Here is a 71,207-nt window from a genome sequence, read left to right as displayed (position 1 = left end):
GAGACCGGATACCCAACCGGTCTCTTGGTTGAAAAGGGAAATAATGGGAAAACGCAGTACAAACTGGAGAAGGAACAGATCTATTATTGGTTGAAAAAAGGATAGAAAGTGGCGGCTGGTGGACAAGTCAACAGAGTATGTCCAGGATTAGATTTGCTGCCATCACATAGTAAAAGGTCTCCAGAATTAGATTTGCTGCCCTCACATAGTAAAAAGTCTCAGGATTAGATTTGATGCCCTCACATAGTAAAAGGTCTCAGGATTAGATTTGCTGCCCTCACATAGTAAAAGGTCTCCAGGATTAGATTTGCTGCCCTCACATAGTAAAAGGTCTCCAGGATTAGATTTGCTGCCCCCACATAGTAAAAGGTCTCCAGGATTAGATTTGCTGCCCTCACATAGTACAAGGTCTCCAGGATTAGGTTTGCTGCCCTCACATAGCATGAACAAACTCGGCATCACCACTTTATGCCTCCTTGTAGGTACATTGTGCTGATGCGTCCACTGTCGCATGTCCTTATACCAACCTTTTGCTATTGTTAATGTAAGGGCGCATGTAAAATGAAGCGATCACACTGTTACCTTAGGGACATGTCTAACCAGTGTTATTGTTAATCTAATGCCTCTAGTGATAAGCAATTAAACTGTATTACAAATGGCACTCCTACTGTTTTCCCCAGTATGATAAGTAAGTTGCTCCTTTACGCTGTTGAGTGTCCTGGTGTCCCCACGGTCCCATGCCCTTAAACCAACTCTTTAGCTGCTGTTGATTTACTGTGTCTGGTAAACAAGCAATGCCACCATTAAAGTAATCCCATATTTGAGGAATCTCATTGTTGATCGTAATGCTTCTGGTAACATGAAGCATTGCTGACGTTTTAAAATTTCTACTGTCCTTCCGTGATTGCCATGAACATAATTAAGATGCTTCTTTTCATTTTGTATATGTTTCGTATATTCTTATTGACCAGCAACTGTTTACTTTCTATCTTTTTGTGCAGATAGGATATCCATTTCACCTTGTTGCTATTGTGACCTTTTGGTGAACTGCACAAAACACTTTTTTTTTGGAATGAGTGTCTTGTGCAGTTCAACTAAAATGTCACGTGGGCAACATCTCTCAATTTTGGTGGAACTGCACAAAATGGTGATTGGAGTTTCCAAAATCTCCATCAAGTTCTGCTGGTAATCTCGTGCAACATTTTATTAGCCTTTGCAAGATGGAGCCGTCACTGTCACCACAATGGCACTTTATTTTAGTGGAATTGCACAAAAGGATAAGAAAATTATAGTTGCACCTTACATGAGCCGGACAGCCAACCTTAATGTTCCTCAATTTTAGTGCAACACTAAAGAAGAACCTGCCAGCTCACAAGAGCAAGTACTTCTTGCTAGCTGAATGATGCAATCTTTGCTTCAGTTCAGGTGAACTGCAGAAAAAGGCGCATGAATTGAATCATGGAACTCCAGGCAGACCTCATCCAAGTAGAGCTGGAGGTTGAGTTCAAGGAGGCCGCTATTAAAGCGAAATCATGCTCTCCTGTCTCCTTGTTTGTGTTGTGCAAACATGTTGTGCAAACAGGAATACTCAACTACAGATGTTGTGACGGTCAAGAGCATTCGCCAAGTTCTTCGATTGTATGACATGGCTAGCCAAGATGGATTTAATCCCGATATTCACTTTATCAAAAGGCTCTAATGGGTTGGTTCTGAATCTTGCAAGCTGGGAATCAGTGAGATGTGTAGGCATCTTTGTTGTACTTATTATTTGAATCTTATTTGTTGGTTCTGAATCTTGCAAGCTGGGAATCAATGAGATGTGTAGGCATCTTTGTTGTACTTATTATTTGGATCTTATTTGTTGGTTCTGAATCTTGCAAGTTGGGAATCAATGAGATGTGTAGGCATCTTTGTTGTACTTATTATTTGGATCTTATTTGTTGGTTCTGAATCTTGCAAGCTGGGAAACACGGCATGATGATGCAGAGGACAACAACCATAACAAACAGTTCAAACTTGGTAGTATTATCTTTGTGAAAGTGCGACAAATGTGTTGATCGTGTGCGTCCTGAGAATAATAATTCTAATTGTTGTGCATGTTGATCCTGTGGCACTGGTAGAACGAGCGAATGCATTGCTTGTTTTAAGTATAAATTTCTATTAAAGCTAATTAAATTTAAGTAAAGTGACCACTAACTCCTGTTATTACAGTACCAATACAGACCCGCTCGTGAACCGACGTGTGGCCGAGGGTGCATCTTCTGTCGGGCGTGCAGCGGACGAGGGAGGGATAGTAACTGTTGTTGCCTGTACACACTCAGCTTACTGTTGAATCCAGTTCCCCAAGAGCTGAAAAACGAACTGCTGCCGCCGCCTACACACTCGTTCACTCGAAGAGACTCCAATGGCGATCCGAGGGGTGAGCCTGCTGGATATGGACTTCAGCAAGGAGTTCCCCTTTGAGTTCGCCGTTCAGTCCTATGGCTGCACCAAGTTGAATGTGATGTACACCAACGATACGGTCTCGGTGAAGCTCTGCCTCGCCTTAGTCCTATGGCTGCACCAGGTTCTGGAGCATTCGCCCGTTTCATCGGCAGCGCCGACTGCACCTTCGCTACGGTGGAGAGAAGGAAGAACGCGACGATTCGGCCATCTGGTGCAACAAGCTTGTCGACATCCAGAAGCAATACAAGATCATCAGCAACGGGCAGGAGAAGGACTCCATGGTTGACCTCGCTGAGACAATCATCAACCCCTGATACGCCAACATGAAAGAAGACGACCTAAACACGTGGGAGGTACCTCTGAATCTAGCCTACATAACCAATGCGGCCAAGGACGCATACGCATGCTACGACATGTACAGGTAGATCTTGGACATGAGGGCGTGTCTGCTTCCCGTAACCGACGAGTACACGGACAGCCGCAGCGTCATGATCAAGCGTGCCAGGAAGATCTAGATGTTGTACTTTATCTGTTTATAAGCACCTTTATCATCTGAGTGTTTCATGCATTAGCCTATGTGTCGTAATTATCTGTTTTGTCCGAAATATTTCTTTTAAGAACCCATTAACCTGATTGCTTTTTTAGTGGCTATTTGCTTATGTATGTAAACTAGTTCACTTGTCCGTAAAAAAACTAGTTCACTCGGCTGCCGTGCTTTGAATCTCCTTCCTCCCAACATATTCCCCTCCTCAGGTGGACCCAGCAGGTCTCTGAATTTTCTCCCACTTTCTTTTTCGATGTAAACTGAGTTTTCTCCCAGTACTTTCCCCTAGAACCAACTCAACTGTCCCACGTCTAGCCTAAAAAATAATAATACCCCATGTACTATTAACTCATCAAATTAAAATGATATTTTATTTCGTAAGTTGAAAGTTCTTACAAAATAATAATAATTGTTTATATATAACCTGGCAAGTTAACTCCTAGTGATTGCGTACATAAGCTTGCAAAGATTTTACTGACGTGCAATCATGTGTTTATGTTTTTATAACATTTCTCCGTCTAGCCCAACATGATATTTTCACCCAGCCCAGCAAGTCCGCGGATTTCGAGAAAAATGCAAATGGGATTTAAACGGGCTGCATAGATGCTACATCATTGTTTCACCCAGCCCACCAAATGGACTAAAAAACAAATGGACTGGCTGACATGTGGGCCAGTAGGTCGAAGCCTAAGAAGGCGTTGGATTTACATCCAACGGCCGGCATTCTTCTTCAATCTCTCGTCTTCTTCCCCCAGCGCTGCCGGAACCGCCTGCTCTAGCCTTTGGTGTCCAGCGGCGTTGTTTTGCGCTCCTCAGTGAAACGCTACCCCGCCGACGGCCAGGCCATCCCTCCACTCCGCACCTCCTGTTATTCTCTGCCGAGTGTAGGCCCACCCCGCACCCGAACCAGTCAAGTTTCCCACTCCTCTCCATCTGCGGTTCCACTGCCGCGTCTTCCCCATCTCCGGGTCATTCCAGTCTAGGGCCTCGCCGTCGTCCACCGCCTCGGTGCGCTCGGCGCGGCGTGGTCAACATACAAGAGTCATCGGAAGAGGACTGTACGTGGAGAGCCTGACGGCTGGGACCCACGAGGTCCATGGTCGCACGCAAGGAAAAGTTCCTCCTTATTACGCACTGTACGTGGGAAGGACTTCTGTATTTCACGAAAAAAACGTTCCCCCCGCTGACAGGTCGGACCCACCAGCTATATCTTCGCACGCAAGGAAGTGCCTCCTTATTATGCACCAAAAAATGAATACCCCCTGCTAGCTGGGACCCACCATAGTGGGTGGCTGACTTGTGGGCCTACTAAGTTGACGAGGACGGAGGGCTTTGTCAACTTAGTCAATATGAACGATTCTAGCTCCAGTGACCGTACGATGTCCATCCAACGGCCATAGTGCTTCTTCAACCTCTGGTCTTCTTGCTCCAGCCGCCCAAAGCAGCGCCGGTCGTGCCGCGTGCTCCTGCCTCTCGTGGCCGGCTGTGATGCCGTGGAGGCCTCACCGCCCCCTACTACTCCCACCGCTGGCCCAGGGTATCCCTCTACTCACCCACACCCTCTGTTATTCTGCGGCGACGGCAGCCTCACGCCGCAGCCGAACCAGTGAACCCTCGTACTCCTCTCCGCGTGGGCATCCACTGCGGCGTCTTCCCCGGCTCCGCGTCGTCCCCTTCCTAGGCCTCGCCGTCGTCCACCGCCTTGGTGCTCTCGGCGCGGCGTGGTCAATGTGGTCAACGACCGACTTCCATCGGAAGAGTACTGTACGTGGAGAGGCTGACAGCTGGGTCCACGGCCACAGCCCAGTTTTTTGTGATTGGCCAAGTAAGTCGCTTTGTCAGGCCTGTTGGGCTGCAAATCTTTCAAGACGAGGAGAGCTTCATTCGGCTGGCCGAGAAAATGGCCTATCAGTAATGAGAAATGGGTTGTACATTTTTAAAACACATCAAACTGGCAATTAGTTTCAAATATCTTTTCATTTCGAGATTTTAAATTACATTAATTTTTATGCGTGGAGAATTTGTTGGATTTTATATTGATATACATTTATTTTTAAAATCAGTTTGAATGTGAGTCGAAATTTCGGGATTAAAAACAGTTCGGACCGCACCAAAATATGCAAAATTTCGTATAATTTTTTAACCGTGGCCACTATATGGGCTGTAATGCTAACAAAAAGAATATGGGCTCCAAAAAACCTTAAGAATTAGCAAATGGGCTGTGAATTATTAGAAATAATGGCAGATGGGCTGTATGCTGTTTTCCACAGATTTGAGGCTTTCCTAAAAAAAGGTTGATGCACAAGCAGTGACTGTTGGATGTCCATCGAACGGCCGTCGTGCTTCTTCAATCTCTGCTCTTCCTGCTCCAGCCGCTCAAACAAGCGCCGGCGGGACTGCCTGCTCCCTCCTCCCCACGGCCGGCTGTGCTGCCGTGCAGACCTCACCGCCCCACCGTACTCCCATCCCTGGCCTGGCCATCCCTCTACTCACCCACACCTGTTGTTATTCTCCGGCGACGGCAGATGAACCAGTAAACCCTCGTACAGTCGTACTCCCCTCCGCGTGGGAAACAACTGCCGAGTCTTCCCTGCCTCCGTGTCGTTCCCTTCCTAGGCCTCGCCGTCGTCCACCGCCCTGGTGCTCTCGGCGCGGCCTGGTCAACGTGGTCAAGGACCGACATGCATCTGAAGTGGACTGTACGTGGAGAGGCCGACAGCTGGGTCCACGGCCGCACGCAAGGAAATGCCTCCTTATTACGCGCAAAATAATGATTCCTCCACCTGACATCAGGGACCCACCGAAAGGGCCTCTGTATTTCGTGAAAAAAAATGTTACCGCCGCTGACAGCTCGGACCCACCAGCTATATCTTCGCACGCAAGGAAGTGCCTCCTTATTACGCACAAAAACATGAATACTCTCCCTGTTTGCTGGGACCCAGTATAGTGGCAGGCTGACTTGTGGGCCTACTAAGTTGACGGGGACGGAGGGCTTTGTCAACTTAGTCAATATGCACGATTCTAGCTCCAGTGACCGTACGATGTCCATCCAACGGCCGTAGTGCTTCTTCAACCTCTGGTCTTCTTGCTCCAGCCGCCCAAACCAGCGCCGGTCGTGCCTCGTGATCCTGCCTCCCGTGGCCGGCTGCGATGCGGCGGAGGCCTCACCGCCCCCTGCTACTCCCACCGCTGGCCAGGCCATCCCTCTACTCACCCACACCCCCTGTTATTCTGCGGCGACGGCAACCTCACACCGCAGCGAACCAGTGAACCCTCGTACTCCTCTACGCGTGGGCATCCACTGCCGCGTCTTCCCTGGCTCCGCGTCGTCCCCTTCCTAGGCCTTGCCGTCGTCCACCGCCCTGGTGCTCTCAGCGCGGCATGGTCAACGTGGTCAAGGAACGGCTTCCATCGGACGTGGACTGTACGTGGAGAGGCTGACAGCTGGGTCCACGGCCGCAACAAGGAAGTGCCTCCTTATTACGTGCAAAATAATTATTCCTCCACCTGACAGCGGGGACCCACCGGACAGGCCACCGTATTTCGTGAAAAAAAACGTTTGCCCCTGACTGCTGGGACCCACTAGCTACATCTTCGCACGCAAGGAAGTGCATCCAGGCAAAAAAAAATGATTCGCCCCCCTGACTGCTGGGACCCACCAGCTACATCTTCGCAGGCAAGGAAGTGCCTGACAGTCGGGACCCACCTGGTCGAAGCGTACGTAGCGTTGTCATTCTGGTCGCGAACGTGTACGTACATATATACTGGTGGATGTAGAGGCGCGCACGTGTCGTAGTAGAGGCGCGTACGTGTCGTAGTAGAGGCGCGCACGTAGCATGTACACGTACGTACAGCGGCCAGGGTGCAAAAAAGAAAATACGGCCACGTATGTGTACATACGGGCGGGGTCTCGAACGCCTACTCGCGCATACGTACGGCCAGGGCTCGTGTACATGGCTGGGTCAGAACGGAGAAACAGTGTCGTCATCATGTTCATGGGGAGGCAACGGAATGCGTCGTGTTCATGGGGAGGCAACGAAATGCGTCGTGTTCATCGGGAGGCAACGGAACGCATGGGAGCCAACCGGCTGGGTCGGAACGGAATGCATGGTCGTGTTCATAAGTTTCACTAGTGGCTTCTCTCAAGAGCATAAGTATTTACGGTGGGTGAACAAATTATTGTTGAGCAATTGACAGAATTGAGCATAGTTATGAGAATATCTAGGTATGATCATGTATATAGGCATCACGTTAGAGACAAGTAGACCGACTCCTGCCTGCATCTACTACTATTACTCCACACATCGACCGCTATCCAGCATGCGTCTAGAGTATTAAGTTCATAAGAACAGAGTAATGCTTTAAGCAAGCTGACATGATGTAGAGGGATAAACTCATGCAATATGATATAAACCCCATCTTGTTATCCTCGATGGCAACAATACAATACGTGCCTTGCTGCCCCTACTGTCACTGGGAAAGGACACCGCAAGATTGAACCCAAAGCTAAGCACTTCTCCCATTGCAAAAAGATCAATCTAGTAGGCCAAACCAAACTGATAATTCGAAGAGACTTGCAAAGGTAACCAATCATACATAAAAGAATTCAGAGAAGATTCAAATATTGTTCATAGATAAACTTGATCATAAACCCACAATTCATCGGTCTCAACAAACACACCGCAAAAGAAGATTACATCGAATAGATCTCCACGAGAGAGGGGGAGAACATTGTATTGAGATCCAAAAAGAGAGAAGAAGCCATCTAGCTAATAACTATGGACCCGAAGGTCTGAGGTAAACTACTCACGCATCATCGGAGAGGCTATGGTGTTGATGTAGAAGCCCTCCGTGATCGATGCCCCCTCCGGCGGAGCTCCGGAACAAGCCCCAAGATGGGATCTCACGGGTACAGAAGGCTGCGGCGGTGGAATTAGATTTTTGGCTCCGTATCTGGTAGTTTGGGGGTACGTATGTATATATAGGAGAAAGGAGTACGTCGGTGGAGCAACAGGGGGCCCACGAGGGTGGAGGGCGCGCCCAGGGGGTAGGCGCGCCCCCCTACCTCGTGCCCTCCTGGTTGATTTCTTGACGTAGGGTCCAAGTCCTCTGGATCACGTTCGTTCCGAAAATCACGTTCCCGAAGGTTTCGTTCCGTTTGGACTCCGTTTGATATTTTTTTTCTGCGAAACTCTAAAATAGGCAAAAAATAGCAATTCTGAGCTGGGCCTCCGGTTAATAGGTTAGTCCCAAAAATAATATAAAAGTGTATAATAAAGCCCAATAATGTCCAAAACAGAATATAATATAGCATGGAAGAATAAAAAAAATATAGATACGTTGGAGACGTATCATGCATCAAGGACATAATTCTTCTGTGCAGCAATGAGGATAATCCTCAAGTTACGGACCCAGTCCGTGTAGTTGCTGCCATCATCTTTCAACTTAGCTTTCTCTAGGAACACATTAAAATTCAAGGGAACGGTAGCACGGGCCATTGATCTACAACATAGATATGCAAAAACTATGAGGACTAAGTTCATGATAAATTAAGTTCAATTAATCATATTACTTAAGAACTCGCACTTAGATAGACATCCCTTGAGCCATCTAAATGATCACGTGATCCAAATCAACTAAACCATGTACGATCATCCCGTGAGATGGAGTAGTTTTCAATGGTGAACATCTCTATGTTGATCATATCTACTATATGATTCACGTTCGACCTTTCGGTCTCCAGTGTTCCGAGGCCATGTCTGTACATGTTAGGGTCGTCAAGTTTAACCCGAGTATTCTGCACGTGCAAAATTGTCTTGCACCCGTTGTACGTGAACGTAGAGCTAATCACACCCGATCATCATGTGGTGTCTCGGCACGACGAACTGTCACAACGGTGCATACTCAAGGAGAACACTTATACCTTGAAATTTTAGTAAGGGATCATCTTATAATGCTACCGCCGTACTAAGCAAAATAAGATGCATAAAAGATAAACATCACATGCAATCAAAATATGTGACATGATATGGCCATCATCATCTTGTGCTTTTGATCTCCATCTCCAGAGCACTGTCATGATCTCCATCGTCACCGGCTTGACACCTTTATCTCCATCGTAGCGTCGTGGTCGTCTCGCCAACTATTGCTTCTACAACTATCGCTAACGCATAGTGATAAAGTAAAGCAATTACATGGCGTGTGCATCTCATACAATAAAGCGACAACCATAAGGCTCCTGCCAGTTGCCGATAACTTTTACAAAACATGATCATCTCATACAACAACGTCTATCTCATCATGTCTTGACCATATCACATCACAACATTCCCTGCAAAAACAAGTTAGACGTCCTCTACTTTGTTGTTGCAAGTTTTACGTGGCTGCTACGGGCTTCTAGCAAGAATCGTTCTTACCTACGCATCAAAACCACAACGGTGTTCCGTCAAGTTTGCTATTTTAACCTTCAACAAGGACCGGCCGCAGTCGAATTCGATTCAAATAAAGTAGGAGAAACAGACACCCGCCAGCCACCTTTATGCAAAACTAGTTGCATGTCTGTCGGTGGAACCGGTCTCATGAACGTGGTTATGTAAGGTTGGTCTGGGCCGCTTCATCCAACAATACCGCTGAATCAAAATAAGATGTTGGTGGTAACTAGTATGACTATCACCACCCACAACTCTTTGTGTTCTACTCGTGCATATCATCTACGCATAGACCTGGCTCGGATGCCACTGTTGGGGAACGTATCATGCAATTTCAAAAAAATTCCTACGCTCACGCAAGATCTATCTAGGAGATGCATAGCAACGAGAGGGGGAGAGTGTGTCCACCTACCATCATAGACTGAAAGCGGAAGCGTTAGATTAACGCGGTTGATGTAGTCGAACGTCTTCTTAATTCAACCAATCAGGTACCGAACGTACGACACCTCTGAGTTCGGCACACATTCAGCTCGATGACGTCCCTCGAACTCTTGATCCAGCAAAGTGTCAAGGGAGAGTTTCGTCAGCACGACGGCGTGGTGACGGTGATGGTAAAGTAATCCGTGCAGAGCTTCGCCTAAGCACTACGACAATATGACTGGAGGAGTAAACGGTGGAGGGGGCACCGCACATGGCTAAGAACAATTGATGTGCCTTAGAGGTGCCCCCCGCCCCCGTATATAAAGGAGGGAGAGGGGAGGAGTCCGGCCAAGGTGCGCCCCCGGGTGGGGAGGAGTCCTACTAGGACTCCAAGTCTAATTCGGACCCCCCCCCCCTTCCTTTTACCGGAGAGGGAAATGGGGAAGGAGAGGGAGAAGGAGAAGGAAAGGGGGTGCCACCCCCTTCCCCACTCCAATTCGGATCCCTTCCTTGTGGAAGGGTTCCGGTAACCCCTCGGTACTCCGATAAGTACCCGGAACACTCCGAAACCATTCCGGTGTCCGAATACTATCGTCCAATATATCAATCTTTACCTCTCGACCATTTTGAGACTCCTCGTCATGTCCGTGATCTCATCCGGGACTCCGAACAACATTCGGTCAACAAATCACATAACTCATAATACAAATCGTCATCGAACGTTAAGCGTGCGGACCCTACGGGTTCGAGAATTATGTAGACATGACCGAGACACCTCTCCGGTCAATAACCAATAGCGGAACCTGAATGCTCATATTGGCTCCCACATATTCTTCGAAGATCTTTATTGGTCGAACCGCAATGACAACATACGTTATTCCCTTTGTCATCGGTATGTTACTTGCCCGAGATTCGATCATCGGTATCTTCATACCTAGTTCAATCTCGTTACCGGCAAGTCTCTTTACTCGTTCCGTAATACATCATCCCGTAACTAACTCATTGTTCACATTGCTTGCAAGGCTTATCATGATGTGTATTACCGAGAGGGCCCAGAGATACCTCCCCGATACTCGGAGTGACAAATCCTAATCTCGATCTATGCCAACCCAACAAGACACCTTCGGAGATACCTGTAGAGCATCTTTATAATCACCCATTTACGTTGTGACGTTTGATAGCACACAAGGTATTCCTCCGGTATTCGAGAGTTGCATAATCTCATAGTCAAAGGAATATGTATAAGTCATGAAGAAAGTATAGCAATAAAACTTAACGACCATAATGCTAAGCTAACGGATGGGTCTTGTCCATCACATCATTCTCCTAATGATGTGATCCCGTTCATCAAATGACAACACATGTCTATGGTTAGGAAACTTAACCATCTTTGATTAACGAGCTAGTCTAGTAGAGGCTTACTAGGGACACTTTGTTTTGTCTATGTATCCACACATGTATCAAGTTTCTGGTTAATACAATTCTAGCATGAATAATAGATATTTATCATGATATAAGGAAATATAAATAAAAACTTTATTATTGCCTCTAGGGCATATTTCCTTCACGAGGCATCCCAAGGTAATATTCAAGGAAGACTCAAGCGCCTAAGCTTGGGGATGCCCCAAAAGGCATCCCCTCTTTCGTCTTCAAAATCATCGGTATACCTTACTCGAAGCTATATTTTTATTCGTCACATGATATGTGTTTTGGTTGGAGCGTATTTTCATTTTACTTGCTGTTTGAATAAAATCATTGGATCTAAAATCTTGAATGAGAGAGAGAGAGTCCTCCCATTGCTAGTTAATTACTTGACTACTCATTGTTCTTCACTCATATCTGTTTGGAGTAGTTTGTCATTTACTCACGAGCTTCACTTATATCCTATGAGTAAATGGTTGAATGAATTGAATATGATAAATCTGAATTCATATATGTTTCATATGCTTATACCATGGGGAGTAATGACTTCACATATAATAAGTATGGGTGGTAAGTTTATTGAAAGTTAGCAAACATAGTTTTGGTCACTTGAACAATTCATGAAAGAATATTGAAGGAAGAGAGGTTTCACATATAAATATACTATCTTGGACATCTTTTGTAATTGTGAGCACTCATTAAAATATGACATGCTAAAAAGTTGATGTTGGACAAGGAAGACAACATAATGGGTTATGTTTTCTTATATCCAAATAGAAGTTATATTGTCATGGATCCTCCAACATATTGAGCTTGTCTTTCCCTCTCATGCTAGCCAAATTCTTTGCACCAAGTGGAGATACTACTTGTGCTTCCAAACATCCCTTAAACCAGTTTTGCCATGAGAGTCCACCATACCTACCTATGGATTGAATAAGATCCTTCAAGTAAGTTGTCATCGGTGCAAGCAATAAAAATTGCTCTCTAAATAGGTATGATCTATTAGTGTGAAGAAAATAAGTTTTATATGAACTTGTGATATCGAAGAAATAAAAGCGACGGACTGCATAATAAAGGCCTTTATCACAAGCGGCAATATAAAGTGACGTTCTTTTGCATTAAGATTTCGTGCATCCAACCATAAAAGCGCATGACAACCTCTACTTCCCTCTGCGAAGGGCCTATCTTTTACTTTTATCTTCTACCCTTATACAAGACTCATGGTGATCACCAGCTTTCCTTTTTACACTATTTCCTTTGGCAAGCACTTTGTGTTGGAGCGATCCGGATATATATGTCCACTTGGATGTAGGTTTTCATAAAGTATTATTGTTGACATTACCCTTGAGTTAAAAGGTTGGGAGGCGAAACTATAAGCCCCTATCTTTCTCTGTGTCCGATTAAAACTTTGAACCCATAAATATCACGTGAGTGTTAGCAATTGTGAAAGATTAAATGATAGTTGAGTATGTGGAATTTGCTGATCAAACCTCTTACATAGACCCTTTCTGAAAATAAGATGAATTGCAATTGTTTGATGACTAAGAACATAGTTTGTTAGTCTTCAAGAAAGTTTATGGTCTATACTTTAACATGTGAATAGTTTGTTACTTGATCATGAGAAGTTTTATGAAGATGAGATACTGTTTATGATAAAGAATAATGCTAGAAAAGGTGCTTGGAACTTTCATTGATCAAACTTGTGCACTTGATGGCATTCACACTTCATAAATTATTTCTTTTATCATTTACCTACTCGAGGACGAGCAGGAATTAAGCTTGGGGATGCTGATACGTCTTCGACGTATCTATAATTTATGAAGTATTCATGCCATGTTTACAACAATTCCATATGATTTTGGTATGATTTGATTAGAACTAACCCGGACTGACGCTGTTTTCAGCAGAACTACCGTGGTGTTGTCTTTGTGCAGAAATAAAAGTTCTCGAAACGAGCTAAAAATTAACGGAGAATTTTTTTGGAAAATATCAAAAATACTAGAAGAAAAAGATACGCAAGAGGAGTCCCGGGGCCACCACAAGGGTGGGGGGCGCGCCCCCTAGGGCGCGCCCTCCGACCTTGTGATCTCCTCGTGGGGCCCCCTGACATGAAACTGACGCCAAACCCTCCTATAAATCCAGAAAACTCCAGAACAGAAGAGAGATCGGGAGTTCCGCCGCCGTAAGCCTCTATAGCCTCGAAAAACCAATCTAGGCCCTCTCTGGCACCCTGCCGGAGGGGACCATCATCACCGGAGGCTATGGAGGAGGATCTCGGAGGGGGCCATCATTGCCATGGAGGCCAAGGACCAGAGGGGGAACCTCTCCCCATCTAGGGGGGATGCCATGGACGAGGAAGCACAAGGGGGAGAACCTCTCCCCCTCTCTTTCGGTGGCGCCGGAGTGCCACCGGGGGAATCATCGGTGATCGTCTTCATCAACATCACCATCATCATCACCATCCTCATCTGTTTTATGCGGTCCACTCTCCCGCACCCCGCTGTAATCCCCTACTTGAACATGGTGCTTTATGCCACATATTATGATCCAATGATGTGTTGCCATCCTATGATGTTTTGAGTAGTTTTCCTTTGTCCTTTGGGTTGATTGATGATATATATTGGTTTGAGTTGCATGTTTTATTATTGGTGCTGTCCTATGGTGCCCTCCGTGTCGCGCAAGCGTGAGGGATCCCCGCTGTAGGGTTTTGCAATATGTTCATGGTTTGCTTATTGTCTGTGTTGCGTGAGTGACTGAAACACAAACACGGGTAAGCGGGTCATGGCGTATGGGAATAAAGGGGACTTGATGTGTTAATGCTATGGTTGGGTTTTACCTTAATGATCTTTAGTAGTTGTGGATGCTTGCTAGAATTCCATTCATAAGTGCACATGATCCAAGAAGAGAAAGTATGTTAGCTTATGCCTCTCCCTCATATGCAATTGCAATAATGATTACCGATCTTGTTAACAATTGCCTAGGATAATTCCACACACTGACCCATCATTATTCCACACTCGCTATTTATAATATGTAGTAATATATTCTAATTTTATATTAACAGCACCTACTTTTATATTTTAGTTCTCCAATATCATGCAAAGTTATCCTCTTCATACCCATAACGTAGTTTTATTTCTCGTTTCTAGATAAAAGCAAATGTTCGGTGTACGTAGAGTCGTATCAGTGGCAGATAGGACTTGAGAGAATATTGATCTTACCTTTAGCTCCTTGTGGGTTCGATACTCCATACTTATCACTTCCATCTTTAAAAATTGCTACGATGATTCCTTGCACTTGGGGATTATCAGCGCGCTTTGGAGTTTTGTCTGAGAGGCACTCGGGCCTGATTGGGAGGCTCCGGAACTTGTCGGATTCCTTCATGCCAGAGCAGTCCAGACAGGGAGGAATATATGCCTCTTCTGGCTAGTTTTTGTGGCCTTAACTTGGACGCTAGCTATGGACAACACATAATAAGATGGTGATTGAACGGGTTTTCCTTAGACAGGCCTATGATTTCTTCTTCAAATTTCTTGCGTTCTTGCAGCATTGGCGCCCGTTGGCTAGGCAGTGGGACTGCGATTGTCTGGGACAGATGTTGGATGCGCTTCATGTCACCGCTGGACGCCTCTCTTCGATGCGGAGTCCCTGATGAGTGGCCACTTGATGGTCTTTTTTCTCTTTGTTTTGTGCTTTCTTTGGGTGTGCTTGTGCCGATGCCTCCAGCAGACTTGTTTATCTCGGTGATCCCGTACTTGATGTATGAATTTGATGGTTACTTTATTTATAAAGCGGGATGAAATCCTATTTCAAGGAGTCCCCTCCTAAATCTGATGTCTGATTGGTATTGGTGTCCTCAAAGAAATAGAGGCTTCTAATTAATCACCTTCGAACAAGATTAGGTAGATATTCACAAGATAAGACTAGGAAGGTAGGCAAGCCGTCTAAGTTAGCAAGTTGACGTGCCCACCCCTGAAAAACCAAAGCAAGTTCACATGACCTGGTATATGTGCACCCTCACGTGCAATTTGTCTTTTGGCTCAGTTCTAATCTAGAACTTAGTCTAAAACGAAAAGAAGTTAGACAAAAGAAGTAAAAATCTTTGTCGACATACAAATTTTAAGGCCTCCATTGGTTTATAAGATAGAAATATCATTGGAATAGAAAAAATCATAGAAAATAAAATAATTTGTTGAGGAAAACAGCAGGACTCTGCTGCGTATTTTTATTAATTTTGGCATAAAAGGTACAAGGTCTTATAGTACAAAACCAAAAGAAAGAAGTAGAAAGAATAAAAGAATACACCAACAAAAGAAACAAACAAAGAAAAGCAGACTATACAGAGAGAGCTAACGTTTGTGCAGGGGGCCAGATTCACCAATACTAGCAAACGAACTCAAGCTCTTTCTGCAGTGTGGATTAGCGAACCTTACATTGCCAGTGGAAGAAATTCTACTGTTTTGTATTAAAATCCTTGTGGCAACGACTGGAAAAACAGAAAAAATACTCCCTCATCTAGCGCTTCAGTGTCAACGGAACAGCGAGTCTTCGTGATACTGCTAGCCAGTAGCTACTTTAGCCTGCCTGCCATTAGCTCACCAACCATCTGAGCTGCTTGAGGAAACCAAAGAGGGGGGAGGAGAGCGATGGCGTCGGCGTCGGCGTCTGTAGAAGAGGCCACCGAAGCAGTACCACGGGAGGGTCTGAACAAGAGGTCGCCGGAGAGATACCACCTCGGATCTCCGGCCACGTTCAGCGCCGCCGTTGAGCGCATATCTTCCGGTGCCGCGACGATGGATCAGTACCCAAGACAGCGCATGCTAGTAAGTTAGCTGGTCGGATGGAGAGACTTCGGTACGAACAATGGATTTGCTGTTGATTTTTGTGTTTTTTTCACACACAAAAAACCATCGTTGGTTGTAGGCCTTGATAGAAGAGCTCTCAGTCCATGCTGCTCACGAACAACTCTGGATTGGAGGATCTGCACCCCGCATCTGTGAAGGTGAATTAATTTCTTCCGTGGGGTAAGCTTGTTTCTGTTTTCTAGGATGTCCAAGAGATTATCTGAGAATGAACGGTTTAAGTTTAATACTACTCTTTGTATTGATGATAGATGGTTCAAAGATTGGTATTTGCTATTTCTAAGTCGACTAACAGATAGTTATTTCTGAAACATGAAATTTTCATTGGATAAAATCAAGAACTAACGTTCAGGATCATTGACTTAGAAACACTAGCAACGATCCATGGTTAAATTCGCCGGGAAAAAAAGGGTTCATATCTAGTAAGTTTTTCATTAGTTTCCTTTAACCGTCGGGGATCCAGAACCAGAACCGCGGCTGATGTCCACACCTGTTGATACTGAAAGAAAGCCATCTTTTGTTGTACCGTTATCTGTTTTTTCACAACGGCGACAACACAAAGCTAGCCCTCTGCCCTCCATCTTCCCTTCCTTTGTTATTCAAACCATCTCCTCCTTTCTCTGACTGATGATTCTTGCTGTTTACTCGTTGAGCAAGTTGTACGTTAAGCCAAAGACAGCAAAAAAAAAAAAAGCATTTCCCTTGAACTTATGTCATACATATGCTTGGTGGACAGGGTTTCCTATCCTCCATGGAGTCGCAGCGTAGGCGGCAGGAAGCTGCAGGAAGTGGGAAACCTGCCACCTGTCATTTGACTCGGCACGTTCCGGTCGCACGCTATGGTCAGGCGGACCAACTCATGTTCAGCTGAATCGTCACATCCTGGTACTAGCACCAGGCGATCAAGCTCGAGCCCCCGGCGGCGGCGGCCATGTCATCGTCGATATGGCTCCCCTGCTCCTGGCTACGGCGGGCTCTATGGAAGCCGAACCCAAAGCAACCGTAAGTGGTCTTGCTAATCTCCGTCACTCACCTTACATTGCCATAAACCATTTCATCCACATCTCCAACTTCACAGTGGACCGCTAGAAAGCTTCACGAATCTGAAAGCTACTGTTCGCGGTCTCCATCTGGGGATAGGGTTTGGTATGATCATGTATTTTACGTATCCCGTTTCTTGCAGGAGATGAGCCGATCCGACGAGCATCACGCGCGCTCCATATCGCAGACGCTGTTCTGCGCGCTCCTGCCGGCGTGCGTCACCTCGCGCGCTCTCTTCGAGCCTGCTGGTTCCGACTACGTCGGCCTGGCGATCTACGCCGGCCTGCTGTTCGTCACGGCGGTTACGTACGCCGGCATGTTCGCGTCCAGCAGGGCGAGCGGCGGCAAGGCCTCCCTGCGCGTCGTGGCTTGCGCCGCTATCGCCGTTCTGACCATTGCGGCGGGGTCGCAGCTCTCCGGGGCGGCGCACGTTGCTGCCGCTGCTTTCATGGGTGTGGTGACGAGCTTGATCGAGGCCATTGCCATGTGAAACCTGCGCTGCAAATTGAAATATGTCTAGTTGTTTCAATTAGGCCATGAAAACAATAATAAAATTAAGTATTACTCCCTCCGTCTCAAAATTCTTGTCTTAAATTTGTCTAGATACGGATGTATATCTTATACATCCGTATCTAGACAAATTTAAGACAAGAATTTTGAGACGGAGGAAGTATTATTTTTCTCATTACGTTTATGAATTGTAACCTCAATAATAATATAAAACTTGGTTGACGGATATGTGAATGGCTTGTGAAACTCAATGCGCAATAAAATTATTATTCTAAATAAGTGGATCTTTGGACTATAGTGGAAAGATGTATGCGACATTTGTACTTCCATTTCCAGATAAAAAAAATCTGAGAAAAAAGTTACATTTGTACTTTTTAGTTAGAGTAAATTATTATATTTAAACTGAAACAGAGAACAACTCCGAATGCGCACCAGCCCATCCATTCTATCGGCCCAGACTTAACAAAGGCCGTCTCATCTTCCAACAGAGAGAGTGAAAGCAACGCAGGCCGGTGGCTCTGAAGAGAGAGAGTGGACATAACACTTGGATTGCAGTTTTGGCCCATCTCAGAGGAACCTCCAGAAAATCAACAATGAAATTCCCTACAAAAAGCAATAAAAGAAACGAGGAATGGGATGGACAGGACAGTTTAATCTTGAGACTTTGCTAATAAAGACTAATCATCATACTTTTCCTGGCATTTCCTATAAATAAGTAGATCATGAAACCGATTTATATGATAGAACATTCGTAGCAAGACAAAAAAGAAGCAAGATGTATCTATCATATGTTTAAACATTACCAGGAGCAAGACAAAATGGCACTGGTAGTTTTGAAGTCCCAAGTTTAGATGGCCGACCACTAAAAACTTGCCGTTGTTATCTTCCCAACAGCATGCTGGCACCAAGTATAAAAGAATAGCATGATGACAAAATGTAAACACACATGACATGACTTAAGATCGTTGTAGGCACGTCGACCTTTTCTTTTCCCAGCCTGCACCCAGTATTCAACAACTCACTGAACCACCAGCCTATGATTAATCAACAAAAACAGCAAGCCAATCCATAATCACGCACCAACCACTAATCCCAAGAGAGACTCGTAATCGCTCCTGTGTCCAATCACAACGCTCACATCCCCATCTGCATATAATACTACTACGTAGTACCACCCTTCGCTGACAGCGCAGAAGCTTTGACAGGCTCCTCGCACAAGAAGAGATAGATAGAGGCCCAAAATCACACCAAGGAGGCATTCAGCCATGGGCCATGGCCCTTGGGGTCGGGTCGGGTCCGATAAATAAATACGCAGTACTAGTACGAATGGCCCACGTCTGAAAAGGGAGCGCCACATGGTGACCGATCACACCACCTGCAAAACTATTTAATTCAGTGGCTAGCTGCTGCTGTTGCTCCTGCTGAAAATGGAACAGTAGGCTGTTTGAGGGGAACCGAAGCTGCTGTACACGAGAAAGCGCAACGGTGTCCCACTCACCAAATCATACAAGCAGAGGCTCCGGTCCTTCCATTCCTGAAATGACGTGGAGGGTGTGAACCATGAATGGGAACATACATACACCAATGCCTAAACCTCAAAGGATTTAAAATCACCATTGCCTCCGCAATGGCAAAGTTCGTACAAGAATGGGTATATTCATGCAAAAACAGACCAAAAAAACAGGCCAAGAAGACAGTTAAATGACCAATAGCGCATTTCCTAAAGGAAACCGACTCCAACATCCATAACGCCAAGCGATTTGAAAAATAAACTGGCTACACGTGGTATTGGACACTGAATCAGACTCACCACTGCCAAGAGAATATATACGTAAAGGAGAAAAATAAACAATTCTAAAGATGTGACATAAAGATGTAAATTTAGTTAAAGAACATGTGACTCGTTTGTGATACCCAAGTTGCATGCATGTGTGCGAGGGTTATTCTAAAAGGATCTCATTGTTCTTCAGGTGAATAAATACACAGTACAGCTGGACCACAGGTGAAAAGGAGCTCCACATGGTGAACGATCACACCACCTGCAAAATCAGTTGCTAGCTGCTGCCGCCGCTGCTGAAACTAGAGAGGACCCCCATCAGCTGTTATTGCTCAGGAAACAGAAGGGGACCTGATCCACCTGACCTGCCCGCTGGGGAGACGAAACAGGAACCACATCCTCTAACATCTTCGAGGGATGTCATGTAAGCTACAGTAACCGTGACATCCCTTCTTCACATCCATATGGTTAAGCCTAAAATGATTATAATTAATTTGTAAATTACAAATCTACTTTATACATTTACAAAAATTACATACAAACAAAATTATGATGCAATAAAATTATTTATTTATTTATTTTTGTACATGCTACAGTAAATCCGCAGAGTAGTTGCTGCAGTAACCCTGACATCTCTTCTTCGCTTTACACACGCATTTCACTGTAGCTTCGTGACATCCCTTGAGGATGTTAGAGGATCCGCTTCCGAGGAAACAGGGAGCCGAATCATGGAAGCAGCCCAATATCCATACAGGATGGATGGATGGATGGATGCACCAAAAAAAGACAACAGCGATATTCATTCATACCCGAACATGGCTCATGCACCCCCTCATCAAGACAGGTTGATGAGAGGAAAAAACAGCAACGATCGGCTGGCTAGATCACAGGCTCACAGTGCATCCACATGGACGGAGGCTCTGGATCGAAGCCGCATTTATGGCACCGTGCACGGAAAGCCCAATGCCACGACCCCTGAAACGATGTGGAGGGTCCGAGCCATTAATCTGAAAACACAATGCTTTCTCAACCACAAAGGATTTTATTCAGCAGCGCTGGCTCCACAATGGCCAAGTTCGCATAAGAATTGGTATGTTCGTGTAGACATGCAAAATCAGACATGAATAAACAGTTAAACAACCATAGTGCATATTTCCTAGAGCAAAATAACTCCAAAATTCATATCAATAAGTGACTTCGCAAGGAAAAAAAACTGGCTACGCACCTAGTATTGGATATCGAATCAGAATTACCACCGCCGAGAGAATATGTACCCGGGACATTGATTTTATTCATCTATTACAATATTATTATTCTCTGCTGCAGATGAACAGCGATGCAAGTACAGCCTCTCTGTTGCATCTCAAGCACGAAAAACTTATCTCCTCCCCTCCCCCCCCACACACCACCGCCTCTGGTCTCCTTCTCTCCTCACCCCCCAGACACCACAAAGATGGGCAAGTCCAGCAGTGGTTCCGGGTGGTTCTTGGTGCCGGCAGGTGGATCCCCGGGGTCGTCCAGATCGTGGTGGCGCCACCCACGGTCTCCGTGGCCACCGACGTCCACCACTCCTTCCACGGGGATGGTCAAGGACGAGGTGGCGATCTCTGATGACGACAAGCAGCAATAACAACTGCCCCTCCTTGTCGAGGCCGCGCGGGCGGACAAGGAGTACACACGACAACTCGAGTTGTTGCTCCAACGGTCGCTCTTCGACTACGGTCTAGCACCACTCTTGCCGCTACACATCCGCCATGTCAAGGAGGAGGTGGCGTCCCCGCCGCGCCACCGTGTCAAGGAGGAGTCGACGCTCCCACAACAACGTCACGTCAAGACAGTGCCGGTGTCCCCGCCACGCCGTTTCGTGCATGACAAGGAGGTGTCGTGTGGTTGCCGTGAAGAAGGAGGAGGCGCCCACCCCGGCGATCGCCAACATGCAGAGCCGCCTCCTCTACTATCTCGGACGTGGCGGCGGCACTTCCTCCTCACGCACCAGATCGGCAGCCGAAAGGTGGCTTCCGAGGAGGAGCGCCGGATGCGGCGCAACACGACGTGACGTTCGGCTTCACGCCATCGGATGCGGCACTGAAATGGGTGCGTGCAAACCCGGACCTCGCGTTGACCTGGGTCGAGGTTCGAGGGATCCCTCGGCCAGAGTGAGGTTCCTCTCGGTAGGGGTGGTGGTTGATGGGCGGCGGTCATTGGCGGCACGTGGTCGACGCATCTTCGGGAGAAATCCCTGTTCTGGTCTTCATCGGAGCCGACAACGGCGGCGCCCGCGTGTGTCGCGACCTTTCTTGGAAGCGTCGTCATGGAGTTGTGCTCCTCCTCGCCACGGCTTTGGCTCCTGAGGGAAACCTCAGATCCGCTGGAAAGGCGATTGAGGTGTCTTTGTGTCTTTCTCCTTGGGGAATCATCTCTGAGTCGGCCACGACTAGAAGACCGGTGGATGGCGGCATCTTGGCCGTGTGGTTTTGTTGAGGTGGGGTGTTGGTTTCTGTTCTGGCAACGATGATGGCGTCGAGAGGGGCTTGGGTCACCGCGTGGACTTCAGTAGTCGGTTCTTCCTGGCGGGTCCGAGGTACTCTTACATGGGTTGCTTGGTTGCTTTGAAGCCAGAATTGTGGTGGAGGAGTCCAGGTGGTGACGATGACAAGCACTAGGTGGTCGTTTGTGGAGGGCATGGTTGGCACAAGTCCTGCATATTTCTCATGTGATGCTCGTCGTCAAAGTCGGAGCTGTCAGTTGTGGTGGCATGTGTCGTCGTGGCTTCTATGCAACAGTTTGCGGGTTAGCCTCGATGATGGAGCTCTACGGTGAAGCCGGTAACAATTGCGACTCCTCGGCGATTGTCTTTCTTCTTTTGCAGCCATGTGTTCCATGTAGGTGGCGAGGTTGGCCAGTGGGTTGGGTTGTATCGGTTATAGCCCAGTTTTCCGCCAATTAACCAAGCAATTCTCGCTCTCTTCTTAATAAATGAAAATGACAAGTCTTTTGCCTCGTTTTCAAAAAATAAGTAGTAGGGGGCCCTAACAGTGACAAAACTTAAACATACATGACTACCTATCGTTGTAAGCACGTCGACCTTTTCTTTTCCCAGCCTGCACCCAGCCCGGCAAGTCACTGAACAATCAGAGATGCAGACAACCTCAAACCACCAGCGTATAATTACGCTAACACACCAAGGACCAAGGACCAAGCCCAACCAACCAACCAATCCATCATCACGCACCAACCACCAATCCGCAAGAGAAGAGAGACTCGTTCCTGTGTCCAACAACAACGCTCATATTCCCATCTGCATATATGATACTCCCTTCAGTGACGACGCAGGCTTTGGCAGGCACCACCACACCCAGGAAGCATTCTCCTTTAGACTTTTCAAAAAAGAAAAACATGGTCCTTCAGCTAAACAAATAAATACGCAGTACAAGCGGACCACGGGGAAAAGGAGCTCCACATGGTGACCCATCACACCACCTGCAAAATTAATTCAGTTCCTGGCTGTTGCACTGCTGCTGAAAATGGAGTCGTTGGTTGGAAAGCAGGCAGGGAGGACCGCCCATGGCTGTTACTGCGCAGGAAACAGAAGGGGACCTGATCGACATGACCTGACCGAGATCCGCGCGGGATGGATCGATGCACCAAAAATGACAACACCCACATTCATTCGTACCTGAACATGGATCATGGTCGATGATAGGAAAACTGCAGAGATCAGCTGGTTAGATCACAGTGCACCCACATGGATGGAGGAAGCTCTGGATCGAAGAAGCCGCTGTTAATGCGCTGTACTGTACACCAAAAATCACACAAGCCCTTCCATTCCTGAAATGATGTGGAGGAGGGTGTGAGCCATGAATGCCAAGATACAGGGCTTCCTGAACAACACAGGATTATTGACCAGCATTGCACCCGCAGTGATAGGGCTCCTACAGGAACTGGTATATTCATCTAGACATGCAAAAGCAGACATATAAATATTTCCTAGGGGAAAATAACTCCAAAATTCATATCAATAATTGATTCATCCCAGCTAAGATCAAATCTTTATGTGGCTCATGACTAGAAAAAAACATTTTAACTAAAGAGAATTTGCTTTAAAGGGGCTGCAAAGGTAATAAGAGCTGTGCCTTTTGTGGTCAGGATGAGTCTATTGACCATTTGTTTTTTACCTGTTCGGCTGCTAGGTTGATGTGGAGCCTGATGAAATGTGCTTTTGATTTGAATTCTACTCCTAATTGTCTCACTGATTGCTTGGGTAGATGGATCAGATCGTTCCCTAAACATGATAAGAAACTTTGTTTTGGTTGGTGTTGCTGCTATGTTTTGGACTATCTAGAGATGTAGACATGACATTATATTTGGAAGAAAAACTATCAATAATCCTTTAATCCTTGTGAGGCTGATGTTTTCGTGGATTGCTGATTGGTCAATTTTGCAGACAAAGGAGCCAGAAACAAGGTTGCTGAAGATGGGAGCAAAGTTAGTCGAGTGAGTAGCAAATGACGTCTACAGGGCTTCGCAAGGGTGGAGGCCGGGAGTTCTTCGGATTGGTGGCTGGCAGATGGAGAACCTATAGTTTCAGCTGATAGGTCATGGATCATGTTATGTTCATGTTGTGAGCAGGTAGGTCATCGTACCTCCAGTTTTGTAATAGACCTAGTCCTGTATGTTGGTTGTTGGTTCTTGCGGTTTTCTTTTGGGTAGTAGTAGTAGTAGTTTGTAATCAGACCATATGATTTCTTTATATGCAATCGGAGGGGGAGGCCCCTCTTTTGCTCAAAAAAAAACAATAAGTGATTCAGAAATCAAACTGGCTACAAACCTAGCATTGGATATAAAAAAATCAGATTGACCAGCACCGAGAGAATATGTGCATAAGGAAGAAAAGGAAACAATTCTAAAGATATGCTATAAAGATGGGAGGCATGTACCTGGGACATTGATCATCCATCCATTAGAATATTAATCTCTGCTGCAGTTGAACAGCGATGCAATTAGAGCCTCTCAATTGCATCTCAAGCATGAAAAACTTGGAAGGAAGTTTTTCCGCAGTCACCAACTGAGCAGCATAATTTGCAGAAATAGTCAAGCAAACCATGAGGTCATATGCAAGAAAAATGTAAGGCTCTAGGATTTAAGAAATTTTCTCTGATAGATGAGTGAAATGTAATGTACATGATACAACATTCAGACCAAAGAGAGTACACGATGCTAATCTCCCAAAACTACTCCACCACAAAGCAACTCAAGTTCTGTACGCGCGAGCCTACAAACCCCCCCCCCCCCCCCCCCCCCCCCCCCAGGACACCTGGAACAAAATTACCTCCATGTACCAAGAACCCAACCAAAGATGTAAATCAACTTTCGCCATGTTTGGGATCAAAAAAAGTCCAGCCAGAGTATGAATAGAAGCCACTCGATGTATATACAGCACTTGGACATTGTAAAGAAGAACACCGTTAGTATTCTTCTCCCATGCATCTCCACAGCACATGTGACCTAATAGTAGCCCTTTGCGCCTCTGGATTGGTATAGCTCCAGCCTGATCTTCGCCTCTGGCAACAAGTTCTCGATTGTCGGGTCTTGCATCATGTATGCTTGTTTGGAGGCCCATTCGAGCACCGTGAGGATCTCCGCTTGTGCCAACTCCTCGCTGTCTGGGACATTGTGTGCAATGTAACATACAAGGGTGAGTGCTGCCAGCTGAACCGCCTGCTCGCTGAAATACACGAGCTGAACAAGATGCTTTGCTCCACCCGCATCGACGATTGCTTTGGAATGGTCAACGCGCAGGTAATTGTCCGTGCACACAAACTTGGTAAGGGACATTGCTGCCTCCTTAGAGACTTCTGCTTCCCTCTCATCGAGAAGCTTCACCAGTGGCCCAATGATCCTAGTCTCTGTTGCACGGAACGTTCTGGACAGGCAGCCCAATGAGATAATGCAAGGAATCAGGAGCTCATCATACTCGGCCTTCTCGACGACACGTAGGAGCTGGTCAACAACGGCACGGGCGGCGGGGGAGGTTGGTTTGAATGCTGAGCGTCGCAGGTCGGAGTTCTGCTCGGCGACACTGCAGATCTCCATGAGAGCCATCGCAGAATTGTATTGCACATCGCCTTCCCCCTTTTCCAGAAGAACCGCGAAGCATAGAAGAGCCCTTGACTCGGTGATGCTCTTGCAGATAGCTGCATTGCCCTTGGCGAGGTGCCACAGAGCCTTGGCGGCGTTGGCCTTCATGTAAGCCTTTGTCTCGGGGTCCTCGAACTCCCTGCCCCTTGTGGTTGTCCCTGACAGTGATGCATTATGCTGCTTTGACGCGATGTTACCCCCGCCGTTACCGCCCTTGCTGCTGCCCCCGTTGGAGTTGGAGTTGGAGTTGGAGTTGGAGGAGTTGGACTTTGAGGCCATGGTGGACTGGACCAAACTGTGCATCTCGGTCTTGCTCTGGGAACCATTTCCAGCAGCAGGGTGCCTCCCTGTGGTATGCTGATGGTCCTCGAGCAAGTCGGGCATGCCGTTGTTGTTCTTTTTGTCCATGACGACGGAGTGTATGGACAACTTGGAGGTGATGGCGTACTTGGAGTGCTCCTGCACGGTCTCGAAGGCGAGGTGGCCGACGAGGAGGCGGATGGCGTTGTGCTGCGCGAAGGCGTCCTGGCACTTGGGGTGGTTGGCGGCGAGCTCGGAGATGGCCCATGCGACCATGGCCTGCACCTTCATGGGGGCGTCCTTGAGCACCTTGGCGAAGGCGGCGCATGCGCCCGCGAGCACCATCTGCTCGACGCACTCGGGGTCGCGGCCGAGGAGTCCGATGGCGAGCGCGGCGCTCTCCTGTCCCTCGAGCCGCCCCTCCTTGACGAGCCTGAGCAGCGGCGGCACCCCGTCCTCCTCGATGATGAGCTTGGAGTAGCGGTCGTTGTCGCGGGCGAGGGAGACGAGGCTGGCGGCGGCGTCGGCGCGGGCGTCGAGGTTCCCCGTGTATAGCACCGCGATCTGCTCCCAGATGAGGAAGAGGATGGGCTCGTTCTGCGCGATGGGGGGCAGGCCGATGTGCATGTCGAAGTCGTCCTCGCCGGCGCCGGCGGAGGAGGAGGCGGAGACGCGGAGCAGCCAGGAGAGGTCCCCCGTGGAGTTGTCGAGCTGGTTGGCCATCTTCTTGAAGGAGCCGGCGGGGATGATGGTGAAGACGCGGCGGACGAGGCCGTGCGCGCGGCACTTGTCGACCAGCGCCAGCGCCTTGTCGAGCGCCTTCTCGGTGTCGTCGAAGATGCGGCGCGCGGGGCGCTCGTAGAGGTCGGCGCGGGCGGCCTGCCGGAGCAGGGCCGCGAGGCGCTCCACCTTGGCCTTGAGCTCCACGCACTCCTGCCGGAACGTGTAGGCCTCGTCGGACCACTTGATGACCTGCTCCGCCAGCTGGATCGGGCGCGCCAGGATCTGCTTCAGGTCGTCCATCTCGGCCTGCCGTCGGACGCGGTCCCGGCGGCGCCGCGCGGCCGAGCTGTAATGGGTGGAGGGAGGGGGCCTAGTCTAGTTGCTACTCCCCGTTGGTCCGGGCGGCGGGGGGCGGCCGGCCTTCCTCCCTGCCTCCTCCGGATTGGGGGCGGCGGGTTGGGGGCGGAGGAGGAGGAAGGGGGGAAGGGGGTGGGGGAGCGTGCTGCCGCTGCCGGGGGTGGGGAGTAAATTGGGAATCGGTTTGGGTTTTTTGGGGAGGGGTTACTCTCTCTAGTTGGGCAGGGCAGGGGTGCGCGTGAGCTGGAACCCGCGCACACGACACGCACCACCCACGGGCGGCCGGGTCGGGGTAGGGTTCGTGTTCCCGCAAAAAAAAAAAAAGTATCTCCGCCCGGCGTTTCCTCGGGCGACGTCGCGGTGACTTTTTGGCCAGTTTCCCCGGCTCCCCTAGCTATATCTCGGTGCGTGCGTCGTTTTCAGTCTTGTCCTCGGGCTTTCGCTGCCCCGCTCCGCTCCCACGGGGTCAATGCAATGGCATGCCATGCGCCCGGGTGCTGCGGGTGGTTGGCTTGCGGTTCCGGCTCCGCTGGCTGGGTCGTCGCTGGGCTTGGACGGGGCGACGTGGGGATGGTTAGGTGCGTGCGGACAGCACGTGGATGGAGCCGTGCGTGTCCTCCGCGCGCCCCGTGCCGTGCCGGCGCTCTGGCTGTGGGCCTTCCTTCTGCGGCTGGATGGATCATCATCGTCGTCCTAAAAACGAGCCAGCTTTTTTTAGTTTAGCATCAGCATGACATTCTGTTTTCTTATGCGGGGGAGTGTGTGACATTCATTGCTACGCATGACAAGTTGGGTGCACCGGCTCGTTTGTCTCGCCTGATTGCGTCGGAGGAGGAGAGACGAGTAATTGGCGGGAGATGCTCTGTGTCGGGGCGCCCTCGTCGTCTACGCGCCCAGCTAGATTCCAAGGCGATAAAACGAATCGTCTACCTTATACTAGTATATAGTTTTAATTAATTAATTATTAGCCCCTTCATTCACAAATATAAGATGTTCTATTTATTTACTATCCGCATGCATTTCAAACCAAGTTTCAACTAACCGAACGAATTTCATCAAACACGATGGAGTTCATCAAAATTCGGATAGAAAATAGCACAAATCATTCGTACATGGTATGAAAGTAAGTCTAGTACAACAATACTTCAATTCGATGAGAAATAGTTCAAATTCAATGAGACTAGACGGATGTTCGACAAGTTTTTCACGGATGAATTATGATGTCCCACACATACTACCCATTGAGCTTCATCCAACAGTGTGTGTGTGTGTGTCTTCCCTCTACCCTGTGATACATCACGGCAGCGCGTACAGGGTACACAAGGCGTAGAGCAACATTGAGTGAATGAATGAATCACTCGAGAAGTTGAGCAAGAAGAAGCAAAAAATTACAATCTCCATGGTTGCCGCATGCAATGGCGACATTATTGCCTCCATCCGATCAACCTCGCCACAAAACTTCACAGAGTTTTTGATGGTGTACCATCGATACGCTAATGGCTTCACATTGCGTTCATGGATGATGTGCATGTCGTAGGGCGCAAAGTATTTTCGCGCATGAAATGAACCATGCACGCGCTGCCAAAAGAGTCCCCTTCTTCTCCTGCCTATGAAGTCTGCAGATATGGCCAACCACGCATCGCACAACAACTCATCCTCCATGGTCGAATACCCTGCCATCCTTCTAAAAACGACATGAAGTTCGAAAATAAGCTCAATGGCATTTGACCGAACACCTTTCGGGCGTGGTGTCCGCCATGGACGTTGTCGATAGGGGGGCGGAGGGTATCTGGCTGCGGACGAATACTGGGTGGACGGCGCCGTAGTACAAGGAGAGCGGACGCGTGGATGGCGGCTGCGGACGTCCGACAATGCCTGGATGATGGCCGAAGAGGTTCTGCGCGGTGTCGGATGAGGAGCCTGTGGATGGAAATCAGGGGGCAGGGCAAAGTGGAAGAGAATGGGACCGGAAGGGGGATTTGAGTGGGCCGGGGGTGTCGGAGTCCTACGTGGCGGTGTTTAGGACTCCCGCAAAGCCCCCACCCCTAGTTTTCTTTCAATATGCGGGAAAAAGTGCGTTTGGGCCAGTCGGCAGACCGAAGTTGGTCCGCTTTGGATGGTCAAACACGTCTGGACCGCGCTGACCAGGGTTGCGGGCAGTTTGAGGGTCCGTACTGGAGATGACCTAAACATAGTAATTAAATTCATAAAATTATAAAAACAATTGACGACAAGTATGGTTGAGTATTCTATATACTCGCAAATTCTTGATGCTCTCGGCAAAAAAAACAATGCTTCAAAAGACTATTTTAAAAACCCGTAAAAAAATCTGCTTTTGTTATTTTTGCTCAGACCTCCCTGAATGTGGTTCCATCATGAAAATTTGCACACATCCAGAAAACAAAGCATTGTTTGTTGTAAAACACAAAATTTAAAATGTCTAATTTTTTAAAAAATTACTCCCTCGATCCGTATGAATCGTCAATTCTTTAGTACAACTTTGTTTTCTGGATGATCGGAGAGTACTATTGTTTTCTAATTTTACTATTCATATATGTGCATGTGAGCCCGAGATTAGAAGGATACTTTTGATTTCACAAGCCATACGCGGCGAAGACGAGAACAAAAAAATAGGAAAGACTATTGTCCAGACATGCCATTGCCCAAATGGCGGCCCCTGCTACTATCTATTGCCCTGCCTCATTTCGGATTCGCGAGCGGATGATGGTAGGTAGTGATGATTTGCTTTCGAACACATGTGAGTTCCTATCATTCCAAAACTCTCACGAAATGACCAAGGTTAGGGAGGCCATGATCTTGCGACTATCTTGGCCATGGTGCGGTGAATGATCCCACTGTGATTTGACATGGCCTTACGGAGTAGCAACATTGGAAGAGGATGTGGGCTGCCAACACGGGGGCGGCACATGTGCATAAGGGACACTAGCCACAAATTTGGCCACCCGCATTCCGTGAGGCGGTAGAGCGTTCAAACCCTAATTGGTATGATGAGCCACACGAAGATCTTGCACATGGGCGGGTTTTCCCAATTGTTGATGTTGGTCAAGACCATCCGGAAGAACTACGTCAAATGATGGAAGCGGGCATTTTTCCAAATGATGGTGTTGAGGTGATTCACGTGTAGCTGTACTTGAGATGTGTATGACCAAAGGGCAAGGAATTTTTGGATGTGCTGCATAGTGAGGCCTCTAGAAGTGTTGATTTGCTCCTCCCAAGCATCGTGGCGAATTGTCAGTTGGACACACAATTCCTTCTTATTAAAGAGCGCGAAGGTTGTGATGTCTCTTGGCCTACGACCAACGGTTCACAACGAGGCACAAAGACTTGTTGCCCGACCATTTCCAATGATAACTTTAGTGAGTGAGGGCGTGGAAAGATCCATGTCCATGTCTGTCTACGCATGGGTTCCTGGTTCAACCCAAGTCCTCTCCGGTGTGGTCCATTTGAGTCAGACTGAGCCACGGTCCAACTTATGCCCACCTACATCTACGTTAATAAAATTAAAGGAGATCTAGAGAACATCTAAGGGCTTGTCTCGCGAGATTCTAAAGACATAAGAATAAGAAAAAACGGAAGAATGTGATAGAGATGTATGTGTGACACGGGGATTAATAACATAAATATTTAAACTTGCATGTTTAGTTCACACAATTAAAAACACACACAAATCATACTAAACACGGTCAAAACAAAATCAAACCGCATGGAAAGGTATAATTATGATGCTATTATGCGGTAATAACGACTTCAGCCCCGTACTTCATACGTACATATTCTAAAAGGAGGTCCACCAAGTAGATTGTAAAATTCCAGCGATTTTACTTTGAAAGTGGGATGTAAGAACCATTGCCTCTTCTATTCCATTGCACCGTTCATTTTTGCCAGACGGACGAACAATGTTGCTCAAACAGCATTTCCTTTCCTTCTACGTCTCCTATGAACCAAACAAGCCTTAACTATACTCTCACTTTTGTAAATTTTTCTAGAAAGCGTGCGTATACATATTGGATTTGTCATGGAAATAATATTTCTACAGTTTATCGCTGAAATATGCCTACATAAAACTATGATGGAATATACATATTGGCCATAGTATCGCTATCGTATTTGTTTTTTTTCCTGGGCAAAACTATCATACGTTCTTTTCTATGAAGATTTTGGAGCGTCACCTGGTGTGGTACTGCAATGATTGCTGTCTGGAAAATCAATGCCAATCAATGATATTCTACACTTTTTGATACGAAGATTAAACTTGGGTCCATATATTAAAGGTCCAGACTGATTGTCCACAGAAATGACAGATTATGGTCGGACTTGAAATATTTTAGAGATTGATTGAAAGACCACGCCACGATCTGTCTCTCCACAATTGGTCAAGGATTTCGAGGTTGGTTCTATACTCGAAACACCATCCAAAATGAGCAATAATTTCTCGATATAAAACCAAAATAAGTTGTTGAATGATTATGGTGGTCGAATTGCCTGTGTTTGATACGTTTTTTTTGTTAATTTAATAGTTTTCTTTTTGAAAGTTAAATTAGATGTGACATTAGTCAGGGTACATCAGCTCCATATGCGCCACCAATTATCGAGTGGAGAAACGGATGCCTTTCTCATCGAATACATACATGGAAGAAATGTTGTTTTCTAACAAGTAATCAAACAGTACTTGACAGCATCTTGCAGGTGATCCAGCGCCACAATTGCCTGCTTTTCGACGAGTGGGTGGTAATGGAAAAGGGAAAAAAAATAGAAAACACGACGACCGGTAGCCATTGAATCTACCAGGAGAAAGAGAGACCACGCAACAAACATTCGAGAAAGCAGAGAAAAACTCGAGGTGTTTGTTGATCTGGTCGCTCAGACTCTTTCTAGGTGTACGTACGAGCCCTGCACCGTTTTCTTGGCGTTGGGCGAGCGTGAATTTGTGAGTGAACCCAAGGACAAAAAAGAGTCCAGATCGATTTACGTCCGACGGATTAGCGGTTTGTTCGCAGGTCCACGTCGATTTCTGGGACGTCGCAAAGCCCGCGAGAAGGAAAGAGATCGATGCAAGTGTGTGTGTAGCAATCTGAAAAAAAAAAGTGTGTGTGTGTAGCGACGCGTCGTTCGCTCCAACTTATTGGGCAGACAACGACAATGGCCAAGGGCAGCACGACGCAGCCCAACCGAATGCTCACAGTGCTAGGATATCGAGAGATTAGTCAACCCATGAGGCGAATGATATTTCAGATCTATTCGGTTGAGACGTGACATTGGCCCTTCCGGTTTATGCAGGTTGAACACGAACAAAATGTTGTTACTATTAACTACCTTACCTTGTGCGACCAAAGTATCGATAAGTAATTCTTATATATACCGTATACCAAAGAGACAGTAATTTCTTTGTGTGCCATCCAGCAGAGAAACCGCTCCCATTTAGTAGCATCTCTACTCCTAATGTCTCAGTTGGTAGTCTCCGTTCCGAGTTTATTTTTCGTCCCATCATTTTCGTCCGGGTTTTTTCGTTGGTTTTTTTCGTCGGTTTTCTCGTCCCTTCCCCGCACATAGAAAAAAACAGCCAGCGAGGCTCCCCTCGATCTATGTATTCTATCCTGCGATCTCTCAAGGACGCCCCAGCCCCCAATACGAGCCGCCGCCGAGATCCAAGACGAGCCGCCGCCGAGATCCGAGTCGATCCGCCGCCGCCGAGGACCGAGTGGAGCCGGCGCCGGCCAGGCTCCCCACGATGTGCGCGCCGGGGCGCTGCTCCCGCTCCCGCAGCCGAGCATAGCAGCAGCGGCGGAGCCCTGCCGCCGGCGAGCTCTCTCTGGCGAAGGAGGGCGGGGGCGAGCTCGCCGTCTCTCTCGCGCTCAACGCCAGCAGGGACGCAGGCTTCGACACGGCCGCCTACATAGGAGCGCTCCAGGCAAGGCGCTTCGGGAGGTGGATTCTTTGGTCGCCGCGGATGGCATCCACGCACGACCTCGTGACACAGTGAGTGCAAGATTTTGTTCTTTTGAGTCTCGCTCGATCAGAAAAAGAAAGAGACGATGAATTTCCTCTTGAAATCGCTCAAATTGGGCTTACTCTTTGCTTCCCCTCTGCCTGCAGGAACTTCGCCAAACTTCCGGTGGGCGTCGTGTGCGCCACAGACATGCAGTTCAAAGGCAAAGGTGCGTCAAATATGTATGCCAATTGGTGCTTGTTTTTGTTGTCCCTTTTAGTGTGTCTCTCTGATGATTTTTCAATTCAATGTCTGTCACTTTGGTGGGTAGATGAATTGTATTGTTCTGTTTGTTGTATGTTTAGTTGATGTTACTGAAGATCTGAAGTTGCTGCATGCTGTATGGGATAAATAGTTCGAGAAATAGCAACTTTGTTGAGTGGATTTGCATCTGTTACACCTTAATATGGTATAAATTTTATTTTATGATGTCAGTAGAGGAAAACTATGCTGGATATATTTGCTCTGTTATATTGATATTGTGCCTATTCACTTTGTTTCTTATGTCCCGCTTCATTTTTTTTTCTGTAATTGTGTAGCTCATCTCCAGGCTCGTGGAGATGCTATTTTTCTATCACCCAAATGAAATGAACAACGCTTCATTTGACTTATTTATTGTATTTTGATAGGTATGATTGGAATAATCAACCACACCCGCCTCGTCCTACCGGAGGCAGCTCCCCTCCACGTGGCCGCTGCAAGAGCAGCCGTCGGATCCTGACGCGTCGTCGACGATGACTACGGCAGGTGTGACGCGCCGGCGCCGGATACAGTAACCGTGATAGCTGACAGGCGTCGGCTCCGTTGATCGCGTGAAGTGAGGTACCAGCGACCATGACCTTGATGAGAGGCAGGCGGTAAAGTCGAAACCGCCTTGTCCATGGCTGCAGGTTGCTTCCCGATCAGTCCAAGATCCGTCCGAGCCGACGGCAAGACGAACGCTTCCCATGTGCAGTGCACATAGTAGGTATGTGCCGCTCGCACGTCCTCGAGCCTATTCATCGATGTGTGTTGCACTTGAGGAGCAAGCAGCATTCTCCTTGTTAATTAGCTATGGTTCTTGCGCTTGGTTTCTTGGCTTCACACAAAGCGATTTCATTTTGAGCTCGTAGCTTCCTTCTGTCTTGGTTTTTGGAAGCTTAATTTCTAGCCTGTGCAGGTCATGGGGAGAAGAAAAGCAGCGGAGAAGAAGAGATTGAATTATATGTGCTTCTTGTATGAGCTACTGTTGGGGCACTCTTTTGGGGTAATCATGTTCTGAGAGATTCATAAAAAAGTAATTATTCAGAGAGGAGAGACTGAGAGATCAATTTGTTTGATGTGTTGAGAGAAAGATTCAGAACTTCACTATTTGTTGGGTCAACGGATCAATGTTTTTAGAGCATAACTATTGATTGTTGTATTGTGATTTTTACTATGTCTCTGAGCCATCTGGATGATGAACTATGTACTGTAATTTTTAGTTTGTCGCAAGAACATGAACCTAATTTTTAGTCTGTCTAAATCACAGGTTGATCGGCACAGTGGAGGACAGGGAAGGAGGAGAAGGATGTGAGGTGTGTAGAATTGGGCGCAAAGGGAGACGATCAAGATGGTGGAGCAGAATCCAGAGGACGCCGGGAGACCAGGTATAGGAGAGACACCACTCAGAGCCCATCGATCCAGTGAGCAGTGTGTGGTGTTCTTGGTGACTGGTTTCGTGATGTAGGTGTCCTGGTCCAACTTCCTCTTTTCCTTCTTTGTGGTCTATCTGCTGCGGTGAGCGGGGGATTCCTAACTTTGTGGTCTTTTCCTTCTTTGCATGATGCCCATGATTTGATCTATGAACTTAACCCGATCTTGGTTCTGATTTGGTTGTTCCTTGCAGATTGCCGCACAGGAAACCTGCCGAGCCGACATTGACGCCAAGTGCGGCGATGCCGCTTCCAATGATTGTGAGGGCAAGTTCTTCCCGGGCTTTACCAAGATCAACTATGAGGTGAGGCCATTGACCTTGAACTGAACAAATTAAGTGTTGTTAAAGGGTTACTTTCAGTTTAATGTTTGTCCTTGAATGAACAAATGCGCACTGCAGGGTCCAACTAGCAAGAGGGCGCTTGCTTACAAGTGGTATAACATAGAGGAAGTGATTCTTATAAAGAAAATGAAAGTATGATTTCCAGAAATATGCCTTTTTGGTGTATATCCTTTTAATTTACTTGTACATTATGTGCTACACTAGGATTACATATTTGTTTTCTGCTACGGGTTTGGTTGTGGTTCAGTGTGGCATTCTGGCATACGTTCCGGGATACCGGAGGAGATCTTTTTGGTGCACCTACAAAGAACTGGCCTTGGGAGGATGGCATGAATTCCATGGCCATGGCTACGAGAACTCTGGGACTTGTTACTTATTGATAGAGCTGACATGTGATTTAACTGCTAATGAGGGTAGTTTAGGTTTCATTGTCTTTAATAATTTTTGGCTTGGCCGACAGGGTACTGCAATGCTATGGGTTGATAAAGAAAAAAGGGAAATAAACGAGAAAGCAAGACGGAATTGGCAGAATCACGACAAAGGACGTGCCCTGCAATGAATTGAGAATCGCTACTGGAATATTTCTTTATTTCTTTTTGGTAATCTTTTTCTGGGACTCCAATTTGTTCACTTGATGTTGATGGGTGTTTTCGAGGGATCTCATACTGTTTTTCTGCCATACCGCATACATCCTGAGACTCTTGTTTTGGACGTTCACGCTGTTCACTAGATGGTTTTTCTAGATTCTGCCGCCGAAGATGAAGAGAGTGCTGCTGTGTTTCTTCGGAGCGAAATGGCAGAGTTGCCTCAACATATCTAAGGTAACAATCTTCTGCATCCCCTTCTTCTTTGTGCTACCTGTCAAGATTTAGATGCTGCAATTCTTCAGTCTAGAGCTGACTTAGATGATAGAACTGATTTACTAAATTGCTGGCTGGTGCATATATTTCACAGTAGAAAATGTTGGCCGTGTTCATGTCAACGTAATGATGAACAACATCAACGCCATGATTTTGCCTTGCTCGAGCTTTGGTTTGTGACTATATAAGATAGCATATCTTTGCAATCAGTATAATCTAGCTAGCCAGTTTGGAGCACAATATTGTCACTGTATATGTCAAGTTTGACAGTTGCTGCCTATTTCTAGCTAGAAGTTGGTTCCTGTAAGCAAGAGTGGTGATCTGGAGTACTTTTACCTTGATGTTTATCGAAAATAAGTTCACCTCCTAAATAGGCTGGGCTATTCCCTGTCTTCTTGGTCGATCGATGGTTCTCTGTAATACTCGTTAGCTGTTCGGACCATGTCGCTTTTTAACTTGTGCTGCTTGTGTGGCATCACTGTTTCATTATCTTGTGAAATAGTACCGGTGCTTATTTAATTTGTCTACCAGGTGTCCAGTTCTTAGTTTGATCTCCTTTTTCTTGGGTAGTTATTGCTACGATCCTATTTATTAGTTCATCTTGGTTTGGTCTGTTATGCAACCTTTGCTCTGAATTGTGAATGTGGACATGTGCAAATTAGTGCAGCCAATGACACTGAACTTGTTTGGCAATAAAGAAACAGCGATGATGTTTCTAACAAGTTTCCTTGTTTATCTATAATAGTACTAGAAATCGTCTGTTTATGAGTGTCAGTTGGATATACTACCCATCAGGAGACGTAATCCAGATTGTTAGCTTCTCTGACATCTTCATACATTGTAGCACCACATAACATCTTCATACAATCAGAATCCTTGGTCTGATTATAAATACAGAGATCTTGTGGTATCTCACCAGCCACCAGGTGACCTGACTGGTCCATCCATCTTCGGCCAATCAAGTTGCATCTTGCGTGTCACATCAGATTCTTCTTGCTTTTGTGTTTATTACTATTTGACTTAATCTAAAAGTAGTTCTGTACCTCTTGATGTAGCTCTAACAAGGCCATGAAATAATTCATACTATTTCTTCATTGTAATTTTCCCTTTGCAAACAGTCTACAGCCTCTGAAAAAGAACGAAGCTTGCGTTTGTTCTCTTTTTAATTTTGTATTTTGTGCTCTTAATATTCCTTTAAATATACCTGATCGTTGTTGTATGCAAGGGAAAAGTCTCTTTGTTTGCTGAGACGAATTTTGTTTTCCTCCAGGTCCCACTGAACCAGGTTGAGAAGTGGAACAAGCAGAGGGAGAATGAGACATTTGCAGGGCCCCTCGAAATCGTCTGTTTGAGAGTCTCCTCGGTTGCTTTTGTGTCTGCGCTACTACTGACTTGTAGTTGGAATTTATGCTCCTGTCATGTACTCTCTTCCAACAATCGCTGCAAAACATCAAGTGATGCTTTTCTCTATGTTGCATAAATAGTTCAGCATGCTTAAATGTACGCATGTCTTGCCTGGGACTTGTGAATGCCGAGAACCAATGAGACATTTTTGGTTCTAAGTCATGCTGATGTGAGAGAATATGTTGTTGTTATGTGACAGTGCAATTATGTGATGATATATTGATTCCAAGTCAAGAGAATTATGTTGTTCATGTGAAGAACTGTTGCAAGATTAGATTTTTAACTGTTTTACACCATTTTAATTCAATATGGCAATCCCTTCCTGTCAAGCATTGTTTTGTACAGAGGGGGGTTTGAAGGATGTGTGGCTGGAGGGGGATTTGAGGTTTCAAGGGGATTAGGTGGAAGAGGGGGATTCACCAAATCCCCTGGAATCCTCTCCCAAAACCTCCACAATCCCTTGCTGTCAAACAAGGCCTTAAGGGATCATTTTAGTCCGTTCTGCGACCAAACACGTTACAAACGGGCAGAAAATGATGCAATGATGCTTTTCTGAGCCACCTCGTTCTCCTTTCCAACCCATTCCCGATTCTCTACTCCTAATGTCTGACATGGTAGCCTTGCTTCCACGTTTTTTGTCTGATTTGTTTTCTCACCTCTCATTGGTTTTTGTCTCTTTATATTTACAAAAAATCTGGGAGTCCATACATGGTTCGTTCGCTCGACCCTCTCGCACGACCTCTCGCTCACACCGATTTCTTTCCGACTTTCAAAAAAAAGTACGTGAAGCATCAACCCCACCGATTTGTATCCAAAGAAAGCACACCTTTCGGATTTGGTTTTTATTACCGATTTTTCTTGCCATAGATAGTAGGCCAAATCCCACCTAATAAATATCTTCCTACAAAAATTTCTTAAGCCCATACATTGAATCCAGAAATCCCGAATCCCACTTATTTTTTATTGATCTAATTCTGAAGCCCACCTCTTTCTTGCGGCGGAGAGGCGCCATACTTAACGCAGGTGATGGCAAAGTATCTCAAGTTTGCATGCCAATAATATTTATCGGACTCGAAAGACGATGCATCCATTCAAATTGGGCATCGCTTCTACACGGCATTCGGTGTAACCTGCCAAATATCTCCCACGCGTAAATGGTTATTATTTTTAAGTATGGCACCCAAATAATTCATCCATGACATGTCTTGAAATTAATTTATTCTACTGATTATTCAGAACATGACTTTTAGATTTTGTAGTCCAAAAAGATGACAATGAAATTGAGAGAAGAGAGTATGCCTAGGATCTATGAACATGATGTGTGACAAGAGATGGTATGACTTCTTCAGAGAACCATCTCGATCCTTCTTTTTTCTTCATATATGGCCAACCATTGATTATTGTGGTGCGGAAGCTCATGAGCGCTAGAGATTGTGGCACTATTTAGAGGGTTGGGCGGCAACTCGGGCAGAGGGAGGTAGTGCGTGACAACATTTGCTGACTGTTGATGGTGGAGGCAAGCGGTTTCGTAGGTAGAGGTGGGCGGGTGAATAGACTGGACGAAGAAAAAGGTATGCAGAGGGAGGAAGAAGAGTAGTAGCAGCAGCGGGTGTTGGCGGCGGAGGAGAGGCAAGGGGTTAGCGGTCTCGAGTGCGGGGTGCGGGAGGTCGTGGGCACCAAAATGGTGGTAGGTTTTAGAGGAACGACTGGCGTCAGCGTTGACGGAGGTGGTGACTTGAGCAAGTGGCGACGTGTGGCAACACTCGCCGGCTGTAGGGTGGCGGTGGTAGGTGCTTAGGCAGGGAGAGGCGGGCGGGTCAATAAAGTGGTCAAATAAAAAATCTGCAGCTATGGGAGGAAGACGAAGAATTAGAGGCAGGTCATCGTTGGATGAGAAGGGGCAGGGGATTACCGGATTTTAAGGCGGGGTACAGGATATCTCAGGTGGCGGAGATGGTGGTGGTGTTTAGAGGGATAGCCGACACATCATGTTAGAGCATTTCGTTTGCACCACCCATCCCGAACAATCACGGAAAATAGAAGAAATTGCTGGAACTATGTTATAAAGATCTATTTGGGTGAAGAGATGAGGAATAATGTAGTTCATGACGGTCATTTTCAACGTCTACATATTTTCAGCCTTGTCGGCACAGGAACACATAGAGTGAGGGGTGCGTGGGTTGAAAGAGTGAGAGGGCTGGTTGTGGTGAGAGAGTGACTGAGGTCAGAATAAGGCTAGGCGGTAAGCTAAAAAAACTGGATAGACAACATTTCTGATTGTGAGAGAATTTCTTAAGTGCATCAAGTAAATTTTAATTTGTAACATATTTTTAGTTAGATAATCGCTCTATATGCATACATCGTCAAATTGTTTTTTTAATCAATTTACATTGCAAGTAAAGTAGACTTCAATTATCCGACGCTATCTTTTCTCTACATGTGAAATTTAACTTGCGTTATGTTTATATAACTTCAGCAAAATATTTCAAAAGCCCGTGACAACGCACGGGCATTATACTCCCTTCGTAAACTAATGTAAGAGTGTTTAGATTACTAAAATAGTGATCTAAACGCTCTTATATTAGTTTACAGAGGAAGTACTAGTCTATTGTAATGTGAAAGCAAAGGAGATAAATAAAGAGTTCAAAAGATTGGCTAGTTCAATTGCAATGCAGGAGACCCACTTATATACATGATAAAAGGGTGTGTTGGAAAGACACCTCGTCCCAACAGACATCTTCTGGGAGGCACACTTCCATACAATTGATCACTTGTTTTACTTCTCAACACCCCCCTTGATCAATTTGTCATATGTATATTGCACACTAAAAATTCCTCCGAAAACCCTGTAGGAAAAAATTAAGGAAAAACCTTACAATAACATGCCATCGAAAACTCCTTTAATACCTAGTGGGAAATATAAGTAAAAACCAATATGGCATATATCCGCACTTGTGTTAATATTGTCTTGTTAAAAATTTTATATGAGAAACCATCATAAAAAACTCATAAAGGAAAAAAGAGTAAAATATGAGTGATCTTAAGATCACCAACGAGCTATAACTTGGGATTTTACTCCCTCTGAACTTTGCAAACCTCAAGGTTGTCTCATACCAATTCCACGAACCTAATTCTGGAATATAAACGTTGATAGAGACATTGTGAATATCATAATAACTTGTTTGCCTATTATCCTCTTACATTTCTGTAATTCGCAAGGATAAAGATAACCCATAAGCAATACAAGTGACGTTATCTTGGTAGATAATGATAGCTGATTCCATTGAATCTTCACATGATCTCAGATGTGGCCAGTCATTCTGCGAAGCCATGTATATCTTTGTCATGTGTCAAATAAAATAATTCCGACAGAATGATGACCGGAAGGACCCATTTAGATTCTATTCTGAAGGCTTCCCACGGAATACTCTTGCAGTAAATCCGGTCTTTGATATGGTACTGCTGGGATCAAATTACTAGCCACTATCAGGATAACACGATGGTTCCATCTTGATTCCCCCCATGGAATTAATCAAGACCTCTTGTGTCTTGGACATATCTGAGGATATTCCTTACACCTATCATTATACCTTTTGTTGGGGATTACTACACTCTCAATAAATTACCAACAAATATAATGTCAGGCCTGACGTATTTTGCAAGATATATGAGTGCTCAGATGGTATTCAGATATGAAACTTCAGGTCCACTCGCACTTCACCATCTCCCTCAGGTCTGAATGGTGCTTGTATCCCATGTCAGGTACAATATTGCCATAGGTGTCCTTGATATATGCATATTGAAATTTTCCAATATCTCTAGAATTCGCACCCATTTTGTAGCTTCAACCGACGGTTGCATTTGAACCTACTCGATCCTCTATCCCCCCCCTCTTTCTCTCTCTCTCTCTCTCTCTCTCTCTCTCTCTCTCTCTCTCTCTCTCTCTCTCTTTCTCTCTCCAAAACTGTTAGACTTACGCGCTAGCTATGGAATCATCTTACGGACGCCTCCCACTGACCAATCTCTCCTCTCCTTGAAGTCAACTGTGGGTCTGCTTTTGATTTCCCATCCAACCAAAAACTATCACACAAGGCCGTAAGTTCATTCTGTAGGATGTGGTCCGTAGGTATAGCATTGTTGCTCTCTCTCTCTCGCCTCTTTTGGACGTAGGGCGCGCGTACGTACGTACTCCTCCGTAAGAAGACGAAAAGTGATCTACTTATCCGAGAAAAAGAAAGATGAAAAGGAAATAATACTACACCTACGAACTCTTACGTAACTCTCCCCCCTGATTTCTAGGAGGGTGGGCCCCTCCTCCCCTCTATTTCCAATTACAATTTGACAACTGGAGATTTACGTAAAACTTAACGTAAGGCTTGCGTAGGTGTAGCATTGCTCATGAAAAGGATGGACGCAAGTTGTGGCTCGATGGAGCACCGAACGACCGCTGAAAGGTACCGAGTAGACAGAGACAAATCAAATGGGCAGACGCAACGCCACCCCACCGCTGAAATGCCCGTACCAGAATAATAGCCAAGGATTAGTCAACGAGATGAGGCAATCTTCTAGACCCTTGATTAATGCAGGTAAACAAAACGCGATTATACCGTCACCAATTTCACCTTCCATCTTTGGTCGGATTCCATCGCTGATTTACCATTCCATCGTCGTTATTGGCATCTTGCTGTGTTCGACAACGCGGCGCGGCCCAGTCCAGAGTCACAATTATTGGAGTTGGAGCATCCAGCATTCTGGTTAATTTTTTTATAGTAGTTGGTACCATTCTGAATTTTGACGTGGAGGATTTTACCAGCACCTAAATTAACCTCTGGTTATTTTTTTATAGTAGTTGGTACCATTCTGAATTTTGGCGTGGAGGAAGGCATCGAGCATTTTACCAGCACCTAAATTAACCTCTGGACCATCCAGACAATGGCGAAGACAGACTTCCGGGGTCAAGATGGCGCACATGCCAGCGGACGACCGGGCCGCCGGCAAAGCGGCCCGTTGATCTGTTCCTCTCTCCTCTCCGATCGGCCAGCAGCCGCATGCGAGCACGTTTCCATTTTTAAATGTGTTGCCTGCACTTGATGTACGCCTGCGTGGGCACGGAATGCTGTCGGCTTCGATGGCCGGGGGAGGAAGAAGATAAATACTACCGGATCGACGGTGCCGGGGAAGACGGCGATGTTAGCGGCCGGGGACGTCGCCAATCATACGGGGTCGGTCGAGGTAGGATAGGAATCGGACAAATTGGGGAGCGGGAAGGCGAAGAGCAGACCATTTCACACTACAACCTGTTTGATGATTGCAGCATAGATATAGTTTTTTCTTTTTTTGTCAAAAACTTCGCGTCGGCGGAAATTTTTCTTTGGAACTCGAGCAGAAATTCAGAAAATTTCTATGAAATTTTTCTTTAGAAATTTTTGTTACCGAACGAGGCGCAAATCCTGCCACCGTATAATTCTTGACAGAACTATTTTTTTTGAAACACGGCCCCTTAGGGCCCGATTCGTTAAAAAAAGGTCGAAGCCGCGCAAACATCCGCATTGCCAGACCGGCACCTGCCGACTGCAAAGCTGCGAGCGTCCAACCCATGGAGCGTGCAAACGGGATCCAAAGCTCTTCAAGGCGATGGCCCAAAGAGTGAAGCGACGAGGTCGACGCCGTCGCCCGACCCTGCCGAGCCTTAGGATTTCACCCGAAGAGCAAATCCGAGGGTGTAGGAGGATGTGGGGCTCCACGCCGCCGCCTCCAAGGAGGTTATTCGACGCTGACATACGCCGACGCCGCCGGCCGGCAAGACCTGGCAAGCTTTCGCCCGGAGCAATCCAACACCACCAGCACCCCCACTCATAGCACCTCCGCTGGCCCACCCACCTCTCGAAGAGCCACCACGCCGGAAAGCACTGAAGAGCCACCAAGCTGCACACCTCCTCGCCGGCCAAACACCGACGAGCCAGAACCGGCCAGATCTGGAATCCCACCATCGCAACACCACCAGGAGTCACCAAAGGAAAGCACACCGTCGACCCGCGTGAGGACGCACCCACAGAGCAGGGAGGGGGCCGCACCCCGCCCCTACTTGCCGGAGAGGAGTAGCTGGCTTGAAGACCAGAGCCAGCCGACGAAGCTACCGCGGCTGCCACCCGCGAGAGCCCCTGCTCTGGAGCCGCCACGTTGGAGAAGATCTGCTGGGGAAGAGCCCAGCTGGCCGCCGGCGGAGCAGCCGATCTGACTGGATCCGTCGGGCCATGAAACAGGGGATCGAGTCTCCCCTACCCCGAGCTCCCGTGGCTAGACGAGAGGAAGACGACCCCGTCGCCGCCGTCCACCACGCGGGCTTAGCCCGACAGCCTCCTCCGGCGACGGCGAGGGGAGGGCGTGGGGCGGGAGGGCAGCGCGGCCGAGGCTTCCGCTCGTGTCGCCTCGGATGAGACAACACAGAGGGGAGTTGCCGTTGGAAGCTCTTTTTGGCAGAACTATTTACAGAACAAGGCGCCTAGCATTTTAGTTTCCAAAATGGTATTTTGATCGGTTGCTTTTGGACTGGTCTTGTAAATTCCTTTTCGGGATGTTTTTTTGTCTTCTATGCGATATTCCGTTGATTAAGTCATTCTGAATTCTTCATCCCAAATTGTCGATAAATTTCAACTAAAAAATATATAGTCGATAAATTTAATCATCGTGGATGCAGTGTTTTTTTCCGGTAGCATCGGAATTTGCCAGTAGCAGCTGAAAGAAAGTGAAACCATTGGTGATTTTTTTTGTTTTTTAAAATTGGGGATTTTGTTTTCTTTTGAGAGAAAGGCGAAATAACAAGATTTCTTTTGAGGAGAAGCCAAATAACAAGATTTCTTTTGAGGAGAAGGCAAATAACAAGAGACGAGCTGTTCATTACTATGCTTCGGTCCAGCCCAACTTCGCAGTCTCCAGCCCACCTATGACTCAGCCCAACTTCTAAGAATCAAAGCCAGCAGCCCAGCAGCACACACAGCGCTTCGTCCAGGTCTTGTCTTGCTCCTCTTCCTCGACTCGTCCGTTCAGAGCTCGTTCGCAGCCACAGAGACGCGCCGCCGCCCCGCCCAGCCCTGCCAATCCTACCCTAGGCAGCGGCAGCCTCCTCCGGCCCTTCTCCCCCGCTTGCCCTCGTGCACGCAGGCGCTCCGCAGCGCGCGCGGGGACGGCAGCCGGCAGGAGTCGCGCAGCATCACAGCCACCAGACAGCAGCCTGGAGCAGTGGTTGTCTGCAGTGCTTTGGTTGGCTGGCAGAAGTCGAGGGGCCGGGCGTCCGGAGCTAGGGTTCGGCTCGCTCACACAGGCGCACTTCGCCACGCCCCGCGCCGGAGTGAGGAGGTCGCGACCAGTCTCCGCATCCAGCGCATCGGCCGTTGGAGCCTTGGAGGGACGCCGAGGTTTAATTCCCAAATTGTTTGCTTCTATTGCTTTTTTTTATTACTAGTTGATTCAGTGTCTCTTACAGTCTGTTTGCTAGTTCATGAACTGTCAACTGATTTTGTGTCAACTACAGAAGACTACGAGTATGCATGATTTTTATGCAAGCAGTTCAGTTACTCCTCCCCCTGCCGATGTTGAGCCTGGAGTTGCCCCGGCTAACGTGACTGCAAATCCCCTTCCCTTAGTTGCTGTGAGCACAATGCCTCCTGAGGCTGAAGCCCCAAATGAGGAGAGCAATGGTACCACATCCGATGAGAGTACAAACCGACCAAGGCAGCGCATACTAGAATTTCATCCAAGTAAAATTATTAAGAATGACATTGGAGACAAGAACTTCTCAATCCTTATTGATGAGGCTAGATATTGCTCAGTAGAAGAGCAAATGGCAGTGACTGTGAGGTAATGCATGCCATCTTCAGTGTTGTTTATAATGTACTAAGAATGTTCACTAATCTGATTTCTTGATGCATGTAGATTTCTTGATGACCACGGGGAGCTCCAGGAAAGATTCCTTGCAATTAAGCACATCACGGATTGTACATCTGCTGGAATTAAAGAAGCTTTGGTTGATGTGTTGGATTATCATGGTTTGCAAATTTCTAGGCTATGTGGACAGGGTTATGATGGGGCTTCAAATATGAGAGGGGAATTCAATGGTTTGCAAAAATTGGTTAGAGATGAAGCTCCATATGCATTTTATGTTCATTACTTTGCTCACCAGTTGCAGTTGGTGGTTGTCAATGTTGCTCAATGTAGTCCTGCTATTGCTGATTTCTTCAACTATATCCCACTTATAGTGACTCAAGTGCGTTCATCTTGCAAGAGGAAAGATGCATTACTGGCCAAACATCAAGACGAATTGTTAGATTTGATGGAGAATGGAAAGATTTCATCCGGAACCTGGTTGGATCAAGAATCTAGCATAACAAGACCAGGAGATACTCGTTGGGGCTCACATCTCAGAACCTTGCTTCGTATATTCACAATGTGGAATGCTGTGGTGGATGTGCTAGGAATTGTAGTGGTTGATGCTCGGGAACACACTTGTCAAGGTGGAGCTTCAGGTTTGCTTATTAAGATGGAATGCTTTGAATTTGTGTTCATCATGTTTTTCTCAATAAACTTGTTGAGCACCACAAATTATCTATCGCAAGCTTTGCAAAGAAAGAATCAAAATGTTGTTGAAGCCATGCATTTGATCTTAGATGTGAAAGAAAGCTTGCAAGACATGAGGGACAATGGGTGGGAGTCTTTATTCAGTCAAGCCAAAAACTTTTGTGAGGCACATGACATTGATGTGCCAAATATGGATGATCTTGTTGGAGCTATGGGTCAATCTGTTCGCACTAAGAATAAGGTGACTCGACTTCACTATTACAAGGTTACCATATTCAATGTTGCCATTGATGCAACTATCACTGAGATGAATCATCGATTCAATGAAGTTTCCACCGAGTTATTGGATTGTATTTCTTGTCTTAATCCGGCAAACAACTTCTCAAAGTTTAATGCTGACAAACTTATTCGGCTTGCTGAAATTTATGCTGAGGACTTTACGTAAGCTGACCGGTTGTTGCTAAGATTTGACCTTCCAAGATTCCTTATGAACATTAGGAGAAGTGAGGAATTTAATGGATGCCGAGATGTGTCCACACTTGCTCGATTGATGGTTCAAACAAAGGAACACACATCTTTCCAGTTGGTATATCGCCTCATTGAGTTGGCGTTGATTCTTCCTATGGCAACTGCACCAGTTAAGTGAATATTTTCGGCAATGAAGATCATCAAGACAGATTTGCGTAATGAGGTATCAAATGAATGGCTAAATAGATTAATGGTGTGCTACTTTGAGAAAGAGATATTTAGAAGCATTCATGATGATCAAATCATGATACAATTCCAGAAATTAAGGCGTGAAGGACATTTGCCTCATGAGTTCAATGTTATTTCTTAGAGGCATATGCCAGTTTTACTAGTGTTAATAGTCAACATTGCCCTACTATTCTATCACTAATAATTGTGCTAATCTGGGCAGATGGCTTGCGGCTGGTCATTCGGGCATACATTTCTATATTTTGGTTTGGAGGTGTTCTACCATAGCATTAGTTTGAAACAACACTGTATCATTGTTTTGGTCTTCTAGTTGTTGCTTCTCTAGTACTTGATGTATTGGTGTGTGAACTGTATGAAACTTCAAGGTATGGTCAAACATGTTACTAGTATTGGTCTTAAAAGAATTCATGTCATTTTGAGCACATGTTTGTCTGAATTGGCAATACCAAATTGGTTCAAATTTTGATATTTTTCAAAAATCTAGCAAAATTCCAGCAAGTTCCCATAGTAATATGGGAAATTTTGAGCTTACTTGGGCAATAGGATTAGGAGGTAATGAACAGTGTCTGCATGTCTACAGTATATGGGATTGGGATGATATGCAATGAACCACTTTCATAGTTCTGTTTAATACATATACATATGTCCCAGCTGTTAGAGAAGATGACGAAGAATGCATTGGTTTAAGCTACTATTTTACAAGATCTTGCAGGTACTTATGCACACCTCGCTTACTATAGTTCTGATTCCTCATCTCTAGAGATGAAAATCACACCAGACCCTTTACTTCAGCAATGAGTTTCCATCTTTATAATAGCCACACACTTACACATGTAGTAGACTCCATGAAAATTACTTGCTAACACCGTACTGTCAGCTGGCTGCATTTTTTTATGCAGAGAGGGCACTTATACTTGCTTTAATAAAAAAGTTGGAGCTGGAGAGTACAATTACGGTTCTAGAGTCTAAACTAGACCATATTCTTATTTCTGGTCCATGTTTCCATCATTACAATTCCGTGGAAGGCCATGGCATTTTCCACTGCCATGTGGAGGATTGTGGGATAATGAATCATTTTAGAAGAGGGCGTTCGAAAAATATCTCAAAGTAAAGAAGGGTGAAAACTTCTCTGTATTGAGAGCAAAGTGGATAACATACAAGATTTGCTTACTAGTTATCCATAGGTGGAAAGGAGGGAGAAGTAGTTAGCTAGAAGGATTCAACCATATTCCAGTTCATATTATATTTACCAGAATACCTGAACTTCCAGTCCCTAATACCCCATAATCAGTTGCTAGGTACCTCCAGAAATCCATGGACGGCTACAGAGTATAGGTGAGTAATATTTATGTTATGTAACATTATGCCATAACTTGACTTTTCACCCTACAATGTACAAGGTGAAACAAGGGTATATTATATTCTCATTCTGTAAATATAGCGAAACTTGTTGAACTACTGTATTTCTTAGTTTTCCATCAGATGCATGACTATTACTTCTCTAGTTTCTTACCTATGAACACTCTCTTTAGTTGTTTAACTGTAGAAATAAGTGAAGACCTAATTTTCCCCCTTGTATTCTTAAGCATCTATTTGTATCTTATAATTTTCACATGGACGAATTCTGTCCTTGGTTGGATACTCTCACTGAACTTGCTACATAGCTAGCTTTATGTTCAAGTGTGCATGCATGTTAACTACTTTGACAGAAAAGATAATTAACAAAATAAAATATGTGTTTACGCATACTAACTTCCATAATATTCATCATTGAGTTTTCAGTTTTTAGAGCAGATTGGTTAGAGTTTCTAGTTTCTACACCATACCTAGTTCAGATGAAGCTGTCCTTTGCTATACTAACTACCAAATTTACTGCACTGCGAATATTATAGTAGGTTGTGATACACCTCCTCACATGATAGACCGCTATGCAACTTGATAGACCTCCTTACATGATAGACCACTTTGCAACTATGTAGTCCGGTCCTTGGCTAAGTCTGTAGTTGAGAAAAAAACCAGATTTTCTCCTTGTGTATTGTAAATGGAAGGCCCAATTTCGTTGCATTTGCTATGTACTCTCATTAGCTCACCCCATATACACACGACCTACTTAAGAGGCCTTCTGCATATACAATCTACGACGACAAACAAAAACACAAGCACTGTACCTGATCAACTTGCAGTGGAGCTGATAACTAATTAGCACAAATAACAAACACCTGCAGTGGAGCCGCGACGAAGCACGCCTTCCCATTTAGTACTCCACCACCCCGTGCAGACACCTCACTCAGCATTCAGAATCAACTATGCAAGCAATTATTTCACCCTCAACGATGAGAAAATACCATGTTTATCTACAACAATCCATGATGGTGGATCCTCATTACAATGGTGCATTACAGTAGTAGCAACCCTCTAGAGTTGATCTCTTGGCGTATATTATAAAAAGAGAGTACTGAAGGAATGCCCCCAAATTGAATAGTACGGTACAGCCGATTAAAGAGCAAGGTGTAAAGAAAAATAGAAAATACATGATGATACAATGCTGATTAGGGTTCTGTCTTCGGAACAGAAATTTTCCATGGCAGCTTGAAGAATTTCAGGCCATGAATGCTTTTATAGCACGCACTAGCTTGTCAAACAGTTGGAAACAAGTAACTCTGCATCTCTTACAAAATAAAAAGAGAACAAAGACCACCCAAAGACCCAGGATAAATCCCGCAGCCAGACCAAGATAGAAAAACCTCGCCTCTCCTTGATGCTTGTCAAGATCCCCTCCAAATACCTTAGGCCCTGAACAGTTCCTCGAAAGAGGAAGCCCGCAGAGGTATTTGTTGCCGATGTACGATGATGCTGGATCAATGAGCGTCTGGAGCTGATTCCCGGTGGGAATTCTTCCTGATAGATTATTGTATGACAGGTTCATCTTGCTTAACATTGTCATGTCTGAGAAGCCAGAAGGAATTTCGCCAGAGAGTTCATTGCATGACAGGTCAAGAGACTCCAATGATCCAAGAAGGCCAATCTTCTCTGGGATCTTACCGGACAACCCATTATAGGAGATGTTCAGGTTCTTCAGATTAACAAGAGATGTTATTTCAACTGGAATATCTCCAACTAAATTGTTGCAGGACAAGTCAAGACCAACCATATAAAAGACATTGCTAGTGTAATCAAGGTATTGACCTTTCATTACCACTACTAAGCTATCATCATATTTTGTTTCATAGTCTGTGGCAGGGTTTCCTGGCCTTTCCACACTCCACGTTAAAGGGTCAACTTGTGATTGTGTCTGATCCTCAACCATAGCTTTCAAGTTACCCAATGTATGAGGTATTGATCCTGATATTCTGTTATACGCAAGGTCCAGATATTGCAGGTATCCAAGATGTGTGAGCTCAACTGGAATAGAACCGGAAAACATATTATGCCGCAGCTTGAGATAAGACAAATCTGGCAATTTCTTTGCTATCCATGTCGGCAACTCTCCACCAAATTTGTTATGGGCAAGATCAAGTAGAATCAACTCTGGGAAGCTCTGCAAGGATGAAGGGAATTCACCAGAAAGGTTGTTTTCATTTAAAATTATAGCTTTAATGAATCTTCCTTCGGATACCTCTGGACAGAGGGGAAACTGTCCTACAAGACAGTTCTTTGCGAGGTCCAGAACTTGCAGTAACTGCAACTGACAAATATATGGTGGTATAGTGCCATTGATACTATTCTCAGAAAGCAATAAATCCATGAGGGATGGAGCCCCAAATTGTTGCGGTAGTGGCCCTGATAAAGAGTTTCTGGAAATGTCAAGCTCTATCAAATGCCTTGGTAGGTGCGGTAGAGTACCAGTGAGGTTATTGGAGTTGAGGTCAAATATTAGAGCAGAAGGCATAAATTCAAGTGTCCTTGGTAACCTGCCACTGATCTGATTACAAGAGATGTTCAAATATTGAACATTTGAAAATACAGTCCAAAACCAATCCGGGAGATAATCAACTATGTTTGCATCAGAAATGTCAAGATTAGTAATGCTGATCTGCCCTTTAAGCCACAAAGGAAACCGAGGTCCAGCTTTGCTACGAGGGAAATAAGCCAGATGCAGTTTAAAGGGCGGATTCCAGTGTGAGCTGATTGTCATGTGTAGGGAGTTGTAAGACAAGTCCAGTTCCTCCAAATTCACTGAACTGGTGAAATGTTCCTCCGATATAGAGCCATTTAACTGATTACCATCGAGATACAACTGGTTGAGTTTGCTGAGCATACCAATTTCAGTAGATATTGATCCTACAAGCCTATTTGAAGATAGTTGAAGAATGCTCAAATTAGTCCATTGGTTAATCCACTTTGGAATTTCCCCACTGATATTGGTACAAGATAGATCTAGCAACTCTATCTTACTCCATGCGCACTGAGGCAACCCCTTCAAAACTTCTGAAATGTCTTGGTTGATCGGATTTGACCACAGTGTTAGCACTCTCAAATTGCACAGGTTGTTCAGGATTTCGGTTCTTACACCTGTGAGGTAATTGCCTCCAAGTTTCAGAACCTCAAGGGAAGTCATATTTCCCATTGCATCCAGAAAAGGTTCAGAAATTATGTTATTTGTGAGATCAAGATGCCTGATGGTGCCAACATCCCAGAACCAGTAGGTTGGGTTCAAGGTGTCAATCCCACTCGCTGTTAAATCAAGCATCTCAAGTGATGTTAGGTTAGGATGCAGAATAGGTGTGTGTGGAAAGACAAGATGGCATTCAGAAAGGCGAAGTGCTCTCAAATTAGAAAGCATGCTAAGCACTTGAACCCAGTTGCCAACAGCGGTGAGATTCACACCACTCATGTCGAGAAACCTTAGCAAAGGGAGACGTGGTAACCACGATATATCCTCGGCATGCAATATATTATCATCACCATAAAACTCATTAGGATTCCAGATGTTGTTGAGGTCAAGATATAGTAACCTGGAGAGGTTGCCGAGTTGAGGGGGCACCTTCCCGTCGAAATCCATGGAGGAGAGGTTGAGATATACCAAGCTCGGGAGAGAGCCCAAGAATCTTGGTATGGGCACGCCTATTCCCCCGAGATAGTTCCCACTGAGATCTAGGTGCTCCAAATGACGCAGAACAAGCAAGGAAGAACTTATCTCTCCACGCATTCCATGAGAGTTGTTGGAGAACACGGGAGCGAACTGATCATCCAAGAAGAAACTGTTGCGGAGGCCGAGCTCGACAACATGGCCTGTTGTGTTGCTGCACCTGACGCCATTCCAGAGGCAGCAATCCTGGCCACTCCACGAGGCGAGGAGGCCCTGGGGATCTTTTCCGATGCCGGCTCGAAATGAGAGCAGCGCATCCCTCTCACCTGCGAAGCACCCACCGCCGGCTTGTTGTGCGTACACAGAGGAGGCAGCCGTGGCGGCTAGAATGAGCAGGACGCAGCAGGCTGCAGTTGCACCCATGGGGGATGTCCGAGTTTGGGAAATGGGTTGTTATTCTTATTCTGTGGCTTTTAAGCCAGCCAATCAGTACTTATATATATATCTGAATAAAAGGTAGTAGGATTCTGTGGCTTTAGTAGGCCAGCCAATCAGTGCTTCTCTGAAGAAATGCATTGGAAATTGCATGGAAATTTATGTCCCTACTTTGAAATTCCTGATTGATGGCAATAGCAAACGCGTCCGCTTACCTTGACTTGACTTGCAGTCAACCTCCTTAAGAATATCCATTACCTGCTCATGTCTTCATGTATTATGACATATTAGCAGTTGATCGCTTGATGTTATGTGCGTCAATTGGCCGCGGTTAGGTTTTCCGCTTCCGAAATTGAATCAGACATTCAGAGAACATTGGCCGGCTGAAAAAACAACAATCCTGTCAAAAAGGCCGGTGTCCGATCTTTATTAAGAGAGAAGAGAAAATACAAGTATAGTGTTTGAGGCAACACAGAGATTGTGTTGATCTGGGAAGGAAGGAACAGAACAGGAACAGTTAGCTACACTAATAGCTGGTTGATACAATCAGCAGCCTTCCACATTCTGAACTCCTCCATGGTAGCTTCAAAGCCTGCCTGTGCCGCTGTGCAGTGCGCGGCGTTGAAGATCCTCGCGTTCCTCTCTTTCCATATCCTTCAGTGAACCAGAATCGCCATGGTGTCAAAGTCCCTCGGGTTTTGGGGGACCCCCTCTTCTTGCATGCAGCCACCGTTCCTCCGCGCTTGCGAAGGCCTTGCCGGGAAGAGGGAAATCTTCAGCCAGTCCAAACCTGCCGCTGAAAACCATCCTGGTTAATTCCATGAAGGCTTGGTAACTTTAACACGTGAGAATCAACAAATCTAGCAGCGGTTCGTACAAATGCGCCACAATCCACAACAAACCAATCGGTCGTGTCTAGTCCTTTGCAAGTACAAATGTACATACATTCAGTTATTCATCATTATCACACATACAAACAAACAAAGTTGTTATACTCACATGTCTTGAGAACAAGCTTTAGAGCATCTCCAATAGACGGTCCAAATGTAAAAATACCTAATTTTTGGACCGTCTGGGGCAAAAAACGCTGCTCCAACAGACGGTCCATATGCAAAAAAAATTTGGACCGCGGCCTCCTCGTGATGTAAAATCCAACATCTCGCGATGCAAATATGCATCACGAGATGCATCTGGTCCAAAACCAGCCGCCGCCCGCGAACGCCCAACCGCCACTTCATTTCCGTTCCCGCCGCACCTGTCCGCCCGCCCGCGACCCGCCGGCCGGAATCCGCCGCCGCGACCGCCCAAAACCTCGCCGTCGCCCGCGTCACCACCCCACATCCCCGCTGCCGCCCTCCACCGCCGTCGCCCCCCTCGCCTCCCCGCCGCCGCCCGGACACCGCCGAATCGGGAGGTAGCCGGCGCGGGATTCGGCCCCTCCGGCGGTCCGGCTGCCGCGGTAGGCCTCCGCGGGTCTCGGGCTGCCGCCGACCTGCTCCCGTCGGCCGTGAGCCTGTCCACGGACGTTGCACCGGCCGCACGACGACCGCCGCACCAATCCCTCCGCCCGGCTGCCGAATTTGTCTTCGCCGCCCGCCGAGCTCCTCTTGGCCGGCCTCCAACCTCTTTTGTTATCACTTTCGCCGTCCGGAGCCGTCCGCAGCCGTAAGCAGCAGCCAATCCAACCGGCGGCCATCTTCCTCCACCGCGCGCACAAGGTGTTCGACGGAATTCCTCAAGGTAAAAAAATGACAAAACTTGATGATTTAACTCGGGATTGGATAGTATGTTTGACGGTGGTCGTGTGCATTGTAGATGAGCTCGGTTGACTCCTCTTTCGTAGATGATTCATCGTCGGACGAGGAATTTGATTTCCATGAAGAAGAGGAGATTGCTATGCTAGTGGGCATGCACAAGAGGAAGAAACCGAAACACGGTGGTTCCGTTTATGGTCGTGCGTTCATTCGGAGAGAACGGATTGATGCGCACAAACGGTTGGTGCGCAACTACTTTGCATCATCACCTGTCTTTCCGGAGAATTACTTTCGACGCCGTTTCAGAATGTCGAAGGACTTGTTTTTTCGCATTTGCAATGAAGTGAAGCAGCATAACCCAGTCTTCGAGCAGAGAAGGAACTGTGCGGGGTTGCTTGGCCATAGCATTGAGCAGAAGGTCACTGCCGCTTTGCGCATTATGGCATATGGTGTTCCGGCAGATTACATTGATGACAACTTGGCGATGGCAGAGAGCACTTCTATCTTCTATGTCAAGCAATTTGCAATAACTATGGTAGAAGTGTTCGGTCCACAGTACTTGAGAGCACCCAATGCTCAGGACACTCAGAGGCTTTTGGAGATGAACAAAGCTCGAGGGTTTCCAGGTATGCTCGGGTCTGTAGATTGCATGCATTGGAAATGGAAGAATTGTCATGTCATGGACAATTCAAAGGTCGTGGGAAGGATGCCACTATCATTCTTGAGGCAGTTGCTGATTATGAAACATGGATTTGGCATGCATATTTTGGTATGCCCGGGTCTTGCAACGACATCAACGTGCTCGACCGGTCACCTCTCTTTGCCAACTTAGCAAATGGAGAAGCACCACCGGTGACCTTCGAAGAAAATGGCCGCACCTATAACTATGGGTACTATCTTGCAGATGGGATCTACCCGAGGTGGAGTACATTCGTCAAGCTGGTTGCAACACCTCAAGGTAAGAAAGAACTTGTCTTTCATAATGCACAAGCGGCGGCTAGAAAAGATGTTGAGAGGGCATTTGGGATTTTGCAATCCCAATTTGCTATTGTGCGAGGACCAACTAGATTTTGGGATCAAAAGATCCTTTGGTACATCATGACCGCTTGCGTGATCATGCATAACATGATCATTGAGAACGAGCGTGGAAAAGATTTAGATTACAACTTCTATCACTTGATGGGCATTCCTGTTAACCCCATGCGAAAAGAACAACGCATCAGACGTTTCGTGAAGGTGTTCAGCGAGATTAGAGACAGCGATGTGCATGACCAACTCCAGAAAGATTTGATGGAAGAGCATTGGAAATGGCATGGCGAAAGATCCGCATAGATTCATTATTTGTTTGTTCAAAACTATATTGTATTGTGCAAAACTATGTTGTATTTGTGTTGCATTTCATCTCCTGGATCTGAAGAACTATGTAATAATTTGATGTTATGGACATGAATTTGTTATGTTGTTTTAAAACATGTTTTATGCAATATGTGCGGCTGTACAGTGCCTGAACATCTATTGGACCATGAATTTGGACCATCTATTGGAGTTGCTCTTTTGGACCATGAATTTGGACCATCTGTTGGAGTTGGCCTTTTTTCGGAGCTCCAAAACGCATTTTTTGACGGTCCAAATTTTACATCTCCGGTTTTGGACCGTCAGAATTTGGACCATCTATTGAAGATGCTCTTATACGTTGAGTTGATGCGCTACGTGTGTGCTTTCCTTCGTTTGTGGGCAGGTATGCAGGAGATTGACAAGAAGAATCTTCTTACTGGAAGGTGCGCATGCTTCAGCAAACGGCGCCGCGAGCTGGCGAATGCCCCTGCATTTCTGCGGATCGTGGCTCCCGGTGAAAATGATGCTAATTCTGAAGAAGAAAAGGAGGAGCCATGCCCATGCTGAAGATTCGACATTCCCGGAGAAAAATCTTTTGGCGGATGCCTTTTGTGCCATGATGATTGGCTCCTTTTTGGCCTTTCAAATATAAAACTGCTGGGCTGGGCTGGGCGGTAAACCTTTGCCAGATGCTTTTGTTCCATGATTGGCCCCTTTGTTGGTCTTCATTCAAATATTAAACTGCTGCGTTGGGCGGTGGGCGCTGGTTGATATACCATGGGGTTTGGTAGCAATCGTAATTTTATTTCCCGCATTTAGCTATTTCACACGCAACTGAAAATAAATTCAGCATTATGTCGTCGATTCTAAATTTCTAATGGAAGGAGCAGTAGTGCCCGAGGCCGAGTCAGGGGCGACGCAACCGGCCACGGTGAGGCCTTGTCAGGACCGGTGGAGGTGTGGCAGCAGGTTGACCATGCGGGCGGAAGACCTTTTCATATCGACTACCGGTTGGATTAGCCCGAGCCCGAGCCGGAAACACCTTACAAGGCATGGCCATGAGTTCATTGGAGGCGAGGCAAGGGGGAAGGGAACGGAAATTGGGCCAAATGCAGTCCATTGTGCTCCATTCGTTCTATGCGAATTTTTGATTTTGCTAACCACATGTCCCATGTGGTATTTCTTCATTTGTTCTGATTTAGGAAACGGCCGGAGGAAGAAGAAACATATCCTGCCAAAAACTTTTCTTTTGTTAAGTTAACAGTGTGAATTTCGTATTTGGGACAATCAATTCGGGAAGAAGGAAGCAAGCGTGAGCGCAATACCGTGGCCGCGAATGGCGGTGCTAGGGTGAGTGGAAGCGAGGCCCGGGGACGCCGGCAAGGCCTCCGCCAGAACGAGCCGTAGTCGGCTGCGCCGGTGAAGGCGAGCCGGAAAATGACGGTTCTAGGTGGGGGGTTGCAGGCCCGCAGAATTTTTTTGGTGGTTCGCCGGGTTTAGAGAGATCACTAGTAGAAAACAGGGCTTTGGTCCAGGCAGGGCCAGCCCATTAATCCTGGTTCACTCACGAACCGAGACCCATGGGGGCATAGGTCCCGGTTCGTGGGGCCAGGGGGCCGGCCGGGCCTCGTGGGGCATTGGTCCCGGTTCGTCTGGACCCTTTGGTCCCGGTTCCAGACACGAACCGGGACCAATGGGCCTCGCTCCTGGCCCACCACCTTTAGTCCCGGTTGGTGGCTGAAACCGGGACCAAAGGGGGTCCTTTAGTCCCGGTTCCAGCCACGAACCGGGACCAATGGGATGCCTATATATACCCCCTCGCCCGCGAGCAGAGCAGTGGAGTGCTCTGTTTTTCTGGCCGGCCGTGGGAGATGTGTGTTGTGCTCTAGCTCACCTCCTATGCACATGAGGTGTTTGATGAAATGCCCGAGCCACACTTAAGCTTTCTCCTCTCGAAGCTCCTTGTCCAAACTCCATTTTCCTCAAGATTTATCTAGGTTTGGCGGTCCGTCCTGTCCCGTCCCCGTCCTCACCTCCGTCCATCGCCCGCGCCGATCTCGTCGCCGGCACCACCGTGGTGAGCCTCTTGTTCTTATCTTCTTTCTAAAAGAAAAAAGTTCTTACTTGTATGATTTAGATAGATACTTGTGTAATTTTCTTATTTTTATTATTGTTTGTTATTATATAGTGCGATGGTTTTGGTATCCGCCTCCGTCGGCCCTTGTCCTGTCTATGATTCGGATGTGGTATATATATTATCTTTCATAACTAGTAGTTTCATTTATTGTTTATGACAATTATGCCGACCAACGTGACATAATTTTTTTATCTAGGAGGTATGTGAACCGGAAATTCTAACCGACCCTATTATCGAGAGGTTAAATTTAGTTGAAGAAGAAAACAATTACTTGAAGGAAAAATTGAAAAAAAATTGAGGAGGAGAAGATGATATTGGAGTTGCATGTTGCGGATGTCGTCGATGATCACAAGATCAAGATGGATGCAATGCGCTTGAAGATTAGAAAGATTAGAAAATATGCCATTCATACAGAGGCTTGGTATCATTATGCCGTTGGATCAATTGTTACCTTAGCTGCGATTATGATCACATTTATTGTTGCATTGAAATGTTTTAGATAGTTGCAATGTATGGTTTAATTAGATGCTTTGGAGAGCTATATGTTGCTCAATGAGAACTATCTATGTACTTTGGTTTTAATGTGATGATGAACTTCTATTAATTTGGTCACTTATCTATTCATGATGTTCTGTAATGGTTTTTGACACACTTAATTATATATAATGCACGCAGATGAACCGACAATGGATGTACGGTGACAGACGCACCTCCGAGTACATTGAGGGCGTGCATAATTTTCTCGCAGTGGCTGAGGCAAACAAGCAGAATGGTTTTATGTGTTGTCCATGCCCTATATGTGGGAATACGAAGTCTTACGCTGACTCGAAAACCCTTCACACCCACCTGCTTTATAAGGGTTTCATGCCACACTCTAATGTTTGGACCAAGCACGGAGAAAGAGGGGTTATGATGGAAGACAGCGAAGAAGAAGAAGATGATGACAACTATGTGCCCCCTGAATACGGTGATGCTGCAACGGGGGAAGCTGAAGATCAAGAGGAACCAGACGATGTGCCCAACGATGATCTTCGCCGGGTCATTGTTGATGCAAAGAGACAATGCAAAAGTGAAAATGAGAAGCCGAAGTTCGATCGCATGTTAGAGGATCACAAAAAAGGGTTGTACCCCAATTGCGAAGATAGCAACACAAGGCTCGGTACCACACTGGAATTGCTGCAGTCGAAGGCAGAGAATGGTGTACCTGCCAAAGGATTTGAGAAGCTACTGAAAATATTGAAGAAGAAGCTTCCAAAGGATAACGAATTGCCCGACAGTACGTACGCATCAAAGAAGGTTGTATGCCCTCTAGGATTGGAGGTGCAGAAGATACATGCATGCCCTAATGACTGCATCCTCTATCGTGGTGCGTACGAGGATTTGAATGCATGCCCGGTATGCGGTGCATTGCGGTATAAGATCAGACGAGATGACCCTGGTGATGTCGACGGCGAGCGCCCCAGGAAGAGGTTCCTACCAAGGTGATGTGGTATGCTCCTATAATACCACAGTTGAAACGTCTGTTCAGAAACAAAGAGCATGCCAAGTTGATGCGATGGCACAGAGAGGACCGTAAAAAAGACGTGAAGTTGAGAGCACCCGCTGACGGGTCACAATGGAGAAAAATCGAGAGAAAGTAATGGGAGGACTTTACAGGTGGCGCAAGGAATGTATGGTTTGGTTTAAGCGCGGATGACATTAATCCTTTTGGGGAGCAAAGCAGCAACCATAACACCTGGCCCGCGACTCTATGTATCTATAACCTTCCTCCTTGACTGTGCATGAAGCGGAAGTTCATTATGATGCCAGTTCTCATCCAAGGCCCTAAGCAACCCGGCAACGACATTGATGTGTACCTAAGGCCATTAGTTGAAGAAATTTTACAGCTATGGAATGGAAACGATGTACATGTGTGGGATGAGCACAAACAACAGGAATTTGCCTGCATGCGTTGCTGTTTGTAACCATCAATGATTGGCCTGCTCTCAGTAACCTTTCAGGACAGACAAATAAGGGATACCACGCATGCATGCACTGTTTAGATGATGCTACCTCTTGAGCATGCGTTGGTTTTCCCTTGAAGAGGAAAGGGTGACGCAGCAAAGTAGCGTAAGTATTTCCCTCAGTTTTTGAGAACCAAGGTATCAATCCAGTAGGAGACTACACGCAAATCGCCTAGAACCTGCACAAACAATCAAGAACCTTGCAACCAACGCGATAAAGGGGTTGTCAATCCCTTCACGACCACTTGCAAAAGTGAGATCTGATAAAGATAATAAGATAAATATTTTTTGGTATTTTTGTTGTATAGATTGAAAAGTAAAGATTGCAAAATAAATAGTAAACTAGAATTATAGATCGGAAACTTATATGATGTAAAGTAGACCCGGGGTCCATAGGTTTCACTAGTGGCTTCTCTCATGATAGCATATATTACGGTGGGTGAACAAATTACTGTCGAGCAATTGATAGAAAAGCACATAGTTATGAGAATATCTAGGCATCACGTCCGTGTCAAGTAGACCCAAACGATTCTGCATCTACTACTATTACTCCACACATCGACCGCTATCCAACATGCATCTAGAGTATTAAGTTCATAAGAACAGAGTAACGCATTAGGCAAGATGACATGATGTAGAGGGATAAACTCAAGCAATATGATATAAACCCCATCTTTTTATCCTCGATGGCAACAATACAATACGTGTCGGTTCCCTTTCTGTCACTAGGATCGAGCACTGCAAGATTGAACCCAAAGCTAAGCACTTCTCCCATTGCAAGAAAGATCAATCTAGTAGGCCAAACTAAACCGATAATTCGAAGAGACTTGCAAAGATATAAAATCATGCATATAAGAATTCAGAGAAGAATCAAATATTGTTCATAGATAATCTTGATCATAAACCCACAATTCATCGGATCTTGACAAACACACCGCAAAAGTATTACATCGAATGGATCTCCAAGAACATCGAGGAGAACTTTGTATTGAGAACCAAAGAGAGAGAAGAAGCCATCTAGCTAATAACTATGGACCCGAAGGTCTGTGGTAAACTACTCACACATCATCGGAGAGGCTATGGTGTTGATGTAGAAGCCCTCCGTGATCGAATCCCCCTCCGGCAGATTGCCGGAGAAGGCCCCAAGATGGGATCTCACGGGTACAGAAGGTTGCTGCGGTGGAAAAGTGGTTTCGTGGCTCCCCTGGATGTTTTCAGGGTATAAGAGTATATACATGCGAAAGAAGTAGGTCGGTGGAGCTACGAGGGGCCCACGAGGGTGGGGAGCGCGCCTACCCCCCTGGGCGCGCCCTCCTGCCTCGTGGCCGCCTCGTTGCGTCTCTGACGTCCACTCCAAGTCTCCTGGATTGCGTTTATTCCAAGAAAGATCCTCGCGAAGGTTTCGTTCCGTTTGGATTCCGTTTGATATTCCTTTTCTGCGAAACACTGAAATAGGCAAAAAACAACAACTGGCACTGGGCCTCCGGTTAATAGGTTAGTCCCCAAAAATAATATAAAATAGTATATTAAATCCCATTAAACATCCAAAACAGATAATATAATAGCATGGAACAATAAAAAATTATAGATACGTTGGAGACGTATCAGCATCCCCAAGCTTAATTCCTGCTCGTCCCCGAGTAGGTAAATGATAAAAACAGAATTTTTGATGTGGAATGCTACCTAACATAATTTTCAATGTAATCTTCTTTATTGTGGCATGAATGTTCAGATCCGAAAGATTCAAGACAAAAGTTTAATATTGACATAAAAATAATAATACTTCAAGCATACTAACAAGCAATTATGTCTTCTCAAAATAACATAGCCAAAGAAAGCTCATCCCTACAAAATCATATAGTTTGGCCATGCTCCATCTTCGTCACACAAAATGCTCTCATCATGCACAACCCCGATGACAAGCCAAGCAATTGTTTCATACTTTAGTATGCTCAAACTTCAACTTTCACGCAATACATGAGCGCGAGCCATGGACATAGCACTATGGGTGGAATAGAATATGATGATGGAGGTTGTGTGGAGAAGACAAAAAAAAAGAAAGTCTCACATCGACGCGGGTAATCAACGGGCTATGGAGATGCCCATCAATTGATGTCAATGCGAGGAGTCGGGATTGCCATGCAATGGATGCACTAGAGCTATAAATGTATGAAAGGTCAACAAAAGAAACTAAGTGGGTGTGCATCCAACTTGCTTGCTCACGAATACCTAGGGCATTTGAGGAAGCCCATTGTTGGAATATACAAGCCAAGTTCTATAATGAAAGATTCCCACTAGTATATGAAAGTGACAAAATAAGAGACTCTCTATCATGAAGATCATGGTGCTACTTTGAAGCACAAGTATGGAAAAAGGATAGTAGCATTGCCCCTTCTCTCTTTTTCTCTCTTTTTTGGGCCTTATATTTTTTTGGCCTTTCTCTTTTTTTATTTCCTCACACGGGACAATGCTCTAATAATGATGATCATCACACTTCTATTTATTTACAACTCAAGGATTACAACTCGATACTAGAACAAAATATGACTCTATATGAGTGCCTTCGGCGGTGTACCGGGATGGGCAATGAATCAAGAGTGACATGTATGAAAAATTATGCATACGATGTCAACTACATGATCATGCAAGGCAATATGACAATGATGAAGCGTGTCATAATAAATGGAACGGTGGAAAGTTGCATGGCAATATATCTCGGAATGGCTATGGAAATGCCATAATAGGTAGGTATGGTGGCTGTTTGAGGAAGATATAAGGAGGCTTATGTGTGATAGAGCGTATCATATCACGGGGTTTGGATGCACCGGCGAAGTTTGCACCAACTCTCGAGGTGAGAAAGGGCAATGCACGGTACCGAAGAGGCTAGCAATGATGGAAGGGTGAGAGTGCGTATAATCTGGACTCAACATTAGTCATAATGAACTCACATACTTATTGCAAAAATCTACAAGTCATCGAAACCAAGCACTACGCGCATGCTCCTAGGGGGATAGATTGGTAGGAAAAGACCATCGCTCATCCCCGACCGCCACTCATAAAGAAAGCAATCAAAGAATACCTCATGCTTCAAATTTGTCACACAACGGTTACCATACGTGCATGCTACGGGACTTGCAAACTTCAACACAAGTATTTCTCAAATTCACAATTACTCAACTAGCACGACTCTAATATTACCATCTTCATATCTCAAAACAATCATCAAGTATCAAACTTCTCATAGTATTCAATGCACTCTATATGAAAGTTTTTATTATACCCATCTTGGATGCCTATCATATTAGGACTAATTTTATAGCCAAAGCAAATTACCATGCTGTTCTAAAAGACTCTCAAAATAATATAAGTGAAGCATGAGAGATCAAATGATTTCTATAAAATAAAGCCACCACCGTGCTCTAAAAGGTATAAGTGAAGCACTAGGGCAAAATTAGCTAGCTCAAAAGATATAAGTGAAGCACATGGAGTATTCTAATAAATTCCGATTCATGTGTGTCTCTACCAAAAGGTGTGTACAGCAAGGATGATTGTGATAAACTAAAAAGCAAAGACTCAAATCATAAAGACGCTCCAAGCAAAACACATATCATGTGGTTAATAAAAATATAGCCTCAAGTAAAGTTACCGATAGACGAAGACGAAAGAGGGGATGCCTTCCAGGGCATCCCCAAGCTTAGGCTTTTGGTTGTCCTTTAATTTTACCTTGGGGTGCCTTGGGTATCCCCAAGCTTAGTCTCTTGCCACTCCTTATTCCAAAATCCATCAAATCTTTACCCGAAATCTTGAAAACTTCACAACACAAAACTTAAACAGAAAATCTCATGAGCTCCGTTAGTATAAGAAAACAAATCACCACTTTAAGGTACTGTAATGAACTCATTATTTATTTATATTGGTGTTAAACCTACTGTATTCCAACTTCTCTATGGTTCATACCCCCCGATACTAGCCATAGATTCATCAAAATAAGCAAGCAACACACGAAAAACAGAATCTGTCAAAAACAGAACAGTCTGTAGTAATCTGTATCAAACGTATACTTATGGAACTCCAAAATTTCTGAAATAAATTGGTGGACGTGAGGAATTTATCTATTAATCATCTGCAAAAAGAATCAACTAAAAGAACTCTCCAGTAAAAAATGGCAGCTAATCTCGTGAGCGCTAAAGTTTCTGTTTTTTACAGCAAGATCGCAAAGACTTCACCCAGGTCTTCCCAAAGGTTCTACTTGGCACAAACACTAATTAAAACATAAAACCACATCTAAACATAGGCTAGATGAATTATTTATTACTAAACAAGAACAAAAATCAAGGAACAAAAATAAAATTGGTTTGCCTCCCAACAAGCGCTATCGTTTAACGCCCCTAGCTAGGCGTAAAAACAAGAATAGATCTAGGTATTGTCATCTTTGGTATGCAATCCATAAGTGGCTCTCATAATAGATTCATAAGGTAATTTAATTTTCTTTCTAGGAAAGTGTTCCATGCCTTTCCTTAACGGAAATTGGAATCTAATATTTCCTTCTTTCATATCAATAATTGCACCAATTGTTCTAAGGAAAGGTCTACCAAGAATAATAATCTATGGGCACATAATTCCTATTTGCAACATTAAGAACATCATTAATCCTTCCCATAGGTTTCTTAATGATGGAATCCGCAAGGTGCAAATTTAAAGAACAATCATCAAATTCACGGAAACCTAACACATCACACAAATATTTTGGAGTCGTGGAAACACTAGCACCCAAATCACATAAAGCATAGCATTCATGATCTTTAATCTTAATTTTAGTAGTAGGTTACCACTCATCATAAAGTTTTCTAGGAATAGAAACGTCTAATTCAAGTTTTTCTTCATAAGATTGCATTAAAGCATCAACGATATGTTTAGTAAAAGCTTTATTTTGATCATAAGCATGAGGAGAATTTAACACGGATTGTAACAAGGAAATACAATCTATCAAAGAGCAATTATCATAATTAAATTCCTTGAAATCCAAAATAGTGGGTTCATTGCTATGTAAAGTTTTGACCTCTTCAATCCCACTTTTATTAATTTTAGCATCCAGATCTAAAAACTCCGAATCATTGGGATGCCTTTTAACTAAAGTTGACTCATCTCCAGTCCCATCTTTATCAAGATTTATATTGGAAAACAAAGATTTAATAGGAGACACATCAATCACTTTTAGATCTTCATCATTGTTATCATGAAAACTAGAAGAACACACTTTCACAAAGCAATCTTTTTTAGCACGCATCCTAGCTGTTCTTTCTTTGCACTCATCAATGGAAATTCTCATGGCTTTGAGAGACTCATTGATATCATGCTTAGGTGGAATAGATCTAAGTTTCAAAGAATCATCATCAAGAGAAATTCTATCCACGTTCCTAGCCAACTCATCAATCTTAGGCAATTTTTCTTCAAGCAAAGCATTGAAATTCTTTTGCGAATTCATAAATTCTTTAACACTAGTCTCAAAATCACAGGGAATCTTATTAAAATTTTCATAAGAATTGTTGTAGGAATTACCATAATTATTGGAGGAATTACTAGGGAACGGCCTAGAATTAAAGTTTCCTCTATACACGTTATTACCAAAGTTGTTCCTACCAACAAAATTCACATCCATAGATTCATTATTATTCTCAATCAAAGTGGACAAATGTGAGGCCCCGATTCAATCGTACACTAATCATACACGCAAACATGTACGATCAAGATCAGGGACTCACGGGAAGATATCACAACACAACTCTAAAAATAAAATAAGTCATACAAGCATCATAATACAAGCCAGGGGCCTCGAGGGGTCGAATACAAGTGCTCGATCATAGACGAGTCAGCGGAAGCAACAACATCTGAGTACAGACATAAGTTAAACAAGTTTGCCTTAAGAAGGCTAGCACAAACTGGGATACAGATCGAAAGAGGCGCAGGCCTCCTGCCTGGGATCCTCCTAAACTACTCCTGGTCGTCGTCAGCGGCCTGCACGTAGTAGTAGGCACCTCCGGTGTAGTAGGAGTCGTCGTCGACGGTGCCGTCTGGCTCTTGGGCTCCAACATCTGGTTGCGACAACCAGGGAGAAGGGAAGGGGGAAAAGAGGGAGAAAAGCAACCGTGAGTACTCATCCAAAGTACTCGCAAGCAAGGAGCTACACTACATATGCATGGGTATATGTGTAAAGGGCCATATCGGTGGACTGAACTGCAGAATGCCATAATAAGAGGGGGATAGCTAATCCTGTCGAAGACTACGCTTCTGGCAGCCTCCATCTTGCAGCATGTAGAAGAGAGTAGACGGTAAGTTCACCAAGTAGCATCGCATAGCATAATCCTACCCGACGATCCTCTCCTCGTCGACCTGTGAGAGAGCGATCACCGGGTTGTATCTGGCACTTGGAAAGGTGTGTTTTATTAAGTATCAGGTTCTAGTTGTCATAAGGTCAAGGTACAACTCCGGGTCGTCCTTTTACCGAGGGACACGACTATTCGAATAGATAAACTTCCCTGCAGGGGTGCACCACATAACCCAACACGCTCGATCCCATTTGGCCGGACACACTTTCCTGGGTCATGCCCGGCCTCGGAAGATCAACACGTCGCAGCCCCACCTAGGCTCAACAGAGAGGTCAGCACGCCGGTCTAAATCCTATGCACGCAGGGGTCTGGGCCCATCGCCCATTGCACACCTGCATGTTGCGTACGCGGCCGGAAGCAGACCTAGCCCCCTTAATACAAGCGCGAGATTACGGTCCAATGCGGCGCGCGCCGCTCAGTCGCTGACGTCAAAAAGAGCTTCGACTGATACCACGACGCCGAGTGCCCATAACTGTTCCCGCGTAGTTGGTTAGTGCGTATAGGCCAATGGCCAGACTCAGATCAAATACCAAGATCTCGTTAAGCATGTTATTTTAAAGTAACCGCGGACGCCGACCAAGGCCAGGCCCACCTCTCTCCTAGGTGGTCTCAACCTGCCCTGTCACTCCGCCACAAAGTAACAGTCGGGGGCCGTCGGGAACCCAGGCCTACCTCTACCGGGATGGAGCCACCTGCCCCTTCAGCCCCCATCTCCGAACAGTATCATAAGTAATGTAACAATATAAAGTATATAACATATGCCCGTGATCACCTCCCGAAGTGATCACAGCCAAGTAGTATAGCATGGCAGGCGGACAAGAGTGTAGGGCCACTGATGGAATACTAGCATCCTATACTAAGCAGTAGGATAGCAGGTAAGGTAACAACTGTAGCAACAATGACAGGCTATGCATCAGAATAGGATTAACCGAAAGCAGTAACATGCTACACTACTCTAATGCAAGAAGTAGAGAGAAGGATAGGCGATATCTGGTGATCAAGGGGGGGGGGCTTGCCTGGTTGCTCTGGCAAGGAGGACGTGTCGTCAACACTGTAGTCGAACTGGGGGGGTCGCCGGCAGTCTCGGGGTCTACCGGAAAGAAGTAACGGAGGGGGAACACAATAAATAACAGAGCAATTAAAGTATAACATGGCAATGCGCGATGCTAGAGGTGACCTAATGCAGTAGGAGGTGATGTCGGCGAAGGGGGGGAAACATCCGGGAAAGTATCCCAGTGTTTCGCGTTTTCGGACAAATGAACCGGAGGGGGAAAGTTGTGTGTTTTCTATGCTAGGGATGTGTGGCGGACGAACGGGTTGCGTATTCGGATTCGTCTCGTCGTTCTGAGCAACTTTCATGCAGAAAACATTTTCATCCGAGCTACGGATTATTTTATATTAATTTTTACAGTTTTAAAACATTTTCTAGAATTAACAGATTATTTTAATTCGAAATTGCATTTATGACGTCGGCATGACATCAGCGGCCAGCTTTGACCGTTGACCAGTCAAGCTGACGGGTGGGTCCCACTGTCATAGACTGTTCATCTAATCAGATAATTAAGGTTAATTAACATGGTTAATTAGATTAATTAACATGACTAATTAAGTTAATTAATTAATTAGATTATTATTATTATTATTATTATTATTATTATTATTTTATTCTTTCTTTTTGTTCTAAGGGGCATGGGCCCCATTCGTCATAGTCACAGGGGGCGGGCCCAGCTGTCTGTGGCACCTGGGGCCTAAGCGGGCACATGGGCGCGCGAGCACCCGACCCGGGCGAAGCCCGAGTGGGCACGGGCGCCGGAAGTGGCCGCCGGTGCGGAAGTGGCCCGTGGGGCTGGAGGCGGGGCAGTACGACGGAGCGGTGGCGGCGAGGCCGCGCGGGGCAGTGAGCACGGGCGGGCGAGGCAGAGAGGCCACAGAGGGGCGAGGCGCTGGGTGCGGCTGTAGAGAAGCGCGGGGAATGGCGGGCGCGAGTGGGCGTGATGGCTGCGGGAGGAGGCGACCGGAGCGGGAAAGGAGAGGACAGCGCGGGCGCGAGCTATGTGGTGTTGGGCGCAAGCGGGGCCGTGCGCGTGCAGCACGAGGAGGCCGGGGCGCACGAAGACGCGGACACGGCGTGCGTGTACGGGGGCGCAGAGGACCACGACGAGGCGTAGGGCCGAGCGCGGTCGGCGTGCGGTGGACGATGCCGGCGACAGAGAACGAGGGGGAGAGAGGGAGGGAGGCCGGAGCCTCACCGGCGTTCGTGGGGAAAATGGCAGCGGGCTCGAGCTCGAGGAGGAGGATGGGGACGACGGGCTGTCGAGGAGGCAGACGGACGGCGAGGTCCGAGCGGTGGCGTCGGAGGTGATGGTGGCGTGGGGGTTTCGGCGACGGGGCGACGGGGTTGAGGCGGAGACGAGGAGGTAGGCGCGGCGGGGTCCGGTGTAGGTGTCTGGCGGCGGCGGCGACGGGGAGAGCGGCGCCGATGTTGGGGAGGAAGTACGGCGGGGAGCGCGGCGGCGAGGTGGCCGTTAAGGAAGAGGGTGAGGAGGTGGCGCCGGCGGGGACCTTGGGCGACGTTGGACGGCGACGGGCGAGCGCAGGGCGTCGGGGGCGACGAGCGCGTTGAGCGCTCGATCCAGATCGTGGGGGGGGGAGTGGGGAAAAACGTGCAGGTGGGTTAGGGTTTGCGAGGAGTGGAGGGATAAAGAGGCAACGGGTGGGTCGGCCAGCTCGGCGGCTAGTTGGGCCGAGGCCCATCGGGGGGTGGGGCTTGGGGCCCCCTTTTTTTGTTTTGTTTTATTTTCACTTTTTTTATTTTCTTGTCTCTGTTTTCTTTTACTTATTTAATAGTTTATAGTTTTACAAAAAGTGAAACCCACTCCTAAATTAGATTTGTAAAATCAACTATTCTCATAAAAAGTTTGGGACAAAAGCAAAGTACCTTGTATTCTTTATTTAATTAAAAAAACATTTAAGTTATTGTTTCAGTCGCTGTTTTATTTATTTTAGTGCATTCAGATGCTTTTAAAATGTTGGTTTCTCCACCATTATTACTTAGGATTTATTTGGCTCACACCGAACATTTTAGTTTTAATATTTGAAAACTTTTATTGTTTGCTTGATTTTCAATTTGAATTTGAATCGATTTTGAACTAACGCGATATTAACAACAGTAACCGTGGTGACATGGCATCATTAACGTGGGATTACTGTAGCCTAATTATCCGGGCATCACAATTCTCCTCCACTACAAGAAATCTCGTCCCGAGATTTAAGAGGTAGTGAAATGGGGGAAGGTTTGGTTACGAATCTAGCGGGTCTTCTCATCCTGGCTTTCTCTTCTCGAAGAGGTTGATCCATTACAATGATGTCTTCATTCCTATGCTTCAGTTCATCATGATGAAGTCGGCGTCCTTTCTTCAGGAACTCCATCATACTTACGAAAGAATAAAGGGTGAGCATTCCGGGAGAACAGACCTCTGCAAGGCCGACTATCTGGTCGATAACATCGAGGAAGGTGGCGGAAGTAACTCTGGGATTGAAATTTACGAAAATATCAAGAGCAAAGTAAGGAGGTATCATGGAAAGTTTCGAGCGGGTAGGCAATCATTCGATGTGTGAAACAAAGTGTGAAAGGGGTTCAAAGCCACGAGAATAAGTATTATGTCTGATACCAGATTTGAAGGTGGCTCATGAATTACATACGAGGCCACGTGCGAGGAACAACCTTGGGTACAGGGGGTACAGGAGAGTCAGGTTTCGATCCTGTGGAACTGTGGGTTATGGGCCCACCATGTGGATTAAAAGTAGGAAGGACGGTGACGTCTTGCACAATCATGTAAGCATGGCAAGTCAGAGGATAGCCTGTCAGTTATGTCAGCAACAACATCGGTACCAAGGGCGAGGGACGAAGAGAAGCATTTTCCTGCTCGTCGAACGAGGCGGACCAATAGGCAAAGTTCTCGTCCATCGGTGGTTACCGGAATGTTTTCAACAATAGTAACAGGGTCTTACTAACAGCGTGGTACCACAAGGTTCTTACCTAAGCAGGGGATTATCACTGCTTAGTTAAGTCAGATTACCAGAAAGGTTAAACAAAACAATAGAAAGGAAAATACGATTATCAGATTAATCAGAACAATGGAAAGGAAAATGTGTTTAAACACATATTTTAGGGGTATATCCTTCCCAAGGACAAGTAGAGCATGATACCCATGACATGATATAAAGTTGAAAACCCTTTAGGTAAAGGGAGAGGAACTTCATGACATTACCCATGCAACAGTGTTTGGATAATTGATAAGGAAAATTTAGCATTGTGCTTCAAATGTTTTTATTGAAAATCGGAGTACCATAGACATGCATCAAGATAGCATTGACATGGTTATCAGGTGAAGATCAGACTTTAGAAACACAAAGGATCCATCAGGAACGGCTTGTAGAATAAGTCTTACAATTTCCTCATGGAAGAAAGGATAGCCTTGCAAAAAAAAGGAAACGGTAACAATAGGTCCTCCGGCCAGGTGTGCTAGGCACGATATCACCTTACCGGGTCATATAAAGACCAAAGTTATGACTCTTGGAAAAATGTCCCAACCATCATATCTGACCGAGATCCAGATCTGATTGGTGTCAGGATACCTCAGGCTCAGGATGCTTGAGAAGAAAAGGTGCAACACCAACTGACGAGATGACATTGTAAGATTCTCGGGAAATGACTATGGAAGTGAGTTCCGAGACAAGGGTTCATCATCATTAAACCAAGAAGAGGATGAGGGGGGTGGCTGATGGACTCAGCGGCTATCCATCGAGATTTCCACAATTATGTGAACATGGAGATAACATTTGTCAGATCAAATGGTATAATGTTGTATGCTCGAGCAAAACATACATAATTAAACATTGGTTGAAAGGTACACCCGAAATATGGGTTTAGGTAGCATGATCAATGGTAGAATGGTGACTCGATAACCAATGGTCTAAGAATGAAATGTCGACCACTAACTTCAAAGCAATAGGGTTGCTAGAAGTTTTGAATTCGCACGTCATAGTTTAATTGTCAGTATTCCAGTTTGAAACAACACGGGGACCAAGAAAGAATGGTGATGGTGAGAAGTATTACTATATCAAGAATTCTTAAGAGGTGGTGAAATTCTCATGACATTCTTGACATAAAAGATGGTAATACTCCAAGATGAAGAACAAATGCTGGATAGCAAGGAAATCAAGATACAACACAAAACATGAACACGTTTGTGTTGGGGGAAGGCAAGAATGTTGTCGAGGATAACACAAATCATCGAGGGGCAAGGATGGTATTTCCCATCATGAATTCGATTGATATCCGGGGAAGAGCTCAAAATGTTGATGATGATCACGACACAATTGTCGAGAGAGTTCATGAAGGTGTAATCGATCGGCGATGTCATCAACTCAAAGGAATGATGAAGTGAAAGGTTATTGAAACCAAGGATAGGACTCATACTCGAAATCAAGCCTGCTGTTCAATGCGAAATGATATGATGAGGAAAATGGACGTAAGCATAGCTCATCATCAAAATTTGTGCTTCGGGAAGAAGGACCAG

At 45.9% G+C, this 71,207-nt stretch overlaps 5 protein-coding genes across 7 annotated transcripts; 3 read left to right on the top strand and 2 right to left on the bottom strand.

The window, feature by feature from the left end:
• Window positions 1-16,779: 16,779 nt before the first annotated feature.
• Window positions 16,780-17,728, top strand: LOC123125273 (uncharacterized). Its single transcript, XM_044545792.1, has 2 exons — window positions 16,780-17,123; window positions 17,305-17,728. Exons 1-2 carry the CDS (start codon window positions 17,067-17,069, stop codon window positions 17,650-17,652), a joined length of 405 nt encoding a protein of 134 aa, XP_044401727.1. The 5' UTR covers window positions 16,780-17,066; the 3' UTR covers window positions 17,653-17,728.
• Window positions 17,729-24,588: 6,860 nt separating this feature from the next.
• On the bottom strand, window positions 24,589-27,121 carry LOC123122373 (uncharacterized). The gene has a single exon (XM_044542568.1). It carries the CDS (start codon window positions 26,908-26,910, stop codon window positions 24,955-24,957), a length of 1,956 nt encoding a protein of 651 aa, XP_044398503.1. The 5' UTR covers window positions 26,911-27,121; the 3' UTR covers window positions 24,589-24,954.
• A 5,762-nt stretch (window positions 27,122-32,883) lies between these two features.
• LOC123122372 (uncharacterized) lies at window positions 32,884-37,448 on the top strand. The gene is made up of 8 exons (XM_044542566.1): window positions 32,884-32,964; window positions 33,082-33,143; window positions 33,604-33,941; window positions 34,485-34,602; window positions 34,842-34,952; window positions 35,049-35,123; window positions 35,452-35,812; window positions 37,122-37,448. Exons 3-7 carry the CDS (start codon window positions 33,922-33,924, stop codon window positions 35,548-35,550), a joined length of 423 nt encoding a protein of 140 aa, XP_044398501.1. The 5' UTR covers window positions 32,884-32,964; window positions 33,082-33,143; window positions 33,604-33,921; the 3' UTR covers window positions 35,551-35,812; window positions 37,122-37,448.
• Window positions 37,449-44,264: 6,816 nt separating this feature from the next.
• LOC123122371 (zinc finger MYM-type protein 1) lies at window positions 44,265-47,014 on the top strand. 3 transcript variants are annotated; one of them, XR_006460197.1, is made up of 4 exons: window positions 44,265-44,670; window positions 44,787-45,112; window positions 45,188-46,520; window positions 46,749-47,014. XR_006460197.1 is itself a non-coding variant. In XM_044542565.1 (4 exons), the coding sequence occupies exons 2-4, from the start codon at window positions 44,799-44,801 to the stop codon at window positions 45,511-45,513; spliced, it is 513 nt and encodes a 170-aa protein (XP_044398500.1). In that variant the 5' UTR covers window positions 44,265-44,670; window positions 44,787-44,798; the 3' UTR covers window positions 45,514-47,014. The 3 variants fall into 3 exon arrangements, 2 of the variants coding, with proteins under 2 accessions (XP_044398500.1, XP_044398499.1); XM_044542565.1 differs by having other exon boundaries at window positions 45,188-45,383; window positions 45,511-47,014; XM_044542564.1 differs by having other exon boundaries at window positions 45,188-47,014.
• Window positions 47,015-48,862: 1,848 nt separating this feature from the next.
• LOC123122369 (receptor-like protein EIX2) lies at window positions 48,863-52,002 on the bottom strand. Its single transcript, XM_044542563.1, has one exon. The coding sequence runs from the start codon at window positions 51,996-51,998 to the stop codon at window positions 49,146-49,148; it is 2,853 nt and encodes a 950-aa protein (XP_044398498.1). The 5' UTR covers window positions 51,999-52,002; the 3' UTR covers window positions 48,863-49,145.
• Between the last annotated feature and the right edge of the window lie 19,205 nt (window positions 52,003-71,207).

The sequence above is a fragment of the Triticum aestivum genome, chromosome 5D (genome assembly GCF_018294505.1).
Source record: "Triticum aestivum cultivar Chinese Spring chromosome 5D, IWGSC CS RefSeq v2.1, whole genome shotgun sequence".
Taxonomy (NCBI): domain Eukaryota; kingdom Viridiplantae; phylum Streptophyta; class Magnoliopsida; order Poales; family Poaceae; genus Triticum; species Triticum aestivum.
The sequence above is the reverse complement of the archived record's forward strand: the minus strand, read 5'-3'. Positions and strand labels throughout refer to the sequence as shown.

Excerpts from the sequence above, each read along its gene's own strand:
- LOC123122372 (XM_044542566.1), top strand. The coding sequence starts at position 33,922 with ATGTGCAGTGCACATAGTAG. Across the intron at positions 34,603-34,841 it reads AGAGGACGCCGGGAGACCAG|ATTGCCGCACAGGAAACCTG; the intron begins GTATAGGAGAGA and ends TGTTCCTTGCAG. Across the intron at positions 34,953-35,048 it reads TTACCAAGATCAACTATGAG|GGTCCAACTAGCAAGAGGGC; the intron begins GTGAGGCCATTG and ends TGCGCACTGCAG.
- LOC123122371 (XM_044542564.1), top strand. The coding sequence starts at position 44,799 with ATGCATGATTTTTATGCAAGCAGTTCAGTTACTCCTCCCCCTGCCGAT. Across the intron at positions 45,113-45,187 it reads CAAATGGCAGTGACTGTGAG|ATTTCTTGATGACCACGGGG; the intron begins GTAATGCATGCC and ends TGATGCATGTAG.
- LOC123122369 (XM_044542563.1), bottom strand. The coding sequence starts at position 51,998 with ATGGGTGCAACTGCAGCCTGCTGCGTCCTGCTCATTCTAGCCGCCACG.
- LOC123122373 (XM_044542568.1), bottom strand. The coding sequence starts at position 26,910 with ATGGACGACCTGAAGCAGATCCTGGCGCGCCCGATCCAGCTGGCGGAG.
- LOC123125273 (XM_044545792.1), top strand. The coding sequence starts at position 17,067 with ATGGCTCCCCTGCTCCTGGCTACGGCGGGCTCTATGGAAGCCGAACCC. Across the intron at positions 17,124-17,304 it reads AAGCCGAACCCAAAGCAACC|GAGATGAGCCGATCCGACGA; the intron begins GTAAGTGGTCTT and ends CGTTTCTTGCAG.